This window comes from Oncorhynchus nerka, unplaced genomic scaffold (genome assembly GCF_034236695.1).
Source record: "Oncorhynchus nerka isolate Pitt River unplaced genomic scaffold, Oner_Uvic_2.0 unplaced_scaffold_21___fragment_8___debris, whole genome shotgun sequence".
Classification (NCBI taxonomy): domain Eukaryota; kingdom Metazoa; phylum Chordata; class Actinopteri; order Salmoniformes; family Salmonidae; genus Oncorhynchus; species Oncorhynchus nerka.
In genome coordinates this window covers 176,502-248,590 of record NW_027040334.1, presented here as the reverse complement: position 1 = coordinate 248,590, position 72,089 = coordinate 176,502, and the positions used below count along the sequence as shown (strand labels likewise).

General features: G+C 44.6%; 2 protein-coding genes and 1 long non-coding RNA gene across 3 annotated transcripts; all 3 read left to right on the top strand.

Annotated features, from left to right (window-relative positions):
* Window positions 1-20,723: 20,723 nt before the first annotated feature.
* Window positions 20,724-25,202, top strand: LOC135570494 (serine/threonine-protein kinase WNK1-like). Its single transcript, XM_065016533.1, has 5 exons — window positions 20,724-21,608; window positions 24,106-24,186; window positions 24,471-24,507; window positions 24,640-24,710; window positions 24,927-25,202. The coding sequence occupies exons 1-5, from the start codon at window positions 21,576-21,578 to the stop codon at window positions 25,200-25,202; spliced, it is 498 nt and encodes a 165-aa protein (XP_064872605.1). The 5' UTR covers window positions 20,724-21,575.
* On the top strand, window positions 25,099-43,219 carry LOC135570491 (serine/threonine-protein kinase WNK1-like). Its single transcript, XM_065016532.1, has 4 exons — window positions 25,099-25,421; window positions 26,659-26,864; window positions 38,222-38,454; window positions 39,531-43,219. The coding sequence occupies exons 1-4, from the start codon at window positions 25,351-25,353 to the stop codon at window positions 39,903-39,905; spliced, it is 885 nt and encodes a 294-aa protein (XP_064872604.1). The 5' UTR covers window positions 25,099-25,350; the 3' UTR covers window positions 39,906-43,219.
* Window positions 43,220-44,230: 1,011 nt separating this feature from the next.
* Window positions 44,231-48,500, top strand: LOC135570490 (uncharacterized). The gene is made up of 2 exons (XR_010463548.1): window positions 44,231-47,308; window positions 47,351-48,500. It is a non-coding gene; the product is annotated as an uncharacterized LOC135570490 (long non-coding RNA).
* The last annotated feature ends 23,589 nt before the right edge of the window (window positions 48,501-72,089 follow it).

The following is a 72,089-nucleotide window of genomic DNA, read 5'->3' as shown; positions in this document are numbered from 1 at the left end:
TATAGGCTAAAAAAGGAGCTTTGTCAACAACAAAAAAGGACAGTAGAAGAGTATATGGAAATAAGCACGGCATATTACCAAGATCCAAGATGGCGTAGCAGTGAAGACGTGTTTGTTTTGTCCTCGTCTACTTTTGTATTTTTTGTATATATATTTCAATCTATTTTTTATTTGATTATACCTTCCGGTAACCTGCCTCACCCAATGTGATACGGAATCGCTATTATTTTCAATTTTAGAACACATTCAAGAATCTTCAGAAGCTAACCAGCTAATTAGCTACAAGCTATTTAGTCATTGTTAGCCACTGCTAGTGGCTTTTACCTTCTGCACAGATACCAGCCCTGTTTTTAGCCTGGATAGTACTCGCCTGTCTACCAATATCGCTTGTCTACCAATATCGGACTGTCTCTCCACAACAATGCCGGATTCCTGCCGTAGTCCCTGGACCACTACTTCTGATCTTCACAGCTAGCTTGCAGCTAGCTAGCTCACAGCTTGCAGCTAGCTAGCTCACAGCTAGCTTTCACTCACCGTGGCACCTAGTACCGAAGCTATTCCCTGAGGCCCACCTCCCGGCCTACTCAGCTGTTCACCCGAACCCCACTCATATACGGCTAGAGCCCAAAACTCCACCGGATCCTTGCTGTAAACTCTGGACCTTGGCATCGGATCACCGCTGCTACCGATTGGATATAGTGGCTAACAACACTGCCACGAAGCTAGCACCAGTTAGCCGTGAGCCAGGCACCTCTCCCGGCTAGCAAACTAAATTCCACAATACCTCTTTCGCCATCTGGCTTGGATTCTCTGTCGACACGGCGCCCCGCCGCACCACCACGACTGGTCTGCTGACGAATACTCCATCCGCTGTGCCTTCATCCGGCCTCCGTCGGAGCAGACGCTACTAACTTTAAACGCCATGTCGCTAGCGTAGTGGGGCTCCCCTGTTCCATCTACTGCTGCCCCCTGGACACTAGGTTCACTTGGCTACATAGCTGATGCCTGCTGGACTGTCCATTAATCACGGTACTCCATTCTGTTTATTTATTTTTTATCTGTCAGCCCCAGCCGCGAACTCAGGCTCTGTGTGTAGTTAATCCGACCCTCTCTGCCTAGTCATCGCCATTTTACATGCTGTTGTTGTGTTAGCTGAATAGCTGTGGTTGTCTCACCTGTTGTTTTAGCTAGCTGTTCCAATCAACATCTGTGATTACTTTATGCATCGCTGTATGTCTCTCTCAAATGTCAATATGCCTTGTATACTGTTGTTCGGGTTAGTTATCATTGTTTTAGTTTACAATGGAGCCCCTAATTCCACTCTTCATACCTCTGATACCTCCTTTGGCCTACCTCCCACACATGCAGTGAACTCATTACAAGGTCAACCAGCATGTCCAGAGATACAACCTCTCTTATCATCACCCAGTGCCTGGGCTTACCTCCGCTGTACCCACACCCCACCATACCCCTGTCTGCGCATTATGCCCTGAATATATTCCACCATGCCCAGAAATCTGCTCCTTTTATTCTTTGTCCCCAATGCTCTAGGCCACCAGTTCTGATAGCCTTTAGCCGCACCCTCATTCTACTCCTCCTCTGTTCCGCGGGTGATGTGGAGGTAAACCCAGGCCATGCATGTCCCCAGGTACCCTCATTTGTTGACTTCTGTGATCGAAAAAGCCTTGGTTTCATGCATGTCAACATCAGAAGCCTCCTCCCTAAGTTTGTTTTACTCACTGCTTTAGCACACTCTGCCAACCCTAATGTCCTTGCTGTGTCTGAATCCTGGCTTAGGAAGGCCACCAAAAATTCTGAGATTTCCATACCCAACTATAACATTTTCCGTCAAGATATGACTGCCAAAGGGGGAGGAGTTGCAGTCTACTGCAGAGACAGCCTGCAAAGTAATGTCATACTTTCCAGGTACATACCCAAACAGTTCGAACTTCTAATTTTAAAAATGAATCTCTCCAGAAATAAGTCTCTCACTGTTGCCGCCTGCTACCGACCCCCTCAGCTCCCAGCTGTGCCCTGGACACCATTTCTGAATTCATCGCCCTCCATCTAGCTTCAGAGTTTGTTCTGTTAGGTGACCTAAACTGGGATCATCAAGGAACCCACCAGGTTCAACCCTAAATCTGTAAACAAGGGCACCCTCATAGACGTTATCCTGACCAACTGGCCCTCCAAATACACCTCCGCTGTCTTCAATCAGGATCTCAGCGATCACTGCCTCATTGCCTGTATCCGCTACGGGTCCGCAGTCAAACGACCACCCCTAATCACTGTCAAACCCTCCCTAAAACACTTCTGTGAGCAGGCCTTTCTAATCGACCTGGCCCGGTTATCCTGGGAGGATATTGACCTCCTCCCGTCAGTTGAGGATGCCTGGTCATTCTTTAAAAGTAACTTCCTCACCATCTTAGATAAGCATGCTCCGTTCAAAAAATGCAAAACTAAGAACAGATATAGCCCATGGTTCACTCCAGACCTGACTGCCCTCGACCAGCACAAAAACATTCTGTGGCGGACTGCAATAGCATCAAATAGTCCCAGCGATATGCAACTGTTCAGCGAAGTCAGGAACCAATACACGCAGTCAGTCAGGAACGCAAAGGCCAGCTTTTTCAAGCAGAAATTTTCATCCGGTAGCTCTAACTCCAAAAGGTTCTGGGACACTGTAAAGTCCATGGAGAACCAGAGCACCTCATCCCAGCTGCCCACTGCACTGAGGCTAGGTAACACGGTCGCCACCGATAAATCCATGATAATTGAAAACTTCAACAAGCATTTCTCAACTGCTGGCCATGCCTTCCTCCAGTCTACTCCAACCTCGGCCAACAGCTCCACCCCCCACGCAGCTACTCGCCCAAGCCTCTCCACCTTCTCCTTTACCCAAATCCAGATAGCAGATGTTCTGAAAGAGCTGCAAAACCTGGACCCGTATAAATCAGCTGGGCTTGACAATCTGAACCCGCTATTTCTGAAACTATCCGTCGCCATTGTCTCAACCCCTATTACCAGCCTGTAATAGGGGTTGCCAACACACTGACTCAACACCAGCCACTTTAATAATGGGAATTGATGGGAAATGATGTAAAATATATCACTAGCCACTTTAAACAATGCTACTTAATATAATGTTTACATACCCTACATTATTTATCTCATATGTATACGTATATACTGTACTCTATATCATCTACTGCATCTTTATGTAATACATGTATCACTAGCCACTTTAAACTATGCCACTTTGTTTACATACTCATCTCATATGTATATACTCTACTCGATACCATCTACTGCATCTTGCCTATGCCGCTCTGTACCATCACTCATTCATATATCTTTATGTACATATTCTTCATCCCTTTACACTTGTGTGTATAAGGTAGTAGTTTTGGAATTGTTAGCTAGATTACTCGTTGGTTATTACTGCATTGTCGGAACTAGAGGCACAAGCATTTCGCTACACTCGCAGTAACATCTGCTAACCATGTGTATGTGACAAATAAAATTTGATTTGATTTGTTCAACCTCTCTTTCATATCGTCTGAGATCCCCAAGGACTGGAAAGCTGCCGCGGTCATCCGCCTCTTCAATGGGAGAGACACCCTGGACCCAAACTGTTACAGACCTATATCCATCCTGCCCTGCCTATCTAAGGTCTTCGAAAGCCAAGTCAACAAACAGATCACTGACCATCTCAAATCCCAGCTACCTTCTCCGCTGTGCAATCTGGTTTCCAAGCCGGTCACGGGTGCACCTCAGCCACGCTAAAGGTACTAAACGTTATCATTACCGCCATCGATAAAAGACAGTACTGTGCAGCCGTCTTCATCGACCTGGCCAAGGCTTTCGACTCTGTCAATCACCATATTCTCATCGGCAGACTCAGTAGCCTCGGTTGTTCTAATGACTGCCTCGCCTGGTTCACCAACTACTTTGCAGACAGAGTTCAGCGTGTCAAATCGGGAGGGCATGTTGTCCAGTCCTCTGGCAGTCTCTATGGGGGTGCCACGGGGTTCAATTCTCGGGTCGACTCTTTTCTTTGTATATATCAATGATGTTGCTCTTGCTGCGGGCGATTCCCTGATCCACCTCTACGCAGACGACACCATTCTGTATACTTCTGGCCCTTCCTTGGACACTGTGCTATCTAACCTCCAAACGAGCTTCAATGCCATACAACACTCCTTCCGTGGCCTCCAACTGCTCTTAAACGCGAGTAAAACCAAATGCATGCTTTTCAACCGTTCGCTGCCTGCACCCGCACGCCCGACTAGCATCACCACCCTGGATGGTTCCGACCTAGAATATGTGGACATCTATAAATACCTGGGTGTCTGGCTAGATTGTAAACTCTCCTTCCAGACTCATATCAAACATCTCCAATCCAAAATCAAATCTAGAGTCGGCTTTCTATTCCGCAACAAAGCCTCCTTCACTCACGCCGCCAAACTTACCCTAGTAAAACTGACTTTCCTACCGATCCTCGACTTCGGCGATGTCATCTACAAAATGGCTTCCAATACTCTACTCAGCAAACTGGATGCAGTTTATCACAGTGCCATCCGCTTTGTTACTAAAGCACCTTATACCACCCACCACTGCGACCTGTATGCTCTAGTCGGCTGGCCCTTGCTACATATTCGTCGCCTGACCCACTGGCTCCAGGTCATCTACAAGTCCATGCTAGGTAAAGCTCCGCCTTATCTCAGTTCACTGGTCACGATGGCAACACCCATCCGTAGCACGCGCTCCAGCAGGTGTATCTCACTGATCATCCCTAAAGCCAACACCTCTTTGGCCGCCTTTCCTTCCAGTTCTCTGCTGCCTGTGACTGGAACGAATTGCAAAAATCGTTGAAGTTGGAGACTTTTATCTCCCTCAACAACTTTAAACATCTGCTATCTGAGCAGCTAACCGATTGCTGCAGCTGTACATAGTCCATCGGTAAATAGCCCACCCAATTTACCTACCTCATCCCCATACTGTTTTTATTTATTTACTTTTCTGCTCTTTTGCACACCAGTATCTCTACCTGCACATGACTATCTGATAATGTATCACTCCAGTGTTAATCTGCTAAATTGTAATTATTCGCCTACCTCCTCATGCCTTTTGCACACAATGTATATAGACTCTTTAAAAAAATATATATATATTATTTTTTAAATTTCTACTGTGTTATTGACTTGTTTATTGTTTACTCCATGTGTAACTCTGTGTTGCTGTCTGTTCACAGTGCTATGCTTTATCTTGGCCAGGTCGCAGTTGTAAATGAGAATTTGTTCTCAACTAGCCTACCTGGTGAAATAAAGGTGAAATAAAAAATACCTACTTATGATCCAACTTTTGATTTACATAACCTTTTAATTGTCCAAGCCGTTTGCATTTGTGCTCGGTGCTCTTGTCTCCCACCAGCTGAGATGGTTTTTCATTCAGTTCAATAAGCTTTATTTTCCTGGAAAGTGTTCTCTAATTGGAGCATACAGCATCTGATTAATGTCTGTCTCTGGTGTGTATCTCCCTGTACTGATGCCTGCCTATTTGAGTTCCCTGGCACAGCATCGTTTAGGCCCTACTGGTTTAGACAGAACGACACCGAGCCGTTCAAACAGGCCGTCGATAAATCTGAAGAGCTGCTCTCTTTCATCTTTTCATTTCATCCACATCTTATTTTGGCTTCTGTTCCTTTGTTTATTCCAGATATCCAACATGGGCGACAGGGTAGCTGAGTGCCAGTTGGAAACGCACAACAGAAAGATGGTGACTTTTAAGTTTGATCTGGACGGAGATAACCCAGAGGAAATAGCACAGATTATGGTAACTACAGAAAAGATTACGAGCACTCTCCCTCCCTCCTCTTTTCTCTCTCGCTGTCGCTCTCTCTCTCGCTCTCTCTCTCGCTCTCTCTCTCGCTGTCGCTGTCGCTCTCGCTGTCGCTCTCTCTCTCGCTGTCGCTCTCTCTCTCGCTGTCTCTCCCTTTCGCTGTCTCTCCCTCTCGCTGTCTCTCTCCCTCTCGCTGTCTCGCTCTCTCTCGCTGTCTCTCTCTCTCTCGCTCTCTCTCTCTCTCTCCCTCTCGCTGTCTCTCTCTCGCTGTCTCTCTCTCTCTCTCTCGCTGTCTCTCTCTCTCTCTCTCTCGCTCTCTCTCGCTGTCTCTCTCTCTCTCTCTCGCTGTATGTATTTGTCTCAGGCATGTCCAGAGAGTTTATCTGGTAATAATGAAAGGCTTTATTTCACCAGACTTTCTGGGTGTTTTGACTTTGATGAATCCGTTCTGAAATGATGAATCAATCCAACCATCAGATTCTGAGAAGAATGAGGACTGTGATTGAGAGGGCTGTTCTCCTGGTGTGTGACTACAGGTCACTTCCGTCTGTTTATACTGGAGAGCGAGAGGGAGTCGTTCATCGAGCAGGTCCGTGAGGTCATCGAGATGGCTGACGAAGGGTCTGGAGAGATGGAAACACCCAGGTAGAGTGACGTCTCTCCATTCATTTTTTTCCTCCATGTTGTTGCTGTGAAGAGCATCATTCTTAACCCTTCTATACCAGGTACATGGGCTTAAGTAACTTCATCATGGATCGTTGCTCTCTAAGCTCGCTGTTGTACTGTCTCAGACTGACTGCATCTTGTGTACAGATTGTTTCCCAGATAGTTAGTGACCTCCAGCAGCAACAGATCCCTGCTATATCTGAACCGTTGCCAGGTAAAACAACCAACACAATGTCCACACAGGGAATGGTACCCTACAACAACAACAAAAATGACAGACATGTTTTGTCTGAGAATTTTCCATCTGTAGTCCAACTTGTTGTACTATGAATTATTGAACTTTCCCTCGCTGAGAAATGTAAATGTATTGAATTCAATAGAGGCACCCATTTTGCATTAACCCTATGTGTGACCCTACCATTTCTATCTATCTCCAGGTATCCCCTTCCTGTGCAGCCCAGGTGGTCCACTCTGCAGGCAGGAGGTTTATAGTCAGTCCCGTGCCTGAGTCCAGACTCAAGGACCAGTTCTTTGCTGACTCAGCGGCTGCAGGCTCTGCCCTGCTGAGACAAGATTCACAGTCCTTTCACGGTGAGTTTAGCGCACGCACACACACACACACACACACACTCTCACACACACACACTGTGACCGCCTACCAATAAGTTATCTTATTAGTCAACAAGATAATGCATTCAGCATCCAAATGTAATAACATTTAGATGTTTCCCTGAAAACCGGGATCATCTGATCTTGTGACTGACTGAATGTTGTTGTATTGTAAGTTAATAATAAAAACATCACATGTTTATGAATGTCTAGTTGCTGTAGCTCTTTAGTTAGTGTCCTATCTCTGGCTGTCTGACCTGATTTTTAAGGTGATGGCTAATATCACTGTTTTACTTAGTGATGGTGTTTGGTGTTGACACATCTCTTTCTATCACTCTCTGTTTCCCTGCCCATCTCTCCCTCATTTCTCTCTCCCCGACTGCCCGTGCTGTAGCTGCAGGTCAGGGTCTGTCCCAGTCGGCCTCAGCGATCGCTGTCTCTCCCTTTCTCAGAGATGAGACAGAACCAGGGCTGTCGACCCCCCAGCACCGTCTCCCTCCGTCACATAGCCTCCCTGCCTGTCCTGGTCCCTGCTGCAGCCACCACCACCACCACCATCCCAGTCTCTCTCCCTGCTCCTATAGCCTCCTGTCCTCTCCCCCTGTCCAGAGTTCCATCTGAGGCCTAATGAAACCTCCCCTCCCCCAGACTCCATCTGGGTGCCTCCCACCTCTCCACCTGAATCCATTCTGAAATGATGAATCAATCCCCACCCAGCTCCAGTCTGTTGATAATGAGGACTCTGATTGAGAGGCCTCTCACCCTGGTGTGTGACTACAGGTCTCCTCCGTCCTAGTGTTATACTGGAATCCCTGCCCCAGGGACCTCTGATTCCCCCCAGTCCCTGAGGTCATCCCCACCCTCCCTGACACAACTACCCTGGAGAAAGATGGAAACACCAGAGTAGGTGGTCTCTGCCTTCATTTTTTCCTCCATGTTGTTGCTGTCAAGAGCTGCCATTCTTAACCCTTCTGCAGCTGTGGCAGTGGTAGTGGAGGTTAGCTCAGAAGCAGCTCCCCTGTCTCAGACTGACTGTCCCCACCACGTGTCCAGATTGTTCCCAGATAGCTAGCCCCCTCCAGCAGCAACAGATCCCTTCTTCCTGAACCTTTGCCTGGTAGCAACTCACAATGTCCACACAGGGGCCACGGTCCCCTACAACAACAGCAAAATCACCACCACATCCCCGTTTTGCAGCCCACCCTGGTGCACACCTGTAGCCCCATTTGCCTGCTACAATGCCCATTATAGAACTTTCCACGCCCAGTGTGGGGATGTGTTGAATTCAATGGGCATCCATTTTGACATTAACCCCTGGATAGGCTTCGCTCCATTTCTTCATGGATCCTTCCTGTGGCGGTGGTCCACCCAGGCAGGAGGTTTATGTCGACCCAGCCGGAGCCTGGGTCAGACTCTTCCCCAAGGACTCAGTTCTTTGCTGACTCAGCGGCTGCCCCCTCTGCCTCTGCTGAGACAGGACCAGGGCATGTCCTTTCACCACCCCGGGAGTTTGGGACCCCACCACCTACACCCAGACTACCCCGGCCAAAGCACCTCTGTCTAGGTGACCGGTGACCAATCAGCATGGATGTGGAGGCTTATTAGTCAAAGAGCACTGTTTATAACACATCCAGTATGTTTGTAAACCATTTTACATTTTTATGACACCTCTGTGTATCTAAGTTTGTCATTTTGTATTTGTAGTCTTTTTGAGAATTACACATCATTATTACATAGTTGACATACACAGTTATTGCCTAGTTAAATAAATCAAGTCAAATGATTGACATGTGATTGTGCCAACTCCACCTTTAACAGCCTTTGTTAACCTCCTTGATCAACTGCTTTTGTCTCCTAACATTTTGTTGAATGAACATTTGCTCTGCTTTCTGTTGCATGGCAACAACTCTATTCTATACTGTGTCCATCCCCCCTAGATATCAGGTAGCGCACCATATAGTTGTTAAAACCCTCCACTAGTTATGGTGTCATTTCTAGGGTTTTGTCAAACACAGCTTCTAGATGAGATATGTTAATGGTTAACAGCTTCTAGAGGAGATATGTTAACAGCTTCTAGAGGAGATATGTTAACAGCTTCAGAGGAGATATGTTAACAGCTTCTAGAAGGAGATATGTTAACGGCTGTCCTAGAGGAGATATGTTAGCAGCTTCTAGATGAGATATGTTAACAGCTTCTAGAGGAGATATGTTAATGGTTAACAGCTTCTAGAGGAGATATGTTAATGGTTAACAGCTTCTAGAGGAGATATGTTAACAGCTTCTAGATATGAGATATGTTAATGGTTAACAGCTTCTAGAGGAGATATGTTAATGGTTAACAGCTTCTAGAGGAGCCTATGTTAACAGCTTCTAGAGGAGATATGTTAATGGTTAACGGCTTCTAGATGAGATATGTTAATGGTTAACAGCTTCTAGAGGAGATATGTTAATGGTTAACAGCTTCTAGAGGAGATATGTTAACAGCTTCTAGAGGAGATATGTTAACAGCTTCTAGAGGAGATATGTTAACAGCTTCTAGAGGAGATATGTTAACGGCTTCTAGAGGAGATATGTTAACGGCTTCTAGATGAGATGTTAACGGCTTCTAGATGGATATGTTAACGGCTTCTAGATGAGATATGTTAACGGCTTCTAGATGAGATATGTTAACGGCTTCTAGATGAGATATGTTAACGGCTTCTAGAGGAGATACGTTAACGGCTTCTAGAGGAGATACGTTAACGGCTTCTAGAGGAGATATGTTAACGGCTTCTAGATGAGATATGTTAACGGCTTCTAGAGGAGATATGTTAACGGCTTCTAGAGGAGATATGTTAACGGCTTCTAGAGGAGATATGTTAACGGCTTCTAGAGGAGATATGTTAACGGCTTCTAGAGGAGATATGTTAACGGCTTCTAGAGGAGATATGTTAACGGCTTCTAGAGGAGATATGTTAACGGCTTCTAGATGAGATATGTTAACGGCTTCTAGAGGAGATATGTTAACGGCTTCTAGAGGAGATATGTTAACGGCTTCTAGAGGAGATATGTTAATGATAACAGCTTCTAGATGAGATGTGTTAATGGTTAACAGCTTCTAGAGGAGATATGTTAATGGTTAACAGCTTCTAGAGGAGATATGTTAATGGATAACAGCTTCTAGAGGAGATATGTTAACAGCTTCTAGATGAGATATGTTAATGGATAACAGCTTCTAGAGGAGATATGTTAATGGTTAACAGCTTCTAGAGGAGATATGTTAATGGTTAACAGCTTCTAGAGGAGATATGTTAATGGATAACAGCTTCTAGAGGAGATATGTTAACAGCTTCTAGAGGAGATATGTTAATGGTTAACAGCTTCTAGAGGAGATATGTTAATGGTTAACAGCTTCTAGAGGAGATATGTTAATGGTTAACAGCTTCTAGAGGAGATATGTTAACAGCTTCTAGAGGAGATATGTTAATGGTTAACGGCTTCTAGATGAGATATGTTAATGGTTAACAGCTTCTAGAGGAGATATGTTAATGGTTAACAGCTTCTAGAGGAGATATGTTAACAGCTTCTAGAGGAGATATGTTAATGGTTAACAGCTTCTAGAGGAGATATGTTAATGGTTAACAGCTTCTAGAGGAGATATGTTAACAGCTTCTAGAGGAGATATGTTAATGGTTAACGGCTTCTAGATGAGATATGTTAATGGTTAACAGCTTCTAGAGGAGATATGTTAATGGTTAACAGCTTCTAGAGGAGATATGTTAATGGTTAACAGCTTCTAGAGGAGATATGTTAATGGTTAACAGCTTCTAGAGGAGATATGTTAATGGTTAACAGCTTCTAGAGGAGATATGTTAATGGTTAACAGCTTCTAGAGGAGATATGTTAACAGCTTCTAGAGGAGATATGTTAACAGCTTCTAGAGGAGATATGTTAATGGTTAACGGCTTCTAGATGAGATATGTTAATGGTTAACAGCTTCTAGAGGAGATATGTTAATGGTTAACAGCTTCTAGAGGAGATATGTTAATGGTTAACAGCTTCTAGAGGAGATATGTTAACAGCCTCTAGAGGAGATATGTTAATGTTTAACGGCTTCTAGAGGAGATATGTTAATGGTTAACGGCTTCTAGATGAGATATGTTAACGGCTTCTAGATGAGATATGTTAACGGCTTCTAGAGGAGATATAACGGCTTCTAGAGGAGATATGTTAATGGTTAACAGCTTCTAGAGGAGATATGTTAACAGCTTCTAGAGGAGATATGTTAATGATAACAGCTTCTAGATGAGATGTGTTAATGGTTAACAGCTTCTAGAGGAGATATGTTAACAGCTTCTAGAGGAGATATGTTAACAGCTTCTAGAGGAGATATGTTAACAGCTTCTAGAGGAGATATGTTAACAGCTTCTAGAGGAGATATGTTAACGGCTTCTAGAGGAGATATGTTAACGGCTTCTAGAGGAGATATGTTAGCAGCTTCTAGATGAGATATGTTAACAGCTTCTAGAGGAGATATGTTAATGGTTAACAGCTTCTAGAGGAGATATGTTAACGGCTTCTAGAGGAGATATGTTAACGGCTTCTAGAGGAGATATGTTAACGGCTTCTAGAGGAGATATGTTAACGGCTTCTAGAGGAGATATGTTAACGGCTTCTAGAGGAGATATGTTAACGGCTTCTAGAGGAGATATGTTAACGGCTTCTAGAGGAGATATGTTAACGGCTTCTAGATGAGATATGTTAACGGCTTCTAGATGAGTTATGTTAACGGCTTCTAGATGAGATATGTTAACGGCTTCTAGATGAGATATGTTAACGGCTTCTAGATGAGATATGTTAACGGCTTCTAGATGAGATATGTAAACGGCTTCTAGAGGAGATATGTTAACGGCTTCTAGAGGAGATATGTTAATGGTTAACAGCTTCTAGAGGAGATATGTTAACAGCTTCTAGAGGAGATATGTTAATGATAACAGCTTCTAGATGAGATGTGTTAATGGTTAACAGCTTCTAGAGGAGATATGTTAACAGCTTCAGAGGAGATATGTTAACAGCTTCTAGATGAGATATGTTAACGGCTTCTAGGGAGATATGTTAATGGTTAACAGCTTCTAGATGAGATATGTTAATGGTTAACAGCTTCTAGAGGAGATATGTTAATTCTAGAGGAGGTTAACAGCTTCTAGAGGAGATATGTTAATGGATAACAGCTTCTAGAGGAGATATGTTAACAGCTTCTAGATGAGATATGTTAACAGCTTCTAGAGGAGATATGTTAATGGTTAACAGCTTCTAGAGGGAGATATGTTAATGGTTAACAGCTTCTAGAGGAGATATGTTAATGGATAACAGCTTCTAGAGGAGATATGTTAACAGCTTCTAGAGGAGATATGTTAATGGTTAACAGCTTCTAGATGAGATATGTTAATGGTTAACAGCTTCTAGAGGAGATATGTTAATGGTTAACAGCTTCTAGGAGATATGTTAACAGCTTCTAGAAGGAGATATGTTAATGGTTAACAGCTTCTAGATGAGATATGTTAATGGTTAACAGCTTCTAGAGGAGATATGTTAATGGTTAACAGCTTCTAGATGAGATATGTTAACAGCTTCTAGAGGAGATATGTTAATGGTTAACAGCTTCTAGAGGAGATATGTTAATATGTTAACAGCTTCTAGAGGAGATATGTTAACAGCTTCTAGAAGGGAGATATGTTAATGATGAGATTAACGGCTTCTAGGGAGATATGTTAATGGTTAACAGCGGCTTCTAGAGGAGATATGTTAATGATAACAGCTTCTAGATGAGATGTGTTAATGGTTAACAGCTTCTAGAGGAGATATGTTAATGGTTAACAGCTTCTAGAGGAGATATGTTAATGGATAACAGCTTCTAGAGGAGATATGTTAACAGCTTCTAGATGTATGTTAATGGATAACAGCTTCTAGAGGAGATATGTTAATGGTTAACAGCTTCTAGAGGAGATATGTTAACAAACAGCTTCTAGAGGAGATATGTTAATGGTTAACGGCTTCTAGATGAGATATGTTATTCTAGTTTAACAACAGCTTCTAGAGGATATGTTAATGGTTAACAGCTTCTAGAGGAGATATGTTAATGGTTAACAGCTTCTAGAGGAGATATGTTAACAGCTTCTAGAGGAGATATGTTAATGGTTAACGGCTTCTAGATGAGATATGTTAATGGTTAACAGCTTCTAGAGGAGATATGTTAATGGTTAACAGCTTCTAGAGGAGATATGTTAACAGCTTCTAGAGGAGATATGTTAATGGTTAACAGCTTCTAGAGGAGATATGTTAATGGTTAACAGCTTCTAGAGGAGATATGTTAACAGCTTCTAGAGGAGATATGTTAATGGTTAACGGCTTCTAGATGAGATATGTTAATGGTTAACAGCTTCTAGAGGAGATATGTTAATGGTTAACAGCTTCTAGAGGAGATATGTTAATGGTTAACAGCTTCTAGAGGAGATATGTTAATGGTTAACAGCTTCTAGAGGAGATATGTTAATGGTTAACAGCTTCTAGAGGAGATATGTTAATGGTTAACAGCTTCTAGAGGAGATATGTTAACAGCTTCTAGAGGAGATATGTTAACAGCTTCTAGAGGAGATATGTTAATGGTTAGGCTTCTAGATGAGATATGTTAATGGTTAACAGCTTCTAGAGGAGATATGTTAACAGCTTCTAGAGGAGATATGTTAACAGCTTCTAGAGGAGATATGTTAACAGCCTCTAGAGGAGATATGTTAATGTTTAACGGCTTCTAGAGGAGATATGTTAATGGTTAACGGCTTCTAGATGAGATATGTTAACGGCTTCTAGATGAGATATGTTACGGCTTCTAGAGGAGATATGTTAACGGCTTCTAGAGGAGATATGTTAATGGTTAACAGCTTCTAGAGGAGATATGTTAACAGCTTCTAGAGGAGATATGTTAATGATAACAGCTTCTAGATGAGATGTGTTAATGTTAACAGCTTCTAGAGGAGATATATTTAACAGCTTCTAGAGGAGATATGTTAACAGCTTCTAGAGGAGATATGTTAACAGCTTCTAGAGAGATATGTTAACAGCTTCTAGAGGAGATATGTTAACGGCTTCTAGAGGAGATATGTTAACGGCTTCTAGAGGAGATATGTTAGCAGCTTCTAGATGAGATATGTTAATGGTTAACAGCTTCTAGAGGAGATATGTTAACGGCTTCTAGAGGAGATATGTTAACGGCTTCTAGAGGAGATATGTTAACGGCTTCTAGAGGAGATATGTTAACGGCTTCTAGAGGAGATATGTTAACGGCTTCTAGAGGAGATATGTTAACGGCTTCTAGAGGAGATATGTTAACGGATAAGCTTCTAGATGAGATATGTTAACGGCTTCTAGATGAGATATGTTAACGGCTTCTAGATGAGATATGTTAACGGCTTCTAGATGAGATATGTTAACGGCTTCTAGATGAGATATGTTAACGGCTTCTAGATGAGATATGTAAACGGCTTCTAGAGGAGATATGTTAACGGCTTCTAGAGGAGATATGTTAATGGTTAACAGCTTCTAGAGGAGATATGTTAACAGCTTCTAGAGGAGATATGTTAATGATAACAGCTTCTAGATGAGATATGTTAATGGTTAACAGCTTCTAGAGGAGATATGTTAATGAGGAGATAAACAGCTTCTAGAGGAGATATGTTAATGGTTAACAGCTTCTAGAGGAGATATGTTAATGGTTTCTAGAGGAGATATGTTAACAGCTTCTAGAGGAGATATGTTAACAGCTTCTAGATGAGATATGTTAATGGATAACAGCTTCTAGAGGAGATATGTTAATGGTTAACAGCTTCTAGAGGAGATATGTTAACAGCTTCTAGATATGAGATATGTTAATGGTTAACAGCTTCTAGAGGAGATATGTTAATGGTTAACAGCTTCTAGAGGAGATAATGTTAATTCTAGAGGAGATATGTTAACAGCTTCTAGAGGAGATATGTTAATGGTTAACAGCTTCTAGAGGAGATATGTTAATGGTTAACAGCTTCTAGAGGAGATATGTTAATGGTTAACAGCTTCTAGAGGAGATATGTTAACAGCTTCTAGAGGAGATATGTTAATGGTTAACAGCTTCTAGAGGAGATATGTTAATGGTTAACAGCTTCTAGAGGAGATATGTTAATGGTTAACAGCTTCTAGAAGGAGATATGTTAACAGCTTCTAGAGGAGATATGTTAATGGTTAACGGCTTCTAGATGAGATATGTTAATGGTTAACAGCTTCTAGAGGAGATATGTTAATGGTTAACAGCTTCTAGAGGAGATATGTTAATGGTTAACAGCTTCTAGAGGAGATATGTTAATGGTTAACAGCTTCTAGGAGATATGTTAATGGTTAACAGCTTCTAGAGGAGATATGTTAATGGTTAACAGCTTCTAGAGGAGATATGTTAATGGTTAACAGCTTCTAGAGGAGATATGTTAACAGCTTCTAGAGGGAGATATGTTAACAGCTTCTAGAGGAGATATGTTAACAGCTTCTAGAGGAGATATGTTAACGGCTTCTAGATGAGATATGTTAATGGTTAACAGCTTCTAGAGGAGATATGTTAATGGTTAACAGCTTCTAGAGGAGATATGTTAATGGTTAACAGCTTCTAGAGGAGATATGTTAATGGTTAACAGCTTCTAGAGGAGATATGTTAATGGTTAACAGCTTCTAGAGGAGATATGTTAATGGTTAACAGCTTCTAGAGGAGATATGTTAACAGCTTCTAGAGGAGATATGTTAACAGCTTCTAGAGGAGATATGTTAATGGTTAACAGCTTCTAGAGGAGATATGTTAATGGTTAACAGCTTCTAGAGGAGATATGTTAATGGTTAACAGCTTCTAGAGGAGATATGTTAATGGTTAACAGCTTCTAGAGGAGATATGTTAATGGTTAACAGCTTCTAGATGAGATATGTTAACGGCTTCTAGATGAGATATGTTAACGGCTTCTAGAGAGATATGTTAACGGCTTCTAGAGGAGATATGTTAATGGTTAACAGCTTCTAGAGGAGATATGTTAACAGCTTCTAGAGGAGATATGTTAATGATAACAGCTTCTAGATGAGATGTGTTAATGGTTAACAGCTTCTAGAGGAGATATGTTAACAGCTTCTAGAGGAGATATGTTAACGGCTTCTAGAGGAGATATGTTAACAGCTTCTAGAGGAGATATGTTAACGGCTTCTAGAGGAGATATGTTAACGGCTTCTAGAGGAGATATGTTAACGGCTTCTAGATGAGATATGTTAACAGCTTCTAGAGGAGATATGTTAATGGTTAACAGCTTCTAGAGGAGATATATTAACGTTCTAGATGAGATAACAGCTTCTAGAGGAGATATGTTAACGGCTTCTAGAGGAGATATGTTAACGCTTCTAGAGGAGATATGTTAAACAACTTCCTAGATGAGATATGTTAACAGCTTCTAGAGGAGATATGTTAATGGTTAACAGCTTCTAGATGAGATATGTTAACAGCTTCTAGAGGAGATATAATGATAACAGCTTCTAGATGAGATATGTTAACGGCAACTTCTAGATGAGATATGTTAACAGCTTCTAGATGAGATATGTTAATGGTTAACAGCTTCTAGAGGAGATATGTTAATGGTTAACAGCTTCTAGAGGAGATATGTTAACAGCTTCTAGAGGAGATATGTTAACAGCTTCTAGATGAGATGTGTTAATGGTTAACAGCTTCTAGAGGAGATATGTTAACAGCTTCTAGAGGAGATATGTTAATGGTTAACAGCTTCTAGAGGAGATATGTTAATGGATAACAGCTTCCTAGAGGAGATATGTTAACAGCTTCTAATGGATATGTTAACTTCTAGATGAGATATGTTAATGGATAACAGCTTCTAGAGGAGATATGTTAATGGTTAACAGCTTCTAGATATGAGATATGTTAATGGTTAACAGCTTCTAGAGGAGATATGTTAATGGTTAACAGCTTCTAGAGGAGATATGTTAATGGATAACAGCTTCTAGAGGAGATATGTTAATGGTTAACGGCTTCTAGAGGAGATATGTTAATGGTTAACAGCTTCTAGGAGATATGTTAATGGTTAACAGCTTCTAGAGGAGATATGTTAACAGCTTCTAGAGGAGATATGTTAATGGTTAACAGCTTCTAGAGGAGATATGTTAATGGTTAACAGCTTCTAGAGGAGATATGTTAATGGTTAACAGCTTCTAGAGGAGATATGTTAACAGCTTCTAGAGGAGATATGTTAATGGTTAACGGCTTCTAGATGAGATATGTTAACGGCTTCTAGATGAGATATGTTAACGGCTTCTAGAGGAGATATGTTAACGGCTTCTAGAGGAGATATGTTAATGGTTAACAGCTTCTAGAGGAGATATGTTAACAGCTTCTAGAGGAGATATGTTAATGATAACAGCTTCTAGATGAGATGTGTTAATGGTTAACAGCTTCTAGAGGAGATATGTTAACAGCTTCTAGAGGAGATATGTTAACAGCTTCTAGAGGAGATATGTTAACAGCTTCTAGGGAGATATGTTAACAGCTTCTAGAGGAGATATGTTAACGGCTTCTAGAGGAGATATGTTAATGGCTTCTAGGGAGATATGTTAGCAGCTTCTAGATGAGATATGTTAACAGCTTCTAGAGGAGATATGTTAATGGTTAACAGCTTCTAGAGGAGATATGTTGCGGCTTCTAGAGGAGATATGTTAACGGCTTCAGAGGAGATATGTTAACGGCTTCTAGAGGAGATATGTTAACGGCTTCTAGAGGAGATATGTTCGGCTTCCTAGAGGAGATATGTTAACGGCTTCTAGATGAGATATGTTAACGCTTCTAGAGGAGATATGTTAACGGCTTCTAGAGGAGATATGTTAACGGCTTCTAGATGAGATATGTTAACGGCTTCTAGATGAGATATGTTAACGGCTTCTAGATGAGATATGTTAACGGCTTCTAGATGAGATATGTTAACGGCTTCTAGATGAGATATGTTAACGGCTTCTAGATGAGATATGTTAGCGGCTTCTAGAGGAGATATGTTAACGGCTTCTAGAGGAGATATGTTAATGGTTAACAGCTTCTAGAAGGAGATATGTTAACAGCTTCTAGAGGAGATATGTTAATGATAACAGCTTCTAGATGAGATGTGTTAATGGTTAACAGCTTCTAGAGGAGATATGTTAGCAACTTCTAGAGGAGATATGTTAACAGCTTCTAGATGAGATATGTTAATGGGTAACAGCTTCTAGAGGAGATATGTTAATGGTTAACAGCTTCTAGAGGAGATATGTTAACAGCTTCTAGATATGAGATATGTTAATGGTTAACAGCTTCTAGAGGAGATATGTTAATGGTTAACAGCTTCTAGAAGGAGATATGTTAATGGATAACAGCTTCTAGAGGAGATATGTTAACAGCTTCTAGAGGAGATATGTTAATGGTTAACAGCTTCTAGAGGAGATATGTTAATGGTTAACAGCTTCTAGAGGAGATATGTTAATGGTTAACAGCTTCTAGAGGAGATATGTTAATGGTTAACAGCTTCTAGAGGAGATATGTTAATGGTTAACAGCTTCTAGAGAGATATGTTAATGGTTAACAGCTTCTAGATGAGATATGTTAATGGTTAACAGCTTCTAGAGGAGATATGTTAATGGTTTTAACAGCTTCTAGAGGAGATATGTTAATGGTTAGCTTCTAGAGGAGATATGTTAACGGCTTCTAGAGGAGATATGTTAATGGTTAACAGCTTCTAGAGGAGATATGTTAATGGTTAACAGCTTCTAGATGAGATATGTTATGGTTAACAGCTTCTAGAGGAGATATGTTAATGGTTAACAGCTTCTAGAAGGAGATATGTTAATGGTTAGCTTCTAGAGGAGATATGTTAATGGTTAACAGCTTCTAGAGGAGATATGTTAATATGTTAACAGCTTCTAGAGGAGATATGTTAATGGTTAACAGCTTCTAGAGGAGATATGTTAATAGTGTAGCTTCTAGAGGAGATATGTTAACAGCTTCTAGAGTTAACAGCTTCTAGAGGAGATATGTTAACAGCTTCTAGAGGAGATATGTTAATGGTTAACGGCTTCTAGAGGAGATATGTTAATGGTTAACGGCTTCTAGATGAGATATGTTAATGGTTAACAGCTTCTAGAGGAGATATGTTAATGGTTAACAGCTTCTAGAGGAGATATGTTAATGGTTAACAGCTTCTAGAGGAGATATGTTAATGGTTAACAGCTTCTAGAGGAGATATGTTAATGGTTAACAGCTTCTAGAGGAGATATGTTAATGGTTAACAGCTTCCTAGAGGAGATATGTTAATGGTTAACAGCTTCTAGAGGAGATATGTTAACGGCTTCTAGAGGAGATATGTTAGCAACTTCTAGAGGAGATATGTTAACGGCTTCTAGATGAGATATGTTAATGGTTAACGGCTTCTAGAGGAGATATGTTAACGGTTAACAGGAGATATGTTGCTTCTAGAGGAGATATGTTAATGGTTAACGGCTTCTAGAGGAGATATGTTAACGGCTTCTAGAGGAGATATGTTAATGTTTAACGGCTTCTAGAGGAGATATGTTAACGGCTTCTAGATGAGATATGTTAACGGCTTCTAGATGAGATATGTTAACGGCTTCTAGATGAGATATGTTAACGGCTTCTAGATGAGATATGTTAACGGCTTCTAGATGAGATATGTTAATGGTTCTAGAGGAGATATGTTAACTTCTAGAGGAGATATGTTAACGGCTTCTAGATGAGATATGTTAACGGCTTCTAGATGAGATATGTTAACGGCTTCTAGATGAGATATGTTAACGGCTTCTAGAGGAGATATGTTAACGGCTTCTAGATGAGATATGTAAACGGCTTCTAGATGAGATATGTAAACGGCTTCTAGAGGAGATATGTTAACGGCTTCTAGAGGAGATATGTTAACGGCTTCTAGATGAGATATGTTAACGGCTTCTAGATGAGATATGTTAACGGCTTCTAGATGAGATATGTTAACGGCTTCTAGATGAGATATGTTAACGGCTTCTAGATGAGATATGTAAACGGCTTCTAGAGGAGATATGTTAACGGCTTCTAGAGGAGATATGTTAATGGTTAACAGCTTCTAGAGGAGATATGTTAACAGCTTCTAGAGGAGATATGTTAATGATAACAGCTTCTAGATGAGATGTGTTAATGGTTAACAGCTTCTAGAGGAGATATGTTAATGGTTAACAGCTTCTAGAGGAGATATGTTAATGGTTAACAGCTTCTAGAGGAGATATGTTAATGGTTAACAGCTTCTAGAGGAGATATGTTAATGGTTAACAGCTTCTAGAGGAGATATGTTAATGGTTAACAGCTTCTAGAGGAGATATGTTAACAGCTTCTAGAGGAGATATGTTAACAGCTTCTAGAGGAGATATGTTAACAGCTTCTAGAGGAGATATGTTAACAGCTTCTAGAGGAGATATGTTAACAGCTTCTAGAGGAGATATGTTAACAGCTTCTAGAGGAGATATGTTAACAGCTTCTAGAGGAGATATGTTAATGGTTAACGGCTTCTAGATGAGATATGTTAATGGTTAACGGCTTCTAGAGGAGATATGTTAATGGTTAACGGCTTCTAGAGGAGATATGTTAATGGTTAACAGCTTCTAGAGGAGATATGTTAATGGTACTTAGAGGAGTAAAAATAAATGTTTTGTCATACCCGTGGTATACGGTCTGATATACCATGGCTGTCAGCCAATCAGCATTCAGGGCTCGACCCACCCAGTTTATAATAGCAATTAGGCACCCTGGAGGTTTGTGGTACGTTAGTATTTATTTAACCTTTATTGAACTAGGCAAGTCAGTTTAAGAACAAATTCTTATTTACAATGACGGCCTACACCGGCCTAACCTGGACGACGCTGAGCCAATTGTGCGCCACCCTATGGGACTCCCAATCACGACCATTTGTGGTACAGCCTGGAATCGAACCAGGGCGTCTGTAGTGACGCCTCAAGCATTGAGATTCAGTGCCTTTGACCGCTGTGCCACTCAGGAGCCCAAAGGTGCTATATGGCCAATATACCATGGCTAATGGCTGTATCCAGGCACTCCACGTTGCGTCGTGCGTAAGAATAGTCCTTAGGCTTGGTATATTGGCCATATACCACACCTCCTCGGGGCTTATTGCTTAAGTAACACTACAGTCTTTGTTTGTTGTCTAATGTCCCAGTCAGTGTCAGAGAGCTGCAGGTAGAATCCCCTGTCCTTCCAGCTGCATGTGGCTGCAGTGCATTATGTTCTCCTATCTCTCCTCTTCTCTCCGTTTCATCCCTCTCTTCATCCCTCTGTTTATTAGGTGTTGCCTGTGGGCTCAGATCAGGCTCAGGCTGGCCCCCCTCCTCCCTCAGACCACATGGCACCCTTCCCAGGACCCTGTCTAACTCAGGTGCCTTTCCCTCTTTCTCCTGACTGCCATTTTGATCCTCCATCATCCCTCTATCTGCACCCCCTCTCTCTCTCTTTCTCTCCTAAGTGATGTTAAGATCCCTCCATCATCCCTCTATCTGCACCCTCTCTCTCTCTTTCTCTCCTAAGTGATGTTAAGATCCCTCCATCATCCCTCTATCTGCACCCTCTCTCTTTCTCTCCTAAGTGATGTTAAGATCCCTCCATCATCCCTCTATCTGCACCCCCTCTCTTTCTCTCTAAGTGATGTTAAGATCCCTCCATCATCCCTCTATCTGCACCCCCTCCCTCTTTCTCTCCTAAGTGATGTTAAGATCCCTCCATCATCCCTCTATCTGCACCCTCTCTCTTTCTCTCCTAAGTGATGTTAAGATCCCTCCATCATCCCTCTATCTGCACCCCCCCTCTCTCTTTCTCTCCTAAGTGATGTTAAGATCCCTCCATCATCCCTCTATCTGCACCCCCTCTCTCTCTTTCTCGCCTAAGTGATATTAAGATCCCTCTATCTGCACCCCTCTCTCCTAAGTGATGTTAAGATCCCTCCATCAGTACCCCCCTCTCTCTCTCTTTCATCCCTCCATCTCCCTCCTCCCATCATTTGTCTCCTGTGTAAAAACTAGTGACGCATGAAGATCAGATCAGGCTCAATCTGTTCAGTGTCTGAAGAAGACATCTCTGTCTCTGGTTCTCTCTGTGTTGGCGGAGCAGCATGATGACCTGTGACTCTCATTAACCACTTCTGTTCCTCATTATCTGATTCTCTCTCTCTTGCTCTGTCGAAGTCTGTCTCTTGTCTCCTCTTTCTCCTGCACCTCTATCCCACTCTCTTTCTTTGACTCTCTCTCTCCCTGTCTCTCCCTCTATCTCACCCGCTCCTCTTTCTCCCTCTTTCCTCTTTCTGTCCTTCTCCTTCCTCTCTCTCTCCCTGTCTCCCTCTATCTCACCCGCTCCTCTCTCTCCCTCTTTCCTCTTTCTGTCCTTCTCCTTCCTCTCTCTCCTCCCACACTCTTTCTCCAGACAGACCGTTAGGGAGGCTGGGGAGATCAACATCACTCATCTTCATTTGTCATTGTGGTTTTTGTCAGCACAATATTTTAATAGTTTTCTTCCACGAAGAAAGAGAAGACTCGCCACAAGCAAAATATTACATCCAGACAAGAGTTTTTCTCTCCCACAGCGCATTCTTTCTTAAACTAAATCAACTAGGGAATAACTAGGAAAGACGACGAAGACAGGCTCCCTCAGGCTAGTGGAGATTACAGTTTGGTTTATACCCAGTCAGACAGTGTTGTCCACAGAACGTTCAAATCTAAAAATAGAACAAACCAGAGCATTGTTATTGGTGAGGAAGAGGGGTTCATTATGTTCTTTCATCTGTAAGAATTATGTGTAATTTTCCGTTCAAAGCTCTGCTCTGGTCTGAGGTGATTTGATCTTGAGAAAGCGACTGCATCTGCCTCCTGTGGCTCTAATGGTTCTGATGTGAAATTCTTTAAAGGGATATTTGTAACATTTTCAGCTCCATATTCATCATTTCCAGCACCACCCCAACATCAACATATGTGAAAATGTCACGTTTCTATTTTTTGTAGTAAAAAAAGATTGAGGAAGTGAAATGTTTCCAGTGACATCATCGGTGTGCATCGTGATTTTAACCAATTATGAGGAAGTATTGCCAATTTCCAATTAATTGTGTACTAATTGGAAACTATCTTTCTGACTACAGAAATGTGCAATTTTGGGGTGGTGCTGGAGATGAGGGATATGAAGTTGAGAAAGGGGTGTTGCTGGAGTTGAGGAATATGAAGTTGAGAAAGGGGTGGTGCTGGAGATGAGGGATTGAGAAAGGGGTGGTGCTGGAGATGAGGATTGAAGAAAGGGGTGGTGCTGGAGATGAGGAATATGAAGTGAGAAAGGGGTGTTGCTGGAGGGATATGAAGTTGAGAAAGGGGTGGTGCTGGAGATGAGGAATATGAAGTTGAGAAAGGGGTGGTGCTGGAGATGAGGATATGAAGTTGAGAAAGGGGTGGTGCTGGAGATGAGGGATATGAAGTTGAGAAAGGGGTGGTGCTGGAGATGAGGGATATGAAGTTGAGAAAGGGGTGGTGCTGGAGATGAGGGATATGAAGTTGAGAAAGGGGTGTGCTGGAGATGGAGATGTTGCTGGAGATGAGGGATATGAAGTTGAGAAAGGGGGAAATGTCCTTTTAATATATTGATTTTGAACGTCACCTGGATACCTTGGCTTGAAGACAGTCTTTGACTAAATTAAACCCAATCAAGGATTTTACCTAAATCTTTCATATTTTATGGAAAAATGAAAGCTAAACGTTTGCTGTGATTCATAACATTTTGCTAGATGAAATTCAACAGTAATTCATGTCTAGAGACCAATTAGTTTGTGGGTTCTGAGCGTATGAGGATGTGTTGCCGTCTGTTTGATTCTGGTCTATAACGGCTTGTTGTTTGCCCACTAGTCCCAGCAGCCTCTGGAAGACCTGGATGCCCAGCTGAGGAGGGCCCTGAGTCCAGAGACGGTCAGCTGTGTCACCACACAGGTACCATAACCACACACACACACGCCCCCTTCAGGACGAATGACAATGTATTTATTACTTGTTGAAATGTCACATTTAGTTGTATGTTTTTGACCTTTGAAAAAGTATATGAATACTATTTCTTCTAATCTGTATTTTGTAGTTTTGTAGCCGTTATTAGTCTGCTCTGTCTCATACTGCCATCACTGTCCTGCTCCTGTACAGCTCATGTGGTGGTATGTGGAATGTTTGTTGGTGTGACTCTAGACAGGACAGTCACACTGTGTTCTCCCCCTGTACCATAGTCCTCCCTCACTGGGATGCCTGCAGGTGGCCAGCCAGGTGTGTACTTCAACCTATCCGTACTCCCATTTTGAAATGGTCGTGCTACCTGTTAGTGTGTTGTCCTTTTCTTTTGGGATGTTTTGCCGACTGTTGCATTGTAACGTGATGATGTCTCATTGGTTGTTTCAGTGCCTTTCTCTCTGGAAGGGGAACCAATCATGTCGCCTATTGCTGGAGGATTCCAAATGGGACGATTCCAGGTATGGAATTCTAGCTGTACCTTTCCAGCTCTATTTACCTGATTGGAATATTCCAGCACTGTCTGTCTGGTGGTCAGAGTCTGCAGTCTCTATGTTCTTCATCCATCTCTCTTCAGAATAGTTTTCTATGATTATAGTGATGGTCCTTATGCCTGATGTGGGCCTTTAAATTCTGTCTTTTCATAATCTCTCTCCATCACTTGTCCCCCTCCCCAGGTCTCTGTGGCTGCAGACCAGGGTCCCCACAAAATCGAGGGAGGGAGCCCCACAAAATCCTCCTCCACCTCCTCTTCCTCCTCCTCTTTCTCCAGCCCGGAGAACACACTGCACAATGTCTCCTCCCCTCTCCACGGAGGTAAGACTGGTGGGGAGATGTTGTGGGCGGCCTGCCCTCCCTCCCCCACCGGACCGCCTCCCCTCAGCCCACCACCATTGGCCGCTTCCAGGTCACCACCAACGCACCGGATGCCAGGGTGGGCCGCTTCTCTGTGAGCCGAGCCCAGGATGAGGCAGCCGAGGCTGGGTTGGAGCAAACACCCGCTTCCCAGGCTAACGGGCCTAGTATTGATCCTGGCTCGGCCACCATGCTCCTCAGCCCAGAGGACAAACAGAGCTCCTGCCCAGCCTCAACAACTCCTACATGAGCTCTGATAACGACTCTGAGTTTGAGGACGAGGACTTGAAGAGGGAGGTCAACCGGTTACGGGAAAAGTAGGTTTACCCTGTTTCTCGCTCTTCTCTTCTGCTTTAGTGGGTTTATCCTGTTTCTCTCTCCTCCCTTCTGCTTTAGTGGGTTTTACCCTGTTTCTCTCTCCTCCCTTCTGCTTTAGTGGGTTTACCCTGTTTCTCTCTCCTCTCTTCTGCTTTAGTGGGTTTACCCTGTTTCTCTCTCCTCTCTTCTGCTTTAGTGGGTTTACCCTGTTTCTCTCTCTTCTGCTTTAGTGGGTTTACCCTGTTTCTCTCTCTTCTGCTTTAGTGGGTTTACCCTGTTTCTCTCTCTTCTGCTTTAGTGGGTTTACCCTGTTTCTCTCTCTTCTGCTTTAGTGGGTTTACCCTGTTTCTCTCTCTCCCTTCTGCTTTAGTGGGTTTACCCTGTTTCTCTCTCTTCTGCTTTAGTGGGTTTTTACCCTGTTTCTCTCTCCTCTCTTCTGCTTTAGTGGGTTTACCCTGTTTCTCTCTCCTCTCTTCTGCTTTAGTGGGTTTACCCTGTTTCTCTCTCTTCTGCTTTAGTGGGTTTACCCTGTTTCTCTCTCCTCTCTTCTGCTTTAGTGGGTTTACCCTGTTTCTCTCTCTCCTCTCTTCTGCTTTAGTGGGTTTACCCTGTTTCTCTCTCTTCTGCTTTAGTGGGTTTACCCTGTTTCTCTCTCTTCTGCTTTAGTGGGTTTACCCTGTTTCTCTCTCTTCTGCTTTAGTTGGTTTACCCTGTTTCTCTCTCTTCTGCTTTAGTGGGTTTACCCTGTTTCTCTCTCTTCTGCTTTAGTTGGTTTGCCCTGTTTCTCTCTCCTCTCTTCTGCTTTAGTGGGTTTACCCTGTTTCTCTCTCTCCCTTCCGCTTTAGTGGGTTTTACCCTGTTTCTCTCTCTTCTGCTTTAGTGGGTTTACCCTGTTTCTCTTCTCTTCTGCTTTAGTGGGTTTACCCTGTTTCTCTCTCCTCTCTTCTGCTTTAGTGGATTTACCCTGTTTCTCTCTCTTCTGCTTTAGTGGGTTTACCCTGTTTCTCTTCTCTTCTGCTTTAGTGGGTTTACCCTGTTTCTCTCTCTCTCTCTTCTGCTTTAGTGGGTTTACCCTGTTTCTCTCTCTTCTGCTTTAGTGGGTTTTACCCAGTTTCTCTCTTCTGCTTTAGTGGGTTTACCCTGTTTCTCTTCTCTTCTGCATTAGTCGGTTTACCCTGTTTCTCTCTCTTCTCTTCTGCTCGACTGACATGTTTCTGTTTTCCCTCTCCTCTCCAGGCACATGAAGGAGATCCAGGCCCTGCACACCAAGCAGAAGGATGAGATTGACTCCCTGTTCGCCAGGCTGGGCAAGGTGCCTCCAGCCGTGGTGCTCCCTCCAGCTGTAGCCCTGGCCGGTCGCAGGAGACGACCCACCAAAAGCAAGAGCAGCAAGTCCAGCCGCTGCAGCTCCTCCCAGGGCAGCAAGAGCCCCCTGCAACCAGGTACTACTAACCCCTGACCTCTGTCTGAACTGGTCCTATCAGCAAGAACCCCCTTGAAGCCCTTGACCTCAAGTGTGTTAGAGCCAGAGATGGAAAAGGAAGTGAGACACCCCACTCGCTGTTTGTTTCTGGTTCAATTGAAGTCAATTAACTTAGTAGACCAGACCCAGCTGCTATCGCATTGGTGTCTATGCTAAACGGACGGAATAAGCAATCTTCATTTATCCACCATCTTTGTTAGAGCCCACTATAGCCAGGTCCTGACCTCTAACCTGTGGTCCTCCTCAGTAGAGGGTATTGGCAGAGCCAGTGTGTTACAGTAGGGACTTTGTTACTGTACTGCACTCGCTTTCTCTTCTTCACAGGACTACTTGTGGCAAACCAGTCTTCTCTTCTCTCCTTCCTTCACTTTTAAACCATACAGTGAACTAGCTGTATTGTTTATGATGAAACCCAGCACTCTGCACCCTACCTACCTACCTACACTGTGGTTGTGGGACCTGCACCCTACCTACCTACCTACCTACCTACCTACCTACCTACCTACCTACACTATGTGTGAGAGTCACTGTGTGCGTGTCTGCACTTTTGGAGGCTGTTCCCTGACCTGTCCTCCCTCCCTCCCCTGTTCTCCTCCTCTGTGTGTATGGTGTCTGTGTGTGTCAACTTCAGGCAGCACTTTATCTGCACAGAGCGCCCCTCAGTTTACCCACCCTACCAGGCTCTCCTCCTGGCCCCTGGGGCCTCCCGACCCCAACCTCCACCCTGCCTCGGGAGCCGACCCGGCCCCTCAAGCATCTCGGCCCCTCCAGTGAAAACCTGTGCTCTGCCTACACCAGCGAAGCTACGCTGTCCGTGCCCAGTCTCTGTGCCCCCCCCCAAGGTAGGCCCCACACAGCGCCCTACTGCCTCCGTTCCATTCGTCCTTCCATCTGCCTCCAGTAGGCCTCATTTGCCTTGTCTGTTGAGGAAAAGTTCATCTTCCACCACCACCCCTCCCCACCCATACCATCACCCCCACCCATACCATCACCCCCACCATCACCACCACCCCTCCCCATACCACCACCACCCCTTCCCATACCACCATCACATAAGGATGGGAATTAGTAGTGTCCCCATCCTCCTCTGGATACCATCCCCAAAAGTCTGTCTGTCGTAATGGTCTCTATTTGGGTGTTGCTCTGTCTTGTCCTGTCTTGTCCACTAGAGTTGGTACAGTAGAGGAATGTTTGACAGAACCATTTTGCTCTGATACAGACAGTGGCACTGGACTGTAGTGTTGGGAAGGCTTACGATTCAAATAAAATCTACATTGTCGGCGAACACTATTGCTCTGGCTCAAGACAGTGGTGCATGTTGGGTATTTCAATTGGACTGTAGATTTGGGCACCTCTGTTGTCTCAAGCTAGCCTTTCTTCCACACACTCAGTGGAAGCTCCATTACTGTCGGGATGGGGCCGCTCCTATTCCTCCCACGCTACAGGGGTGCTATTGCTCCCAGTGCAGCTCTATCCTCTCCTCCATCCCTCTCCATTCTCTCCATCTCCCTCTCTGTTGCTCAGTGTACTTACTGTTCCATTCTTACTGTGTGTATGTGTACCTCTCTCTCTCTCCCTCTTCCTCTCTCCTCTTTCTATCTCTATTCTCTCTCTCTCTCTATCTCTCTCTCTATCTCTCTCTCCTCTTTCTATCTCTCTCTTCTCTTTCTCTCTCTCCTCTTTCTATCTCTCTCTCCTCTTTCTATCTCTCTCTCCTCTTTCTATCTCTCTTTCTACCCCTCTCTCTCCCTCTCCCTCCCTCTCTCCACCCCTCCTCTCTTTCTCTCCCCCTCTCTTTTTGTACCACAGGCTGTGTTACGTTCAGCTGTGGGTCGGAGAGAGTGACCATCAAACCAGGTGGTGGCAGAAGGACCCGTTTTCTGAGTACGCCCTGCTTGGCTCTTTGTGTGTAACGCTTCTTCCTCTTCCTTTGTCTTCTTTCTCCTTCACTTCCTACTTCCTGTCATGTGATTTATCTCTTATCTTCCGATTGGGAGCCTTTTCTCCTTTCTGGCATAATTGGCCCCATTTATAGATAATTGTAGATCAATGACCACTGATGATGCATCATCACATAATTAATGGATACATGTATCTAATGGCATTCTGTACAGTCGTGGCCAAAAGTTTTGAAAATGACACAAATAATAATTTTCACAGTCTGATGCCTCAGTTTGTATGATGACAATTTGCATATACTCCAGAATGTTATGAAGAGTGATCAGATTGATTGCAATTAATTGCAAAGTCCCTCTTTTCCATGCAAATGAACTGAATCCCCCCAAAAAACATTTCCTTTGAATTTCAGCCCTGCCACAAAGGACCAGCTGACATCATGTCAGGGATTCTCTCGTTAACACAGGTGTGAGTGTTGACGGGACAAGGCTGAGATCACTCTGTCATGCTGATTGAGTTTGAATAACAGACTGGAAGCTTCAAAAGGAGGGTGGTGGATTGGAATCATTGTTCTTTCTCCTTCAACCATGGTTACCTGCAAGGAAACACATGCTGTCAGCATTGCTTTGCATAAAAAAGGGCTTTACAGGCAAGGATATTGCTGCCACTAAGATTGCACCTAAATCAACCATTTATCGGATCATAAAGAACTTGAAGGAGAGCGGTTCAATTGTTGTGAAGAAACCAAGGGAGTGGGCTCACTCACAATTTTGCCTAAGAACACAGCTTTGAATAAAGAATGGTACCAACACATCCTCCGAGAGCAACTTCTCCCAACCAACAGTTTGGTGACGAACAATGCCTTTTCCAGCATGATGGAGCACCTTGCCATAAGGCAAAAGTGATAACTGAGTGACGCTGGGAACAAAACGTCACTGTTTTGGGTCCATGGCCAGGAAACTCCCAGACCTTAATCCCATTGAGAACTTGTGGTCAATCCTCAAGAGGCGGGTGGACCAACAAGACACACAAATTCTGACAAACTACAAGCATTGATTATGCAAGAATGGGCTGCCATCAGTCAGGATGTGGCCCAGAAGTTAATTGACAGCATGCCAGGGTATATTGGGGCCCAGAAGTTAATTGACAGCATGCCAGGACGGATTGGGGCCCAGAAGTTAATTGACAGCATGCCAGGATGGATTGGGGCCCAGAAGTTAATTGACAGCATGCCAGGATGGATTGGGGCCCAGAAGTTAATTGACAGCATGCCAGGATGTGGATTGGGGCCCAGAAGTTAATTGACAGCATGCCAGGATGGATTGGGGCCCAGAAGTTAATTGACAGCATGCCAGGACGGATTGGGGCCCAGAAGTTCATTGACAGCATGCCAGGATGGATTGGGGCCCAGAAGTTAATTGACAGCATGCCAGGATGGATTGGGGCCCAGAAGTTAATTGACAGCATACCAGGGTGGATTGGGGCCCAGAAGTTAATTGACAGCATGCCAGGACGGATTGCAGAGGCCTTGAAAAAGAAGGGTCAACACTGCAAATATTGACTCTTTGCATCAACTTCATGTAATTGTCAATAAAATCCTTTGACACTTATGAAATGCTTGTAATTATACTTCAGTATTCCATAGTAACATCTGACAAAAATATCTAAAGACACTGTAGCAGCAAACTTTGTGGAAGTTAATATTTGTGTCATTCTCAAAACTTTAGGCCACGACTGTACATTCCCTTCTTCGTGCATTAAAGTCATGTATCTAGTTTATAACCACAGACAGACCATGTGGAGGCAGAGCCTTAAACATCTGACCCCGTCTATAACCCATGTTGATTATTATTATCACCTATAGCAACAATAATGGCTCCGTAAAGCAGGTTGAGCTATAAGACTGGTACAGTCTAGAACGGAGCTCTCCGACTCTGTTCCGGAGTTTTCACCCCAATCCCAGTTGGAACTAACCTGGTGCATCTTCTCAACCATCTAATTGTTAGAATCAGATGTGATTATGGTTGGAGTGAAAACCTACAGGAGAGTAGTTCTCTAGGAACAGGGCTGGAGAAAACTGTTCTAAAGTGGTGTAGATATCTATATATAATGCCAAGGTGAAATATTTGCTACTTGGTCCTCCACACTGATCCATTTCCACTATGGCCCCATACTCTCCACTCAGGTCAACATCTAATCATATTATTATCATGTCTAATGTTTCTTCATCCATCTAATAATCACTCTGATGTAAACCGTACAGGCTATACTTGAAGTTCTTGAATGATTGAATGTTAATGTGGTCTGTACTACAGTACTACCCTTTAGTTATGGTCTGTACTACAGTACTACCCTTTAGTTATGGTCTGTACTACAGTACTACCCTTTAGTTATGGTCTGTACTACCCTTTAGTTATGGTCTGTACTACAGTACTACCCTTTAGTTATGGTCTGTACTACAGTACTACGCTTAGTTATGGTCTGTACTACAGTACTACCCTTTAGTTATGGTCTGTACTACAGTACTACCCTTTAATTATGGTCTGTACTACAGTACTACCCTTTAGTTATGGTCTGTACTACAGTACTACCCTTTAGTTATGGTCTGTACTATAGTACTACCCTTTAGTTATGGTCTGTACTACAGTACTACCCTTTAGTTATGGTCTGTACTACAGTACTACCCTTTAGTTATGGTCTGTACTACAGTACTACCCTTTAGTAATAGTTATGATCTGAACTACAGTACTACCCTTTAGTATTAGTTATGGTCTGTACTATAATACTACCCTTTAGTATTAGTTATGGTCTGTACTACAGTACTACCCTTTAGTTATGGTCTGTACTACAGTACTACCCTTTAGTTATGATTATGGTCTGTACTACAGTACTACCCTTTAGTTATGGTCTGTACTACAATACCACCCTTTAGTAGTAGTTATGGTCTGTACTACAGTACTACCCTTTAGTAGTAGTTATGGTCTGGACTACAGTACTACCCTTTAGTTATGGTCTGTACTACAATACCACCCTTTAGTAGTAGTATGGTCTGTACTACAGTACTACCCTTTAGTAGTAGTTATGGTCTGACTACAGTACTACCCTTTTAGTTATGGTCTGTACTACAGTACTACCCTTTAGTTATGGTCTTGTAGTAGTTATGGTCTGTACTACAGTACTACCCTTTAGTAATAGTTATGGTCTGTACTACAGTACTACCCTTTAGTTATGGTCTGAACTACAGTACTACCCTTTAGTAATAGTTATGGTCTGTACTACAGTACTACCCTTTAGTTATGGTCTGTACTACAGTACTACCCTTTAGTAATAGTTATGGTCTGAACTACAGTACTACCCTTTAGTAATAGTTATGGTCTGTACTACAGTACTACCCTTTAGTAATAGTTATGGTCTGAACTACAGTACTACCCTTTAGTAATAGTTATGGTCTGTACTACAGTACTACCCTTTAGTTATGGTCTGTACTACAGTACTACCCTTTAGTTATGGTCTGTACTACAGTACTACCCTTTAGTTATGGTCTGTACTACAGTACTACCCTTTAGTATTAGTTATGGTCTGTACTACAGTACTACCCTTTAGTAATAGTTATGGTCTGAACTACAGTACTACCCTTTAGTTATGGTCTGTACTACAGTACTACCCTTTAGTATTAGTTATGGTCAGTACTACAGTACTACCCTTTAGTAATAGTGATGGTCTGTACTACAGTACTACCCTTTAGTATTAGTTATGGTCTGTACTACAGTACTACCCTTTAGTTATAGTTATGGTCTGTACTACAGTACTACCCTTTAGTAATAGTTATGGTCTGTACTACAGTACTACCCTTTAGTTATGGTCTGTACTACAGTACTACCCTTTAGTTATAGTTGTCTGTACTACAGTACTACCCTTTAGGTCTGAACTATTATAGTTGTCTGTACTACAGTACTACCCTTTAGTATTAGTTATGGTCTGTACTACAGTACTACCCTTTAGTAATAGTTATGGTCTGTACTACAGTACTACCCTTTAGTATTAGTTATGGTCTGTACTACAGTACTACCCTTTAGTATTAGTTATGGTCTGTACTACAGTACTACCCTTTAGTATTAGTTATGGTCTGTACTACAGTACTACCCTTTAGTTATAGTTGTGGTCTGTACTACAGTACTACCCTTTAGTATTAGTTATGGTCTGTACTACAGTACTACCCTTTAGTATTAGTTATGGTCTGTACTACAGTACTACCCTTTAGTATTAGTTATGGTCTGTACTACAGTACTACCCTTTAGTTATAGTTATGGTCTGTACTACTACAGTATTAGTTATGGTCTGTACTACAGTACTACCCTTTAGTATTAGTTATGGTCTGTACTACAGTACTACCCTTTAGTTATGGTCTGAACTACAGTACTACCCTTTAGTTATGGTCTGAACTACACTTCTCCCTACTGCAGCCGACAGGCGGTCTTTTCTTCTGTCTTGTGTTAGCACCATTGATAGTGTTAATGTGGAGAACATTAGCAAACTTCATCCAGAAACCCCACCTTTCTCCAACTTACCATGTGCTGTTCTCAGCCACATCTCATCTTCTCACCATTGGGCTGATAGGAGAGAACCCACCCAGCCAACCAGATCCATGTCTTCCATTGCAAAGCAGACAAACAGGAAAGACAAGCAATTGTTTTACATGTTGAGTTGATGTAACTTATTCTGACTGGGTTTGACTCAATGAAAGGAGTTTGTACGTTCATTAATGGATGTTAATTAAGTTTGTATGAATGCCTTAATGATCCCTCTGCAGCTTAAACTCCTGCTAACCTCTGCTCTCCACCCTATACTACTATTCCCTGCACCCTAAACCCTCCACCCCTCCACTCCTATTCCCTGCACCCTAAACCCTACAACTACACCCCTATACCCACCGCCCTACACCCCTACACTCATGTCTTTTTAACCAAGGGGAATGAGCTGTAGAGAGGATCTAGATGTACCTCAGGAGGAGTGCTTGTTTTAGTTTGAATTGAAAACATGCTGTAGTCTGTTGTAGAAGGGTGAATGATTAACACACACTTTCTCCTCCAATCCTCACGCTCTCCGTCCGTCCTGCGCTTCACATTCTCTCCGTCCACTCTTCAGGGAAGATGGTGAAAAAAGTCTGCCCCTGCAACCAACTCTGTAGTAATTATCTATTTTATGACCTTTGCCCCCCACCCCCTACTGCCTCCTCCACCACCCTCACTCTCTGCACCCCCCTGTTAGGGTTGCAAAGTTAAAGAATCTTTCCCAAATGTCCCAGTTTTTCCAGAAATCCCATTTGGAGGATTCCCTCCTTGCTTATTCTCTTTCTGGAAAACCTGGGAATTTTGGATAAATTGCTGTAATTTTGCAATCCTACCTCCTGTTGCTCTCTGCTTTGGGTGTCTGTGCACTTACTGCCCTGTGGATGCCAGCTGTGGCTTTAGTCGTGTGTCGGAGTCAACAAGGCTCTCCTCTCACAGGGTGACTTGAGCATTTCTCTGTTGTGACGATGACCCCATTCAAATGATCTGTCACAGGGGTTCTCAAAGTGGGTTCCGTGGCCAGATATATAACAATGTCTTCTAAATGTCATTTTATTTTACATTTATTTTACAATTTTATAAATTGACCAAGGGATCCATGGAATAAGTTTTGAGGGTGTAATACGATACAATGTCATATTATTCATTTTCCATGTCTGTTCTTAACCCTGGGCAACATGCGCCTGCGGAGGCTCACAGGGATATGGGTATCCACAGTACTCAACCAATTATACCGTTTTCAAGTCGATACATCTTGTATTCCTCAAAAATGTTTGGGGAACATAAATAAATAACTGAGCAAGAGGACAAGTACATTAGAGTGTCTAGTTTGAGAAACAGAAGCCTCACAAGTCCTCAACTGGCAGCTTAATTAAATAGTACCCGCAAAACATCCGTCTCAACGTCAACAGTGAAGAGGCGACTCCGGGATTCTGGCCTTCTAGGCAGAGTTGCAAAGAAAAAGCCATATCTCAGACTGGCCAATGAATATAAAAGATTAAGATGGGCAAAATAACACAGACACTGGACAGAGGAACTCTGCCTAGAAGGCCAGCATCCCGGAGTCTCCTCTTCACTGTTGACGTTGAGACTAGACAGAGGAACTCTGCCTAGAAGGCCAGCATCCCGGAGTCTCCTCTTCACTGTTGACGTTGAGACTAGACAGAGGAACTCTGCCTAGAAGGCCAGCATCCCGGAGTCACCTCTTCACTGTTGACGTTGAGACTAGACAGAGGAACTCTGCCTAGAAGGCCAGCATCCCGGAGTCACCTCTTCACTGTTGACGTTGAGACTAGACAGAGGAACTCTGCCTAGAAGGCCAGCATCCCGGAGTCACCTCTTCACTGTTGACGTTGAGACTAGACAGAGGAACTCTGCCTAGAAGGCCAGCATCCCGGAGTCTCCTCTTCACTGTTGAGACTGGTGTTTTGCGGGTAGTATTTAATGAAGCTGCGAATTGAGGACTTGTGAGACATCTGTTTCTCAAACTAGACTCTAATGTACTTGTCCTCTTGCTCAGTTGTGTACTGGGGCCTCCCACTCCTCTTTCTATTCTGGTTAGAGTCAGTTTGCGCTGTTCTGTGAAGGGAGTAGTACACAGCGTTTTATGAGATCTTCCGTTTCTTGGCAATTTCTCGCACGGAAAAGCCTTCATTTCTCAGAACAAGAATAGACTGATGAGTTTGAGAAGAAAGTTATTTGTTTCTGTCCATTTTGAGCCTGTAATCGAACTCACAAATGCTGAGGCTCCAGATACTCAACTAGTCTAAAGAAGCCCAGTTTTATTGCTTCTTTAATCAAAACAACAGTTGTCAGCTGTGCTAACATAATTGCAAAATTGTTTTCTAATGATCAATTAGCCTTTTAAAATGATAAACTTGGACTAGCTAACACAACGTGCCATTGGAACACAGTAGTGATAGTTGCTGATAATGGGCCTCTGTACGCCTATGTAGATATTCCATTAAAAATGAGCCGTTTACATCTACAATAGTCATTTACAACATTAATTTACAACAATGTCTACACTGTATTTCTGATCAATTTGATGTTATTTTAATGGACAAAAAAAAATTCCTTTCTTTCAAAAACAAGGAAATTTCTAAGTGACCTCAAACTTTTGAACAGTGGTGTAATAAAATAAATATAAAATCATCCCTTTTTCTCCACAATTTCGTGGTTTCCATTTGGTAGTTACAGTCTTGTCTCATCGCTGCAACTCCCGTATGAACTCAGGAGAGGCGAAGGTCGAGAGCCATGCGTCCTCCGTAACACGACCCAACCAAGCCGCACTGCTTCTTGACACAATGCCCGCTTAACCCGGAAGCCAGCCGCACCAATGTGTCGGAGGAAACACCGTACACCTGGCGACCGTGTCAGCGTGCATGTGCCCGGTACGCCACAGGAGTCGCTAGAGCGCGATGGGACAAGAACATCCCGGCCGGCCAAACCCTCCCTAACTCGAACGATGCTGGACCCCATGGGTCTCCAGGTCGCGCCCGCTGCGACAGAGCCTGGACTCAAACCAGGATCTCTAATGGCACTGTGATACAGTGCCTTAGACCACTGCGCCACTCAGGAAGCCTTAAAATGATCATTTTAACAATGTTTTGAAGCTATATGGTGTTTCTTCCTTTTTGTTTACAAACATTGGAGTAAAACAAGGTTATATTTTGAGTTCTGATGGGATACGACAATTTAACTAAGCACACGAGGCATTTATAAGTTAGATTCTTCAAGAATAATTGGATACTTATCAAGAATGTACAAGTCAGAAAATGTATGTAGCAAGTGCTGATTGGCCCTTTAAACGTGAGGTATTTTCGTTATTGGCCAACCCCAAAAATATTTAATCAGAGTCGTTGCAATGTGAATGGGAGTCATTCAGACCACAAAATGCTGAAGTCATGTTGTGATTCAGCTGCTCCCCTCCTTCCCCCATCTCTTCTAGTTTAGAGCATGGCTTACCCAGAGTTCCACTGGTGCTGCAGTCATGACTCAGTGTATCGCTGCTTTACGTCATGGCTTGTCCTGTGGACTCCATTACCCAGAGTTCCACTGGTGCTGCAGTCATGACTCAGTGTATCACTGCTTTACGTCATGGCTTGTCCTGTGGACTCCATTACCCAGAGTTCCACTGGTGCTGCAGTCATGACTCAGTGTATCACTGCTTTACGTCATGGCTTGTCCTGTGGGACTCCATTACCCAGAGTTCCACAGGTGCTGCAGTCATGACTCAGTGTATCACTGCTTTACGTCATGGCTTTTCCTCCCTCTAATTTTAAATTTTTCCTTTTTTTATACTTAAAAAAAAAACTTGACTCAATAGCTTGTCAGAAATGCCAAAGGTCTTCAATGATTGAACTTAGTTTATCTATTGAACAACAATTACATTTTAGGAGTTTGTTTTTCTATCATAGCTTCATTTATTGTTTGCAACGGAAATGCATCAGGTCCTTGAGTTGCTATTGCAGCCAGCTACTGCAGGGCTACTGCATGTTTGTGATTATTGTTGAGACATTGCAGCCAGCTACTGCAGGGCTACTGCATGTATGTGATTATTGTTGAGACATTGCAGCCAGCTACTGCAGGGCTACTGCATGTTTGTGATTATTGTTGAGACATTGCAGCCAGCTACTGCAGGGCTACTGCATGTATGTGATTATTGTTGAGACATTGCAGTAGGCGACTGTGAAAAAGGAGCTGATGTATTTTCCCATACTCACTCTCACCTCTGGTGTATTTTGGGTTCTGTCTCTGCTTCCAGGAAGAGAGGCACTAAACAGCTAACCTTTTTAAAGCCTGTTTGCAGCTCAATACATCTGTTCTCATGTAATGCTTGCTGTAATATAATGCCTGTTAGTGTTTAGGAAGGCTGCTGATACAGAAAGACTGTAGACAACATTAGATAACGTTTTGAAACATAAACCACCATGATCTTAGGTCTTGGCCCAACATGGATCTTGTGAGAGATGGGTCATTTTAGCTGTAAGTCTAAGCTAGTCATTGTTGATATATTGAACATTTTATCTGCAGACACTGACTGTGTTTTTAAAATGGAGAATGTTCTGGTTCATTCAGGGTGATGGACTAGACTCGTGTTACAGCTCCCTCTGCTGTTCATATGCAGAACACATTTGTCAGATTAGAGTAGATATTTTCATCCTGCTAAATGTTGTCCCAGTTCATCAGGATGGAGGAAATGCATGCCTCAGAGTTGATCATAATGTCATAGGATCCTGTCCTGTTACGTTGACATAGCTAGAGTATGTCATTAACCAACACAAACACACTGACACCCACACAACTACCTACTCTACATATCCCATAACCCTCCTCTCTGTCTCTCCAGGGACCAGCAGCACCAACACAGTGAGTGGTCCAGGAGGCCAGGGTCCAGGAGACCAGGGTTCAGGGGGTCAGAACCAGGGCCAGCCTTCTCCCAACCCCCCTCAACAGGGCCGGAAGGGCACGTTCACAGACGACCTGCACAAGCTGGTTGACAACTGGGCCCGCGACGCCATCAGTCTGTCCCAGGGCAAGAGTCGCTCCAAACAGCAACCCTCACAGGGACACAGCTACCAGGTGAGTGAAGACAGACTCTTTCTAGTATAGAAACAAAACATTCTCAAAAGGCCTTATTCATCAAAATAATGGGATGCTCAACCCTTACCAATGTAGTCCATGTTTGATTGTGTTGCTTATTTGAAATATAGATTACTGGAAGTGAATGTTATGGGGACGGGAATGTTATGGGGATGTTATGGGGACGTTATGGGGACTGGAATGTTACAGGAATGTTATGGGGACGGGAATGTTACAGGAATGTTATGGGGACGGGAATGTTACAGGAATGTTATGGGGACGGGAATGTTATGGGGACGGGAATGTTACAGGAATGTTATGGGGACGGGAATGTTATGGGGACTGGAATGTTATGGGAATGTTATGGGGACTGTAATGTTATGGGAATGTTATGGGGACGGGAATGTTATGGGAATGTTATGGGGACGGGAATGTTATGGGAATGTTATGGGGACGGGAATGTTATGGGGACGGGAATTTTATGGGAATGTTATGGGGACAGGAATGTTACAGGAATGTTATGGGGACGGGAATGTTATGGGGACAGGAATGTTACAGGAATGTTATGGGGACTGGAATGTTATGGGAATGTTATGGGGACGGGAATGTTATGGGGACGGGAATGTTACGGGGACGGGAATGTTACAGGAATGTTATGGGGGTGGGAATGTTACAGGAATGTTATGGGGACTGGAATGTTATGGGGACGGGAATGTTATGGGAATGTTATGGGGACGGGGATGTTATGGGGACGGGAATGTTATGGGGACGGGAATGTTATGGGTACAGGAATGTTATGGGTACGGGAATGTTATGGGGACGGGAATGTTATGGGGACTGGAATGTTATGGGGACTGGAATGTTATGGGAATGTTATGGGGACAGGAATGTTATGGGGACGGGAATGTTATGGTGTTTGTAAGCTGGAACATGAGTTGTTGATATGGGTCCTGGTCCAACCTCCACGTAGCATAGCTGAGATGGCTCTGGCCATGTAATATAAGTGCTATGCTAGTATGGATATTGGAGAGCAGCCACGCAGTATCTCACCCTGGTGTCTCCTTCTCCCTCTCCAGGCGACCCCGTCCACCAACAAGGGCCGTAAGTTCTCCGCCCCGAGTCAGCTGTGCCCCAGCAACGCCTCTTCCACCCCCGCTACCTCTCTGGGAGGCCGCAAGGGCTCCTTGTGTCCCCCTCCCCAGTACAGCGGGGTTGGGGCATGCTACCCCTCCTCCACTGCACCTTACAGCAGCGCCCAGTGGGTGGGATCCACAGGGCCGGGACAGGGTCAGGCCGGTATGTTAGCCTCCTCTCAGCCCCTGGTTGCCTCCTCCTCGCAGTACCCCTCCTCTGCCACTGGGGGGCAGGGCTCCCTGCAGGGCTTCCATCACATCAGCACTTTGCAGAAATCCGTCAGCAACCCTGGAGGCCCCAACCTGAGGACCACGTAGTGGCCATGAGAGGATGTTAGCCATGCCGGGCTGGGAGACTGACAGACTGAGGGAGAGAGACATGAGGAATGAAGGGTGTCTGTGTTACAAGGGGGAGAGGGGCTTGTGTGTTACAAGCGACATCATGGTTGGTGGGACTGTATTGAATGTGAATGAGCTGGCTGTGAAGAAGAGGAGGAGCAGGAGAGAGAAGAGTCAGCTGCTGTGTGAAATGGTGCACCACTCTGCCCTCTTCTGTTCCCCTGAAGGATAACAGGAGAGGGACACACTTTCCCTCCCCCCCACCCCGAGGTCAACTGTGGGCCTTGGGGGTCGAAGAAAGACGCAAAACGCGACAAGGAATACCAATGGACACGAGTGCAATGTTATGTGGCCAAAGAGGGTTAATGTGACAATTACTATTGTAAAATGTGTGTGTGTGTATGTGGTGATGGGCTTTGTTCCTTCACTGGATTTTACATGTACTCTACATGTAAAAGAGACCAGAGCCTTGTACTGATCTCAGAGAGGAGGGATGGAGGATAGTAACAGACCAAGGGGGTGGTGGTGTACTTATCGTTGGGGAGCTGCAGTACATAGCTAACCCCCTTTCTCCTCTCACCTATCTGAGCCCACCCCTGCCTGTTCAGCTCCTCCTGCTGGTAACTGACCTCCAGAACAGAGCTTTAAGTGACTACAGTACTATACAGCTCCTCCTGTTGGTAACTGACCTCCAGAACAGAGCTTTAAGTGACTGTACAGTACTATACAGCTCCTCCTGCTGGTAACTGACCTCCAGAACAGAGCTTTAAGTGACTGTACAGTACTATACAGCTCATCCTGCTGGTAACTGACCTCCAGAACAGAGCTTTAAGTGACTACAGTACTATACAGCTCCTCCTGCTGGTAACTGACCTCCAGAACAGAGCTTTAAGTGACTACAGTACTATACAGCTCCTCCTGTTGGTAACTGACCTCCAGAACAGAGCTTTACGTGACTGTAGAGTACTATACAGCTCCTCCTGCTGGTAACTGACCTCCAGAACAGAGCTTTAAGTGACTGTACAGTACTATACAGCTCCTCCTGCTGGTAACTGACCTCCAGAACAGAGCTTTAAGTGACTGTACAGTACTATACAGCTCATCCTGCTGGTAACTGACCTCCAGAACAGAGCTTTAAGTGACTGTACAGTACTATACAGCTCATCCTGCTGGTAACTGACCTCCAGAACAGAGCTTTAAGTGACTGTACAGTACTATACAGCTCATCCTGCTGGTAACTGACCTCCAGAACAGAGCTTTAAGTGACTACAGTACTATACAGCTCCTCCTGCTGGTAACTGACCTCCAGAACAGAGCTTTAAGTGACTGTACAGTACTATACAGCTCCTCCTGTTGGTAACTGACCTCCAGAACAGAGCTTTAAGTGACTACAGTACTATACAGCTCCTCCTGCTGGTAACTGACCTCCAGAACAGAGCTTTAAGTGACTGTACAGTACTATACAGCTCCTCCTGTTGGTAACTGACCTCCAGAACAGAGCTTTAAGTGACTGTACAGTACTATACAGCTCCTCCTGTTGGTAACTGACCTCCAGAACAGAGCTTTAAGTGACTACAGTACTATACAGCTCCTCCTGTTTGTAACTGACCTCCAGAACAGAGCTTTAAGTGACTACAGTACTATAGAGCTCCTCCTGCTGGTAACTGACCTCCAGAACAGAGCTTTAAGTGACTGTACAGTACTATACAGCTCCAGTAGCATGTTGAGGAGATGTGAGGAAGGTTATGGGGTCAAGGAATGAGCTTGTGAGGCTGAGGTGTGGGACTGGTGCCATGTATGTAGCTGGTCAGGCAGTGTTGACATCCGGAACCACATGTACTGCTATTCCTATATATCATTTAGGATGTTCATTGGTGTGTGTAAGTGGAGAGTCAGTAGAAAAGGCCTGGGGGTTCATACCCTACTCTACCCCTCCTGTTGCCATGGGATGCAATAAGAACACAGTAATAGAAACCTCCTCCTAAATATAATAATAACACATAAAGTGACCTTCATTAGGAAAACAAAACAATCCATGACCAGATTCAGAATGTCTTTTTTTAATGATTTTTTTAAGAGTTTGGGATTATGATGATTCCATGTTTATTAGTGTTTTAATTTTTTTCCTCTGTCCCCATTGAACTGAGGAGACTCTTCTGTAGCATGATGAAAGGGTTAACGCTAGGGTTGATCCAGGAACTCTCTCTCAGTATAGGGCCTTTAAAGAAACTACATCTCCCAGTATAGGGCCTTTAAAGAAACTACATCTCCCAGTATAGGGCCTTTAAAGAAACTACAACTCCCAGTATAGGGCCTTTAAAGAAACTACAACTCCCCTCTCCATGCTAACCATCTCTTTACATGATTGGAGGGGAGTAGTGTGTGTGAGACCCATCTATCCCAGTCTTAACTTCAGGCTTATAGTTACTCCATTTTAAAATGTGCTGATGAGATCCCCATCCTGAAGCATAAAGTCTGTACAAGCTGGCTGGTAGTTCCCATCTACATATCCCTAATGAGAGCCCCCCTGAACTAACACAGACAGGACTGAAGTAGATTCTCTCAGACAGGAGTTGTTGACTGAAGTAGATTCTCTCAGACTCAACTCAATAGTCTTTTTCACAGGTGGTTTAGCTCTGAGGGGGAATGCAGGGCGAACGGAAGGAGGTATGTCCTGTTGGCTCTCTGTGTCACACATGATATTGTTTTCACGGTTGTGAGGTAGATTGGTGTTGGTCCTGCGTGGACCCAGAGAAGGACAGGTCTCGGTGGGGCAAGGAGAGGACGTCCACGTGGGCTGGGCTTGGAGGTAGGGTGGATGGTGGGGCAAGGAGAGGACTGGACGTGGGCTGGGCTTGGAGGTAGGGTGGATGGTGGGACAAGGAGAGGACTGGACGTGGGCTGGGCTTGGAGGTAGGGTGGATGGTGGGACAAGGAGAGGACTGGACGTGGGCTGGGCTTGGAGGTAGGGTGGATGGTGGGACAAGGAGAGGACTGGACGTGGGCTGGGCTTGGATGTAGGCTGCATGGTGGATGGTATGATGGATGAAAAGTAATGCCTTGGATCTCCAGCAACACAACGCTGTCTGTCCTGAGGGCTTGTGAAGCTTTCAAACCTATGATCTATCTATCTATCTAGTAACATAAAGCCTTTTATAATCATGATGTTGACAGCGTTTAGGGGCCTCGATCTCTCTACTTCTGAGTCTTTTCAATAGTGTGATTGAAAACAAAAATGTACATTATTATTCTATTTAAAAAAAAAACTAGAAAAAATAAATGAAAAAAGACAAGTGTTCTGTATGGACTTGTATTTACCCATCAGTTTCTGATGTTGAAACACTGTGATTATTATAAATGTTGTTGGACAACATGAGTTTAAGAAGAAAAAAGCTAGAAAAATACAAACAAAAAGACAGTTGGAGGAAACGTTATGGTGGATTGGTAATACTTAGGCTGAACAAAAATACAAACAAAAAGACAGTTGGAGGAAACGTTATGGTGGATTGGTAATACTTAGGCTGAACAAAAATACAAACAAAAAGACAGTTGGAGGAAACGTTATGGTGGATTGGTAATACTTAGGCTGAACAAAAATACAAACAAAAAGACAGTTGGAGGAAACGTTATGGTGGATTGGTAATACTTAGGCTGAACAAAAATACAAACAAAAAGACAGTTGGAGGAAACGTTATGGTGGATTGGTAATACTTAGGCTGAACAAAAATACAAAGTAAAAAGGCTAGCTATTTTCCTTATCCAGTACTTATCGAGGTCACTTTAACCTTTCTTCTCTTTGTACTTTCTTTATATTAGATAAATGTGAATGTTAAATGGACTCAATTAACGTACTTGAATAGTAACTTGGGATTGAGTGCCAAATAACACCCTATCCCCTACATGGTGTTCAACCTTTCACCAGGAGCCGACAAGACCTCGATCAGGGCCCATAGGGCTCTGGTCAAAAGTAGTGCACTATATAGGGGATAAGGTGCAATCTAGGACTCACCCGTGGTCTTTTCCGTGTCCTTTCGCCCCCCAGTATTCCAGTGAGAGCTCTGCTAGAGTTTCTAGTGCCTTCCATTATTTATTTTGCTTTTTTTTTTTTACCGTTTTTTGACCTGATGGAGTAACGGAAGTGCTGTTGATTTCTGCTACATTGAAGTGCTTTACTGGCTCTGTGGGTACAAAAGTCAAAGGTACACTGGGAAGGGGAGACGGGGGAAGGTGGGCTGTGGGGTTTTTGTTTCTTTGTGCCATTTATTGTTTTAGTATTGGGGTTAAATACATTTTGATTTGGGGTCGGAAGACTAACTTAGTCCTAGACTCTGCAGAGAGTAGGAATGGATCTGATGGTGAAGCTTGGACAAACTCTGTATTTGAAACAGACAAAGGAACGCAGACAACAGAACAACAGAGTGAGGCTGAACCAGGGTTACCTAACATTTAAAATAAAGGGTCTGTTAGGAACGGAATGCTTGACTGTTCCGTTTGTTCTAGTGTTCGGGGGACACGTTTCAGATACTAGAACCATTCATTCAGTATGCAAGAGCTCTCTAGCTAACACTGAGCCTATCATTAGACCCACTACAACAATCAGACTATCTTTACTGATGGCCTGTCCACGAAGCCTTGAGTGTGTCCGACACCAAGCAGCACGGTATACAAGCCTCGTGTTGGTGGTGAAAGAGAGGGGAGGAAGTGGGAGACTGATAGGAATAGAGAAGAGAAAGTCAGTCAGTGAGAAACGGTATTTGTGTGAATGTCTCAAGAGTTAAAACCAGATTGTGGTGTTTTATAGTTTACTAACCAGGCATAATGTGTGTCTACTATCAGTGGGGCAGTCTTAGGCTGTGTGTCCCCCAAATGACACCCTATTCCCTATATAGTGCACTACTTTTGACCAACGTCCTATGGACCCTGGTCAATAGTAATGCACCGAATAGGGAATAGGGCGTCATTTTGGACGTAGTCTTTACAGTAGTAGTTGTGACTGGGCACTATGCCATTTAAGGTGGGTAAAGTGAAAGTGGAGTTGAGGTAGAAGCCAGGGCTAGTGGAGACAGAAGAGGAGAGGTCAGGGGACTCTCTATCTCCAACACATGGCAGTAGTACTGTGCTACTGGGTTGAGGTAGAAGCCAGGGCTAGTGGAGACAGAAGAGGAGAGGTCAGGGGACTCTCTATCTCCAACACATGGCAGTAGTACTGTGCTACTGGGTTGAGGTAGAAGCCAGGGCTAGTGGAGGCAGAAGAGGAGAGGTCAGGGGACTCTCTATCTCCAACACATGGCAGTAGTACTGTGCTACTGGGTTGAGGTAGAAGCCAGGGCTAGTGGAGGCAGAAGAGGAGAGGTCAGGGGACTCTCTATCTCCAACACATGGCAGTAGTACTGTGCTGCTGGGTTGAGGTAGAAGCCAGGGCTAGTGGAGACAGAAGAGGAGAGTTCAGGGGACTCTCTATCTCCAACACATGGCAGTAGTACTGTACGCTGTGCTGCTGGGTTTGACCAACAAGTGACTTCCTCATCACCAATGCTGGTTGTTCAAGCCCAGTTATTTCATCATCTGCTTAATGCTGCCCCAGTCTCTTTAATGAAACCACCTGTGGCTTTTAGTGCAGGTTTGTAGCTTGTTCTAAAGTAGCAGACAGTCTCACCGCTCACAATGCAGACAAATAAATGGTTGGTTCCATCATGATTAGATTTCTTTGACGTGAATGTTTTAGTTTTTTGGTTGATGTCCTTCTGGGTTTTTTGGAAACCTTACAAGATGTTGTAATGATAGATGAACAGTGTCCGTATCTTTCTCGTTACCTGACAGTGTTGTAGACAGTAAAACTGGTCCAATCTGTGTACAACAGAATAGTTCATTAAGCCCCATGTCCTTTTCAAAGCAACTGTACAAAACCATTACCTGGGGTCAAACATGTTTAAAACCCTAGAAAAGGGATTTTTAATAAACACTCGTCACCTTAACTACTGATTAGCTTACAGGGACTGCTAGATCTATCGCCTTCTGCTTAGCGCTTCAGTCGTCTCTCCTCACTGTAAACATGTCTGCTACGGCAAATCACTTGAAAACACATGGTAGATTCTCAATCATTTGTCTTTACAGAGTGACTATGTTGTATCCTGGATATTTAAAACCGTTAAAAACAGTTGGGGTTTTCTAAAACGTTTTGTGGATTGAACTTTTTGTACTTACTGGAGGCCCTCAGTACAGCAGTACAGTACTTACTGGAGGCCCTCAGTACAGCAGTACAGTACTTACTAGAGGCCCTCAGTACAGCAGTACAGTACTTACTAGAGGCCCTCAGTACAGCAGTACAGTACTTACTAGAGGCCCTCAGTACAGCAGTACAGTACTTACTGGAGGCCCTCAGTACAGCAGTACAGTACTTACTAGAGGCCCTCAGTACAGCAGTACAGTACTTACTGGAGGCCCTCAGTACAGCAGTACAGTACTTACTGGAGGCCCTCAGTACAGCAGTACAGTACTTACTGGAGGCCCTCAGTACAGCAGTACAGTACTTACTGGAGGCCCTCAGTACAGCAGTACAGTACTTACTGGAGGCCCTCAGTACAGCAGTACAGTACGTACTGGAGGCCCTCAGTACAGCAGTACAGTACTTACTGGAGGCCCTCAGTACAGCAGTACAGTACTTACTGGAGGCCCTCAGTACAGCAGTACAGTACTTACTGGAGGCCCTCAGTACAGTACTTACTAGAGGCCCTCAGTACAGCAGTACGGTACTTACTGGAGGCCCTCAGTACAGCAGTACGGTACTTACTGGAGGCCCTCAGTACTTAGCAAGTTTGGTTGAAGCTGTGAACGTGACAAAAAATACTATTTTCTTAGTTATTTTGTTGATGATCGATACTTTTGAAAAACAAAAACAAATAAGACCTTTACAATGCCACTGCCTCAGTGCCATTACCATGCAGTAATGACTTTAGCTTCAATCTGCTCTATCTAAAGAATACGGAGCAATATTTACAATGTTTACTTCCTCTTAACTAAGTGTCATACTGTATGATACAGTGGCTGCAATGCATAACATGCAATGGTGAACAGGTTATGGTGAGGTTACAGTAGTGAACAGGTTATGGTGAGCTTACAATGGTGAACAGGTTATGGTGAGGTTACAGTAGTGAACAGGTTATGGTGAGCTTACAATAGTGAGCTTACAATGGTGAACAGGTTATGGTGAGGTTACAGTAGTGAACAGGTTATGGTGAACAGGTTATGGTGCGGTTACAGTAGTGAACAGGTTATGGTGAGCTTACAATGGTGAACAGGTTATGGTGAGGTTACAGTAGTGAACAGGTTATGGTGAGCTTACAATGGTGAACAGGTTATGGTGAGGTTACAGTAGTGAACAGGTTATGGTGAACAGGTTATGGTGAGGTTACAGTAGTGTACAGGTTATGGTGAGGTTACAATGGTGAACAGGTTATGGTGAGGTTACAGTAGTGAACAGGTTATGGTGAGGTTACAGTAGTGAACAGGTTATGGTGAGCTTACAATGGTGAACAGGTTATGGTGAGGTTACAGTAGTGAACAGGTTATGGTGAGCTTACAATGGTGAACAGGTTATGGTGAGGTTACAGTAGTGAACAGGTTATGGTGAACAGGTTATGGTGAGGTTACAGTAGTGTACAGGTTATGGTGAGGTTACAATGGTGAACAGGTTATGGTGAGGTTACAGTAGTGAACAGGTTATGGTGAACAGGTTATGGTGAGGTTACAGTAGTGAACAGGTTATGGTGAGATTACAGTGGTGAAACTGAAGACCTCCTCTGATGAGCATATTTACAGTAGCTCTGGTCCAGCTCTGTGCTCCAACGATCGTCGTCGTGAGAGAGTAGCTGAACCACACACTGGACCAGAGCTACATTTCCATAGTTACAGAGGGAAGTTACTGAATTTACAAAGCGTAATAATATTCATTTTTACCATCCATTCAGAATCCCGATCGATTCTGCTACCTGTTCTGTTCCTTGTTACTGTTACGTCACACCTCCTCCTTCGCCTTTCTGTAACTGATGTCCTGCAAAGTGCACATAACATGTTGGAATGTCATGCAATTCAGCGTTGGTCAGACTGACACAGAAGTGGTTGAATAAAGAGCATGCTTGTTTCTCTAGCTACCATCTGGCATGTTACCTTTTCATCACAGCTTGTTATACTGTAAAGTTATGACCACAAAACGACTCCAAACGTGTACACAGCCACCCTCACAAAAACAAAACATTTCAAGTTGATTTAAAGTGTTTTGTTCTACTTATCAGAATTTTTTTTTTTTTTTTTTTTTGCAATTTTATGTCTCAAGAAACATCTAGTGACTTAATTCAATGGTTTTTCCTCGTGCTGTTTAACATTGTACAAAAATGTTTTAAACTAATAGTAAAATGGAAAACCAAACGGAACCTGTTAGGAGTCATTGGCAGCGTTTAACTGTTCTGCATTAAGTAGAGGCTGTTCAAGCTTCAAATAAAACTGCGCTTTGCGCTCCAATAAAATATATTTGTTACTTTATTTGTAAACTTAATAAATAAAAGTAATTTAAATGAATCAAGTTATTGGTCCTTTAATCTTGTCCTAAATGTTTGTTTTTATCCACATGTTTTAGTACCATCCACTACCACATGGGGGCAGTATATGACATACTGTACTGTGCACTCAAAGTATTCAGACCCCTTTTTTTTTTTCATTTTTTTTTTTCACCTTTATTTAACCTGGTAGGCTAGTTGAGAACACCTTCATTTAACCAGGTAGGCTAGTTGAGAACACCTTTATTTAACCAGGTAGGCTAGTTGAGAACACCTTTATTTAACCAGGTAGGCTAGTTGAGAACACCTTTATTTAACCAGGTAGGCTAGTTGAGAACACCTTTATTTAACCAGGTAGGCTAGTTGAGAACACCTTTATTTAACCAGGTAGGCTAGTTGAGAACACCTTTATTTAACCAGGTAGGCTAGTTGAGAACACCTTTATTTAACCAGGTAGGCTAGTTGAGAACACCTTTATTTAACCAGGTAGGCTAGTTGAGAACACCTTTATTTAACCAGGTAGGCTAGTTGAGAACACCTTTATTTAACCAGGTAGGCTAGTTGAGAACACCTTTATTTAACCAGGTAGGCTAGTTGAGAACACCTTTATTTAACCAGGTAGGCTAGTTGAGAACAAGTTCTCATTTGCAACTGCGACCTGGCCAAGATAAAGCATAGCAGTGTGAACAGACAACACAGAGTTACACATGGAATAAACAATTAACAAGTCAATAACACAGTAGAAAAAAAATGGGCAGTCTATATACAATGTGTGCAAAAGGCATGAGGAGGTAAGCGAATAATACAATTTTGCAGATTAACACTGGGGTGATAAATGATCAGATGGTCATGTACAGGTAGAGATATGTGTGCAAAAGAGCAGAAAAGTAAATAAATAAATTTTTAAAAAACAGTATAAAAACAGTATGGGAATGAGGTAGGTGAAAATGGGTGGGCTATTTACCAATAGACTATGTACAGCTGCAGCGATCGGTTAGCTGCTCGGATAGCTGATGTTTGAAGTTGGTGAGGGAGATAAAAGTCTCCAACTTCAGCGATTTTTGCAGTTCGTTCCAGTCACAGGCAGCAGAGTACTGGAACGAAAGGCGGCCAAATGAGGTGTTGGCTTTAGGGATGATCAGTGAGATACACCTGCTGGAGCGTGTGCTACGGATGGGTGTTGCCATCGTGACCAGTGAACTGAGATAAGGTGGAGCTTTACCTAGCATGGACTTGTAGATGACCTGGAGCCAGTGGGTCTGGCGACGAATATGTAGCGAGGGCCAGCCGACTAGAGCATACAAGTCGCAGTGGTGGGTGGTATAAGGTGCTTTGGTGACAAAACGGATGGCACTATGATAGACTGCATCCAGTTTGCTGAGTAGAGTGTTGGAAGCCATTTTGTAGATGACATCGCCGAAATCGAGGATCGGTAGGATAGTCAGTTTTACTAGGGTAAGCTTGGCGGCGTGAGTGAAGGAGGCTTTGTTGCGGAATAGAAAGCCGACTCTTGATTTGATTTTCGATTGGAGATGTTTGACTTTGACTTGACTTTTAACACATTTTGTTACGTTTACAGACTTATTCTAAAATTGATTAAATAAATACAAAATCATCATCAATCTACACACAATACCCCATAATGACAAAGCGAAAAAATATTTGTAGATATTTTTGCAGATTTATAAAATAAGTATTCAGACCCTTTGCTATTATCTATGCATAGTCACTTTAACTCTACCTACATGTATATATTACCTCGACACCGGTGCCCCCGCTCATTGACTCTGTACCGGTACCCCCTGTATGTAGCCCCACTATTGTTATTATGATCTCTTAGTTTTTTTAAAGATATTTTCTTAACTGCATTGTTGGTTAAGGGCTTGTAAGCATTTCACTGTAAGGTCTACAACACCTGTTGCATTCGGCTCATGTGACAAATAAAATTTGATTTGATACTAGAAATTGAGCTCAGGTGCATCCTGTTTCCATTGATCATCCTTGAGATGTTTCTACAACTTGATTGGAGTCCACCTGTGGTAAATTCAATTGATTGGACATGATTTGGAAAGGCACACACCTGTCTATATAAAGGTCCCACAGTTGAAAGTGCGTGTCAGAGCAAAAACCAAGCCATGAGTTCGAAGGAGTTGTCCGTAGAGCTCCAAGACAGGATTGTGTCGAGGCACAGAAGGGTACCGAAAAATGTCTGCAGCATTTAAGGTCCCCAAGAACATTCTTAAATGGAAGAATTTTGGAACCACCAAGACTCTTCCTAGAGCTGTCCGCCCGGCCAAACTGAACAATCGGGGGAGAAAGGCCTTGGTTAAGGAGGTGACCAAGAACCCAATGGTCAACTCTGACAGAGCTCCAAAGGACCTGTGGAGATGGGAGAACCTCCCAGAAGGACAACCATCTCTGCAGCACTCCACCAATCAGACCTTTTATGGTAGAGTGGCCAGATGGAAGCCACTCCTCAGTAGAAGGCACATGTCTCTCTCTCTCTCTCTCTCTCTCTCTCTCTCGCTATCTCTCTATATATACTGCTCCAAAAAATAAAGGGAACACTAAAATAACACATCCTAGATCTGAATGAAATATTCTTATTAAATACTTTTTTCTTTACATAGTTGAATGTGCTGACAACAAAATCACACTAAAATTATCAATGGAAATCAAATTTATCAACCCATGCAGGTCTGGATTTGGAGTCACACTCAAAATTAAAGTGGAAAACCACACTACAGGCTCATCCAACTTTGATGTAATGTCCTTAAAACAAGTCAAAATGAGGCTCAGTAGTGTGTGTGGCCTCCACGTGCCTGTATGACCTCCCTACAACGCCTGGGCATGCTCCTGATGAGGTGGCGGATGGTCTCCTGAGGGATCTCCTCCCAGACCTGGACTAAAGCATCCGCCAACTCCTGGACAGTCTGTGGTGCAACGTGGCGTTGGTGGATGGAGCGAGACATGATGTCCCAGATGTGCTCAATTGGATTCAGGTCTGGGGAACGGGCGGGCCAGTCCATAGCATCAATGCCTTCCTCTTGCAGGAACTGCTGACACACTCCAGCCACATGAGGTCTAGCATTGTCTTGCATTAGGAGGAACCCAGGGCCAACCGCACCAGCATATGGTCTCACAAGGGGTCTGAGGATCTCATATCGGTACCTAATGGCAGTCATGCTACCTCTGGCGAGCACATGGAGGGCTGTGTGGCCCCCCAAAGAAATGCCACCCCACACCATGACTGACCCACCGCCAAACCGGTCATGCTGGAGGATGTTGTAGGCAGCAGAACATTCTCCACGGCGTCTCCAGACTCTGTCACGTCTGTCACATGTGCTCAGTGTCAACCTGCTTTCATCTGTGAAGAGCACAGTGCACCAGTGGCGAATTTGCCAATCTTGGTGTTCTCTGGCAAATGCCAAACGTCCTGCACGGTGTTGGGCTGTAAGCACAACCCCCACCTGTGGATGTCGGGCCCTCATACCACCCTCATGGAGTCTGTTTCTGACCGTTTGAGCAGACACATGCACATTTGTGGCCTGCTGGAGGTCATTTTGCAGGGCTCTGGCAGTGCTCCTCCTGCTCCTCCTTGCACAAAGGCGGAGGTAGCGGTCCTGCTGCTGGGTTGTTGCCCTCCTACGGCCTCCTCCATGTCTCCTGATGTACTGGCCTGTTTCCTGGTAGCGCCTCTATGCTCTGGACACTATGCTGACAGACACAGCAAACCTTCTTGCCACAGCTCGCATTGATGTCCCATCCTGGATGAGCTGCACTACCTGAGCCACTTGTGTGGGTTGTGGACTCTCATGCTACCACTAGAGTGAAAGCACCGCCAGCATTCAAGAGTGACCAAAACATCAGCCAGGAAGCATAGGAACTGAGAAGTGGTCTGTGGTCACCACCTGCAGAACCACTCCTTTATTGGGGGTGTCTTGCTAATTGCCTATAATTTCCACCTGTTGTCTATTCCATTTGCACAACAGCATGTGAAATGTATTGTCATTCAGTGTTGCTTCCTAAGTGGACAGTTTGATTTCACAGAAGTGTGATTGACTTGGAGTTACATTGTGTTGTTTAAGTGTTCCCTTTATTTTTTTGAGCAGTGTATATAAACTCAGCAACAAAAGGAAACGTCCCTTTTTCAGGACCCTGACTTTAAAAGATAATTCGTAAAAATCCAAATAACTAAACAGATCTTTATTGTAAAGGGTTTAAACACTGTTTCCCATGCTTGTTCAATGAACCATAAACAATTAATGAACATGCCCCATTAGGACACGAACAGTATACAGACGGTAGGCAATTAAGGTCACAGTTATGAAAAATTAGGACACTAAAGAGGCCTTTCTACTGACTCTGGAAAAACACCAAAAGAAAGATGCTCAGGGTCCCTGCTCATCTGTGTGAATGTGCCTTAGGCATTCTGCAAGGAGGCATGAGGACTGCATATGTGCCCAGGGAAATAAATTGCAATGTCCGTACTGTGAGATGCCTAAGACCGCGCTACAGGACGGACAGCTGATCGTCCTCTCAATGGCAGGCCACGTTTAACAACACCTGCACAGGATCGGTACTGCCGAACATCACACCTGCGGGACAGATACAGGATGGCAACAACAACTGCCCGAGTTACACCAGGAACGCACAATCCCTCCATCAGTGATCAGACTGTCCGCAATAGGCTGAGAGATGCTGGACTGAGGGCTTGTAGGCCTGTTGTAAAGGCAGGTCCTCACCAAACATCACCAGCAACAACGCCGCCTATGGGCACAAACCGTCACTGGACCAGACAGGACTGGCAAAAAGTGCTCTTCACTGACGAGTCACGGTTTTGTCTCACCAGGGGTGATGGTCGGATTCGTGTTTATCGCAGAAGGAATGAGCGTTACACCGAGGCCTGTACTCTGGAGTGGGATCGATTTGTAGGCGGAGGGTCCGTCACGGTCTGGGGCGGTGTGTCACAGCATCATCTGACTGAGCTTGTTGTCATTGCAGGCAATCTCAACGCTGTGCGTTACAGGGAAGACATCCTCCTCCCTCATGAGGTACCCTTCCTGCAGGCTCATCCTGACATGACCCTCCAGCATGACAATGCCACCAGCCATACTGCTCGTTCTGTTTGTGATTTCCTGCAAGACAGGAATGTCAGTGTTCTGCCATGACCAGCGTAGAGCCCAGATCTCAATTCCATTGAGCACGTCTGGGACCTGTTGGATCGGAGGGTGAGGGATAGGGGCCTTGGTGGAAGAGTGGGGTAACATCTCACAGCAATAACTGGCAAATCTGTAGCTAGTGGCCACAACAGATACTGACTGTTACTTTTCATTTTGACCCCCCTTTGTTCAGGGACACATTATTCCATTTCTGTTAGTCACATGTCTGTGGAACTTGTTCAGTTTATGTCTGTTGTTGAAGCTTGTTGAATCTAACTAATATTTACACATTAAGTTTGCTGAAAATAAACGCAGTTGACAGTGTTTATTTGTTGAGTTTATATACAGTTGAAGTCGTAAGTTTACATACAATTAGTTTGGCGTCATTAAAAACTCGTTTTTCAACCACTCCACAAATTTCTTGTTAACAAACTATAGTTTTGGCAAGTTGGTTAGGACATCTACTTTGTGCATGACACAAATGTTCCAACTATTGTTAACAGACAGATTATTTCACTTATAATTCACTGTATCACAATTTCAGTGGGTCAGAAGTATAAGTGGACTGGTGCCTTTAAACAGCTTGGAAAATTCCCCAAAATTATGGCATGGCTTTAGAAGCTTCTCATAGGCTAATTGACTTCATTTGAGTCAATTGGAGGTGTACCTGTGGATGTATTTCAAGGCCTACCTTCAAACTCAGTGCCTCTTTGCTTGACATCATGGGAAAATCAAAAAAATCAGCCAAGACCTCACAAAAAAAATTGTAGACCTCCACAAATTTGGTTCATTTGGAGCAATTTCCAAATGCTTGAAGGTACCACGTTCATCTGTACAAACAATAGTACGCAAGTATAAACACCATGGGACCACGCAGACGACGTACAACTCAGGAAGGAGACGCGTTCTGTCTCCTAGAGATTAACGTACTTTGGTGAGAAAAGTGCAAATCAATCCCAGAACAACAGCAAAGGACCTTGTGAAGATGCTGGAGGAAACAGGTACAAAAGTATCTATATCCACATTAAAACGAGTCCTATATCGACATAACCTGAAAGGCCGCTCTGCAAGGAAGAAGCCACTGCTCCAAAACCACCAGAAAAAGCCAGAATACGGTTTGCAACTGCACATGGGGACAAAGATCGTACTTTTGAAGAAATGTTCTCTGATCTGATGAAACAAAAATAGAACTGTTTGGCCATAATGACCATCGTTATGTTTGGAGGAAAAATGGGGAGGCTTGTAAGTCAAGAACTTCTTCCTAACCGTGAAGCGGGGTGCTCATGTTGTGTGGTGCTTTGCTGCAGGAGGGACTGGTGCACTTCACAAAATAGATGTCATTATGAGGAAGGACAATTATGTGGAGATATTAAAGCAACATCTCAAGACATCAGTCAGGAAGTTAAATCTAGGTCGCAAATGGGTCTTCCAAATGGACAATGACCCCAAGTATACTTCCAAAGTTGTGGCAAAATGGCTTAAGCACAACAAAGTCAAGGTATTGAAGTGGCCATCACAAAGCCCTGATCTCAATCCTATAGAACATTTGTGGGCAGAACTGAAAAAGTGTGTGTGAGCAAGTTGACCTACAAACCTGACTCCGTTACACCAGCTCTGTCAGGAGGAATGGGCCAAAATTCACCCAACTTGTGGGAAACTTGTGGAAGGCTACCTGAACCGTTTGACCCAAGTTAAACTATTTAAAGGCAATGCTACCAAATACTAAATGAGTGTATGTCAACTTCTGACCCACTGGGAATGTGATAAAAGAAATAAAGTCTGAAACAAATCATTCTCTCTACTATTGTTCTGCCATTTCACGTTCTTAAAATAAAGTGGTGATCCTAACTGACCTAAGACAGAGAATTTTTATTAGGATTAAATGTCAGGAATCGTGATAAACTGAGTTAGCTAAGGTATCTCATAACTGATTTGGGATCAGTTTAGCTGTTTAGATCACAATATATAACAGAAGGACCTGATCCTAGATCAGTACGTTTGCCCTGAGACGCTTTATACTGGACATAAGACCTCTGGTCTCTCTGTTTCTATAAACGGTTGGCTGGGCACTACTGAAACATACTATTTGATCGTGTTACAGGTTGCACAATACATTATTATAGACAGACTGAATGACTTACGCTTGTGACTGAGAGCCAATTGGGAGGCAGGCTGGTGGGAGACTGGGATAGACAGACTGAATGACTTACGCTTGTGACTGAGAGCCAATTGGGAGGCAGGCTGGTGGGAGACTGGGATAGACAGACTGAATAACTTACGCTTGTGACTGAGAGCCAATTGGGAGGCAGGCTGGTGGGAGACTGGGATAGACAGACTGAATGACTTACGCTTGTGACTGAGAGCCAATTGGGAGGCAGGCTGGTGGGAGACTGGGAAAACGAGTGTTTGTCAGTAGTCATGGATTCTGTGGAAAGAATGAAGTCGATGGGAAGCGGGGAAGGAAAAGGGAATTCCGTTAGGAACAATATTCCACAACAGAGCTGCACTACCCTGATATATAAATCACTGAGGAATAAGGCTCCTCCCAAGTGGCACACCATTCTCTATGTAGTGCACTGCTTTTAATCAGGGCCCTGTACAAAAGTAGTGCCCTATGTAGGAATAGGGTACCATTTGGTGGCTAATTAAGTAACCATTCATGTCTGAGACCAATAGAAAGCCGTCAAGGGAAGGAAATGCATTGTTTCTTCGGGTGATTGATTGTTTTTATACGTCATTAAAATAATTAGTGATTGTGTGAAATCAGGGCGGCCATCTTGTTAACGGTATGTCCTTATCTGATGAAAATGAAAAATGCATTTCCTTCATTTATTTTCTTATCCAGAAATGTCCTACAAGAACACGCACTGCATAGGACTCAGTTAGTGCCTTGCGTTCCTCTGTGTGTGTGTGTGTGTGTGTGTGCGTGCGTGTGCCGCCTCAGCTCAACAGATTGACACAGTTAAGTCTGTCCCATGTTGGCTGAATTAGGCAATGTGCATTCCTCTGAGTCTCTTGTGTTTGTGCTGAGTAGATGCTCCCCCACCACCATAGGAAGGTGGAACTTGGCAGTCCTCCCCCCACCATAGGAAGGTGGAACTTGGCAGTCCCCCCCCCCACACCATAGGAAGGTGGAACTTGGCAGTCCCCCCACCATAGGAAGGTGGAACTTGGCAGTCCCCCACACCATAGGAAGGTGGAACTTGGCAGTCCTCCCCCTGTTTCATGACATACAGTATTTGCCCCTCGCTGTGTGTTTGTTGCCAGATTATGAACCCTGTTGGGCTGGACTGAGATCCTGTAGAGGCTGGCACCCTCATCACACCAGATGGGTGCAGTGAAATGTGTTGTTTTACAGGGTCAGCCATAGTAGTATGGCACCCCTGGAGCAAATTAGGGTTAAGTGCTTTGCTCAAGGGCACATTGGCAGATTTGTTTACCTTGTAGGAGTGCTGTTCTGGGATCAGGTCCCCCCCCCTGTTCATATAATCATATTCACTAGGATCTAGAACACATCCTGGATCAGCACTCTGAGATGTTGAGTCCCTCATCAGTCCAGACCTGAGGAAAGAGCCAACCTGTGGTGGAAAAAGCTCACTGAGAATCATCCGGTAGACCGTCACTTATCTGTTAACTGACGAAAATGTAACATGTTGACTAATTCATGTTCTCTCCTTCAATCTCTAGAGGTTTTTTACAGCTGGTGGGATGATACAAGGAGGTCGCCTGTCACCTCTAGGTTTTAATCTGCCATTAGAACCTTAGGAGTCAGTCTATATAAAGCCCTTTCAACGAGATCTTCCTGTTTCATGATATTTGCACGGAAAGGTTATCCCAGTGAGAATTTTATATGGACAAACTCACTGCCCTCATTCTGGGTGAAGAGGAGGGCTTTCTTTCCTCACGTGAGGCTTGGGAGATGGTACGGGGCAAGCCGAGCTCCTCTGACCCTGTATGATGAACCATTGCACAAATATAGGCTAGACTAGATTGTACTCAAATGTCCATTTGAGTAATTGAGAAATGTTCTAGCCATCTCTTAAAAATAAATAGCTGTCAAAGTAAATTAATCTAAAGACGAGAAATGACCCTGCTTCAAAACAGTAGCCCAACAGTAGGGTGCCAAATCAAAAACGCATATTTTTACCAATACTGTAGATCAATGTGTTAATTGTGTAGATACTCCTCTAAGAAAACGTACGGTCCAAACCTCATGTCTCATAATCTGTTCAGAAGATATTGGACTTTTTACCGCTGTAGGATGATGGCCAGAATTAGGGTGACTAAATTAATGGAGGCCAGATGAAAAAGTTGTAAAAAAAAAACAGGAAAATGGCGTCTGGTCAGCAAGGCTGGATTCTGTGTGAGAATGAAGGCAACTGGCAACCTGACAGGATCCCGTTGGTCTCGTCTTCTTTCTACTCCAACCTGACAGGATCCTGTTGGTCTCGTCTTCTTTCTACTCCAACCTGACAGGATCCTGTTGGTCTCGTCTTCTTTCTACTCCAACCTGACAGGATCCCGTTGGTCTCGTCTTCTTTCTACTCCAACCTGACAGGATCCCGTTGGTCTCGTCTTCTTTCTACTCCAACCTGACAGGATCCCGTTGGTCTCGTCTTCTTTCTACTCCAACCTGACAGGATCCCGTTGGTCTCGTCTTCTTTCTACTCCAACCTGACAGGATCCCGTTGGTCTCGTCTTCTTTCTACTCCAACCTGACAGGATCCCGTTGGTCTCGTCTTCTTTCTACTCCAACCTGACAAGATCCCTTTCCTGTTGGTCTCGTCTTCTTTCTACTCCAACCTGACAGGATCCTGTTGGTCTCGTCTTCTTTCTACTCCAACCTGACAGGATCCCGTTGGTCTCGTCTTCTTTCTACTCCAACCCGCAGGACATAAAACAATATTAGAGGTGAGATGGATATATGTATTTTTGTTTTTCCATATTTTTAATAAGCTTTTCATATTAATTTGACATTTCTGTTCTTCCTTTTTTCACCAAAACAAGTGTATCCCTGTGAAAGGTCAACGGAGCACTGAGCATGTACCTGTTACCCAGTTACAGAGCTCTGTGTTTATTATGGGATGTAATTAGGTTTACGAACTCTGACTTTTGGGCTATAAAGGGAAAGGTCATGTTAATGAGATGTTAATGAGATGTTAGAAAGAGCCCAATGAACGATTCAGAACAGGAATAATGATATTTGTCTTGGTAAAATGTATCTTATAATAACATAAGGAAGTGAAATGTAAGCACCAAAGCACCGTACAAACAAGGACTTTGTGTGGGCTCTCTGTCTCACTCTCTCTGTCTCTCTCTCTCTCTGTCTCACTCTCTCTCTGTCTCACTCTCTCTCTGTCTCACTCTCTCTGTCTCTCTCTCTCTCTGTCTCTCTCTCTCTCTGTCTCACTCTCTCTCTGTCTCACTCTCTCTCTGTCTCACTCTCTCTGTCTCTGTTCGTGTACAATTAGCTGTGTTAAATCGGGGTGCCCTTTTCACTGACAGGCTGAGTGGCCTGTCTTCTCTCTGCTGAGGAGACAGAGAGCTGATCAGGTAAACAACAGCCCACTCAACCACGTCCTGTTGTCATGGGAACCTCCTACTGATCTGACCTTGTACAATACAGTGCTGTGACAATAGTAGTGGCTAGTTCATCACCATTGTATTCTGATGCTAAGCCCGTTGCTTACTTTTAACAGCTGTAAATAGTCTATTCATAACACCCACATAAACATGAACTCTCACGACTGGAAATGTTAGGCAATGATTTGGGGGTTGTTGTTGAGAGTAAAAATGAGTCACTACAAGCGTCCTACTTTACTTCAACCCTCCCTGTGGAGACCTACTGTTCCCCTCCCCTGTCACCCCCTCCCTCCCTGTGGAGACCTACTGTTCCCCTGTCTGTCACCCCTCCCCCTCCCTGTGGAGACCTACTGTTCCCCTGTCTGTCACCCCCTCCCTGTGGAGACCTACTGTCCCCCTGTCTGTCACCCCTCCCTGTGGAGACCTACTGTTCCCCCTGTCTGTCACCCCCTCCCTGTGAGACCTACTGTCCCCCTGTCTGTCACCCCCTCCCTGTGGAGACCTACTGTTCCCCTGTCGGTCACCCCCTCCCCTCCCTGTGGAGACCTACTGTTCCCCTGTCGGTCACCCCCTCCCTGTGGAGACCTACTGTCCCCCTGTCTGTCACCCCTCCCCTCCCTGTCACCCCCTCCCTGTGGAGACATACTGTTCCCTGTCTGTCACCCCCTCCCCCTCCCTGTGGAGACCTACTGTTCCCCTGTCTGTCACCCCCTCCTGTGGAGACCTACTGTTCCCCTGTCTGTCACCCCTCCCTGTGGAGACCTACTGTTCCCCTGTCTGTCACCCCCTCCCTGTGGAGACCTACTGTTCCCTGTCTGTCACCCCCTCCCTGTGGAGACCTACTGTTCCCCTGTCGGTCACCCCCTCCCCCTCCCTGTGGAGACCTACTGTTCCCCTGTCTGTCACCCCCTCCCTGTGGAGACCTACTGTCCCCCTGTCTGTCACCCCCTCCCTGTGGAGACCTACTGTTCCCCTCCCTGTCACCCTCCCTGTGGAGACATACTGTTCCCCTGTCTGTCACCCCCTCCCCTCCCTGTGGAGACCTACTGTTCCCCTGTCTGTCACCCCCCCTCCCTGTGGAGACCTACTGTTCCCCTGTCTGTCACCCCTCCTGTGGAGACCTACTGTCCCTCTGTCTGTCACCCCTCCCTGTGGAGACCTACTGTCCCTGTCTGTCACCCCCTCCCCCTCCCTGTGGAGACCTACTGTCCCCCTGTCGGTCACCCCCTCCCTGTGGAGACCTACTGTTCCCCTCTGTCACCCCCTCCCTGTGGAGACCTACTGTTCCCCTCTGTCACCCCCTCCCTGTGGAGACCTACTGTTCCCCTCTCTGTCACCCCCTCCCTGTGGAGACCTACTGTTCCCCTGTCTGTCACCCCCTCCCTGTGGAGACCTACTGTTCCCCTGTCTGTTACCCCTCCCCCTCCCTGTGGAGACCTACTGTCCCCCTGTCGGTCACCCTCCCCTCCCTGTGGAGACCTACTGTCCCCCTGTCGGTCACCCCCTCCCTGTGGAGACCTACTGTTCCCCTCTGTCACCCCCTCCCTGTGGAGACCTACTGTTCCCCTGTCTGTTACCCTCCCCTCCCTGTGGAGACCTACTGTTCCCCTCTGTTACCCCCTCCCTGTGGAGACCTACTGTTCCCCCTCTGTCACCCCTCCCTGTGGAGACCTACTGTTCCCCTGTCTGTCACCCCCTCCCTGTGGAGACCTACTGTTCCCCTGTCTGTTACCCCTCCCCTCCCTGTGGGGGACCTACTGTTCCCCTCTGTTACCCCCTCCCTGTGGAGACCTACTGTTCCCCTCTGTCACCCCCTCCCTGTGGAGACCTACTGTTCCCCTCTCTGTCACCCCCTCCTGTGGAGACCTACTGTTCCCCTGTCTGTCACCCCCTCCCTGTGGAGACCTACTGTTCCCCTGTCTGTCACCCCCTCCCTGTGGAGACCTACTGTTCCCCTGTCGGTCACCCCTCCCTGTGGAGACCTACTGTCCCCCTGTCTGTCACCCCCTCCCCCTCCCTGTGGAGACCTACTGTTCCCCTGTCTGTCACCCCCTCCCTGTGGAGACCTACTGTTCCCCTGTCTGTCACCCCTCCCTGTGGAGACCTACTGTTCCCCTGTCTGTTACCCCTCCCCTCCCTGTGGAGACCTACTGTTCCCCTGTCGGTCACCCCCTCCCTGTGGAGACCTACTGTCCCCCTGTCTGTCACCCCTCCCCTCCCTGTGGAGACCTACTGTTCCCCTGTCTGTCACCCCCTCCCTGTGGAGACCTACTGTTCCCCTGTCTGTCACCCCCTCCCTGTGGAGACCTACTGTTCCCCTGTCTGTTACCCCTCCCCTCCCTGTGGAGACCTACTGTTCCCCTGTCGGTCACCCCCTCCCTGTGGAGACCTACTGTCCCCTGTCTGTCACCCCTCCCCTCCCTGTGGAGACCTACTGTCCCCCTGTCTGTCACCCCTCCCCTCCCTGTGGAGACCTACTGTTCCCCTGTCTGTCACCCCTCCCCCTCCCTGTGGAGACCTACTGTCCCCCTGTCTGTCACCCCTCCCTGTGGAGACCTACTGTTCCCCTGTCTGTCACCCCTCCTGTGGAGACCTACTGTTCCCCTGTCTGTCACCCCCTCCCTGTGGAGACCTACTGTTCCCCTGTCCGTCACCCCTCCCTGTGGAGACCTACTGTTCCCCTGTCGGTCACCCCCTCCCCTCCCTGTGGAGACCTACTGTTCCCCTGTCTGTCACCCCCTCCCTGTGGAGACCTACTGTTCCCCTGTCTGTCACCCCCTCCCTGTGGAGACCTACTGTCCCCCTGTCTGTCACCCCCTCCCCTCCCTGTGGAGACCTACTGTTCCCCTGTCTGTCACCCCCTCCCTGTGGAGACCTACTGTTCCCCTGTCTGTCACCCCCTCCCTGTGGAGACCTACTGTTCCCCTGTCTGTCACCCCCTCCCTGTGGAGACCTACTGTTCCCCCTCTCTGTCACCCCATCCCTCTCTCTGCCACTCCATCCCCCTCTCGGTCACTCCATCCCCCTCTCGGTCACTCCATCCCCCTCTCGGTCACTCCATCCCCCTCTCGGTCACTCTATCCCCCTCTCGGTCACTCCATCCCCCTCTCGGTCACTCCATCCCCTCTTCTCTCTGATACTCCATCCCCCTCTCTGTCACTCCATCCCCCTCTCTGTCACTCCATCCCCTCTCTGTCACTCCATCCCCCTCTCTGTCACTCCATCCCCCTCTCTGTCACTCCATCCCCCTCTCTGTCAATCCATCCCCCTCTCGGTCACTCCATCCCCCTCTCGGTCACTCCATCCCCCTCTCGGTCACTCCATCCCCTCTTCTCTCTGTCCCTCCATCCCCTCTTCTCTCTGTCACTCCATCCCCTCTTCTCTCGGTCACTCCATCCCCTCTTCTCTCGGTCACGCCATCCCCTCTTCTCTCTGATACTCCATCCCCTCTTCTCTCTGATACTCCATCCCCCTCTCGGTCACTCCATCCCCTCTTCTCTCGGTCACTCCATCCCCTCTTCTCTCGGTCACTCCATCCCCTCTTCTCTCGGTCACTCCATCCCCTCTTCTCTCTGATACTCCATCCCCTCTTCTCTCTGTCACTCCATCCCCTCTTCTCTCGGTCACTCCATCCCCTCTTCTCTCGGTCACTCCATCCCCTCTTCTCTCTGATACTCCATCCCCTCTTCTCTCTGTCACTCCATCCCCCTCTCTGTCACTCCATCCCCTCTTCTCTCGGTCACTCCATCCCTCTTCTCTCTGATACTCCATCCCCTCTTCTCTCGGTCACTCCATCCCCTCTTCTCTCGGTCACTCCATCCCCTCTTCTCTCGGTCACTCCATCCCCTCTTCTCTCTGATACTCCATCCCCTCTTCTCTCTGATACTCCATCCCCTCCTCTTCCAAGCTTCTATTGAATGGTCCCTACATGCTCCTGGGCCAAACTGACAGGGCTGCCCTCTCACCCTGCCTGCTGATAAATGGACATGCTGTGAGATCACAGCTACCACTCACACACTCCCTGCCAGCCTCCGACTAACCCCCTGACCTCTTTCTCACGCTTCTCCAATCCCACCACGAAGCTCGTCTTCTGAAAGAGGATCTCCTGGAACGGAATCAGCACACCATGTGTTGTTGCCAAAGGAACAAAGGAACATGCTTTTGGAAGAAACAAGGGGCAATTAGAAGTTGGAGCAGAGGGCTCCCTTCGTCAAAGCCCTCGGTTAGACATTGTGGTCTGTGAAAATATGCAAAACTCTCTCCCTCTCTCACTGGTAGAGGAAGGTGATTGGATTTAGTTAAGCAGCCAGTTCAAAGCCAGTTGAAAACCAGTGTGAGGCTGTGGGAAAGTGGTTTGTGGGAGAGAGAGTTTAGCTAAGGACAACATGAGACGGAGACAACTGTCCACACGACTTTAGTCACTGTTAAGAACACACACATACACACTCTTCTCGCTCTCACACACTCTCTCTCACACACACACACACACACACACACACACACACACACACACACACTCTTTCTCGCTCTCACACACTCTCTCACACACACATACACACTCTTCTCGCTCTCACACACTCTCTCACACACACACACACACACACACACTCTTCTCGCTCTCACACACTCTCTCACACACACATACACACTCTTCTCGCTCTCACACACACACACACACACACACTCTTCTCGCTCTCACACACACACACACACACACACTCTTCTCGCTCTCACACACTCTCTCACACACACACACACACACACACACACACACACACACACACACACACTCTTCTCGCTCTCACACACACACACACACTCTTCTCGCTCTCACACACTCTCTCACACACACACACACACACACACACACACACACACACACACACACACACTCTGACACACTGAGATAGTGTGTTTTATAGCCCATGAAGACACACGTATGATTTTCCCCTCACTAGGGGACTAAGGAAACTTTGGTCAAGGTGACACCCCCGGGGTCAACCTCCCTCCAGCCACTGTCCTCACCTGTTCATTCTGCCCCAGTAGCAGTGAAGGTTATCAGACAGAAAGAGGCTGTTACTGGCCCTGCTGTGGATGGGGGTTGTTTAGGTTTGTTTTGTACACAGAGAAAAGTCAGTCACCCTAACAGAGGACACTGTCCTGTACGCCTGCTGATGGACTAGAGATTAGACTGGGAATCTGCCTTTACCATCTCACTAAGTTACACCATCTCTAGAAGCCTTACTATCTATCTAAACTACACCATCTCTCTAAGTTACACCATCTCTAGAAGCCTTACTATCTCTCTAAACTACACCATCTCTCTAAGTTACACCATCTCTCTAAACTACACCATCTCTCTAAACTACACCATCTCTCTAAACTACACCATCTCTAGAAGCCTTACTATCTATCTAAACTACACCATCTCTCTAAGTTACACCATCTCTAGAAGCCTTACTATCTCTCTAAACTATACCATCTCTCTAAGTTACACCATCTCTAGAAGCCTTACTATCTCTCTAAACTACACCATCTCTCTAAGTTACACCATCTCTCTAAACTACACCATCTCTCTAAGCTACACCATCTCTCTAAACTACGCCATCTCTCTAAGCTACACCATCTCTAGAAGCCTTACTATCTCTCTAAACTACACCATCTCTCTAAGTTACACCATCTCTCTAAGTTACACCATCTCTCTAAACTACACCATCTCTCTAAGCTACACCATCTCTCTAAGTTACACCATCTCTCTAAACTACACCATCTCTCTAAGCTACACCATCTCTCTAAGCTACACCATCTCTCTAAGCTACACCATCTCTCTAAATTACACCATCTCTCTAAGCTACACCATCTCTCTAAGCTACACCATCTCTCTAAGTTACACCATCTCTCTAAGCTACACCATCTCTCTAAGCTACACCATCTCTCTAAGCTACACCATCTCTCTAAGCTACACCATCTCTCTAAGCTACACCATCTCTCTAAGCTACACCATCTCTCTAAGCTACACCATCTCTCTAAGCTACACCATCTCTCTAAACTACACCATCTCTCTAAGCTACACCATCTCTCTAAGCTACACCATCTCTCTAAGCTACACCATCTCTCCAAGGTGCACCATCTCTCTAAACTACACCATCTCTAAACTACACCATCTCTCTAAGTTACACCATCTCTAGAAGCCTTACTATCTATCTAAACTACACCATCTCTCTAAACTACACCATCTCTCTAAGCTACGCCATCTCTCTAAACTACGCCATCTCTCTAAACTACGCCATCTCTCTAAACTACACCATCTCTCTAAGCTACACCATCTCTCTAAGTTACACCATCTCTAGAAGCCTTACTATCTATCTAAACTACACCATCTCTCTAAACTACGCCATCTCTCTAAACTACACCATCTCTCTAAGCTACGCCATCTCTCTAAACTACACCATCTCTCTAAGTTACACCATCTCTCTAAGTTACACCATCTCTAGAAGCTACACCATCTCTCTAAGCTACACCATCTCTCTAAGCTACACCATCTCTCTAAACTACACCATCTCTCTAAGCTACACCATCTCTCTAAGCTACACCATCTCTCTAAGCTACACCATCTCTCTAAACTACACCATCTCTCTAAACTGCACCATCTCTCTAAGGTGCACCATCTCTCTAAGCTGCACCATCTCTCTAAGCTACACCATCTCTCTAAACTACACCATCTCTCTAAGGTGCACCATCTCTCTAAACTACACCATCTCTCTCTAAACTACACCATCTCTCTAAACTACACCATCTCTCTAAACTGCACCATCTCTCTAAGTTGCACCATCTCTCTAAACTACACCATCTCTCTAAACTACACCATCTCTCTAAGTTACACCATCTCTCTAAGTTACACCATCTCTCTAAGTTACACCATCTCTCTAAGCTACACCATCTCTCTAATCTACACCATCTCTCTAAACTACACCTTCTCTCTAAACTACACCATCTCTCTAAACTACACCATCTCTCTAAACTACACCATCTCTCTAAACTACACCATCTCTCTAAGCTACACCATCTCTCTAAGCTACACCATCTCTCTAAGTTGCACCATCTCTCTAAGCTGCACCATCTCTCTAAGTTGCACCATCTCTCTAAGCTACACCATCTCTCTAAACTACACCATCTCTCTAAGTTACACCATCTCTCTATCTCTCTAAGTTACACCATCTCTCTAAGCTACACCATCTCTCTAAACTACACCATCTCTCTAAACTACACCATCTCTCTAAGCTTGCTGTGTGTACATCTCTCTTTCTTACACACACAGATCTAATGATAGAGCATCCAGAACCAGGGTTTCCTGTCCCTGATCTAATGTTAGAGCATCCAGGACTAGGGCTTCCTATCTCTGATCTAACGATAGAGCATCCAGGACCGGTGATTCAGATCCCTGATCTAATGATAGAGCATCCAGGACCAGGGCTTCCTATCTCTGATCTAACGATAGAGCATCCAGGACCGGTGATTCAGATCCCTGATCTAATGATAGAGCATCCAGGACCAGGGTCTCCTATCCCTGATCTAATGATAGAGCATCCAGGACCAGGGTCTCCTATCCCTGATCTAATGATAGAGCATCCAGGACCAGGGTCTCCTATCCCTGATCTAATGATAGAGCATCCAGGACCAGGGTATCCTATCCCTGATCTAATGATAGAGCATCCAGGACCAGGGTCTCCTATCCCTGATCTAATGATAGAGCATCCAGGACCAGGGTCTCCTATCCCTGATCTAATGATAGAGCATCCAGGACCAGGGTCTCCTATCCCTGATCTAATGATAGAGCATCCAGGACCAGGGTCTCCTATCCCTGATCTAATGATAGAGCATCCAGGACCAGGGTCTCCTATCCCTGATCTAATGATAGAGCATCCAGGACCAGGGTCTCCTATCCCTGATCTAATGATAGAGCATCCAGGACCAGGGTCTCCTATCCCTGATCTAATGATAGAGCACTATGGTCACCCTGTTAGGTGGAACGCTTCTGATCTAAACCATGTGGGATACATAATGAGACTGGTCTTGGAACGGTTTGTAAACATATACACACACTCACTTCCTCTCATTGACCAACCCCACTGTGTTTAACTGGCTCTATAGCAGTATTATACCAACCCCACTGTGTTTAACTGGCTCTATAGCAGTAATCTACCAACCCCACTGTGTTTAACTGGCTCTATAGCAGTATTATACCAACCCCACTGTGTTTAACTGGCTCTATAGCAGTACTCTACCAACCCCACTGTGTTTAACAGGCTCTATAGCAGTATTATACCAACCCCACTGTGTTTAACTGGCTCTATAGCAGTAATCTACCAACCCCACTGTGTTTAACTGGCTCTATAGCAGTAATCTACCAACCCCACTGTTAGTAAATGGCTCTATAGCAGTATTATACCAACCCCACTGTTAGTAAATGGCTCTATAGCAGTACTCTACCAACCCCACTGTGTTTAACTGGCTCTATAGCAGTATTATACCAACCCCACTGTGGTTAACTGGCTCTATAGCAGTAATCTACCAACCCCACTGTGTTTAACTGGCTCTATATCAGCATCTGAATAAAAACTGTGAAATGACTAATTGTCATTTAGTGAGGGAGAGCGGGCAGGAGGAGAGCTAACAGAGCCAGCTGAACCATGGCCAGAGGAGTGACGCACACACACAGGTATGCAGGTCTAGACTCACAGACATTTTGGATCTATGGTGGCACTGTGGCAAGTGTGTTAGTGATTAACCTGTAAGTCACTGTGGCTCTGTAAGACAGGAAACAGAGGAATCCCAGAGAGAGTGAACTCCCTGACTTCTTTTCATCCAGTAGGTATATAGTTGAAAGTCTGAGGATAGGATGGGTGAGAAACTCAATGTTTCCTCGGTGCATATAGTTAGAATCCCCTCAGACAGAATGGAGTTAGCATTCCCCTCGGAGAGAATGGAGTTAGCATTCCCCCTCGGAGAGAATGGAGTTAGCATTCCCCTCGGAGAGAATGGAGTTAGCATTCCCCTCAGACAGAATAGAGTTAGCATTCCCCTCGGAGAGAATAGAGTTAGCATTCCCCTCGGAGAGAATGGAGTTAGCATTCCCCTCGGAGAGAATGGAGTTAGCATTCCCCTCGGAGAGAATGGAGTTAGCATTCCCCTCGGAGAGAATGGAGTTAGCATTCCCCTCGGAGAGAATGGAGTTAGCATTCCCCTCGGAGAGAATGGAGTTAGCATTCCCTCGGAGAGAATGGAGTTAGCATTCCCCTCGGAGAGAATGGAGTTAGCATTCCCTCGGCGAGAATGGAGTTAGCATTCCCCTCGGCGAGAATGGAGTTAGCATTCCCCTCGGACAGAATGGAGAGGGCATTCCCCTCGGAGAGAATGGAGAGGGCATTCCCCTCGGACAGAATGGAGAGGGCATTCCCCGGACAGAATGGAGAGGGCATTCCCCCTCGGAGAGAATGGAGTTAGCATTCCCCTCGGAGAGAATGGAGTTAGCATTCCCCTCGGCGAGAATGGAGTTAGCATTCCCCTCGGAGAGAATGGAGTTAGCATTCCCCTCGGAGAGAATGGAATTGGAATGGGAATGCCTCAGTGGTGCACTATAAAGGGAATAGGGTGCCATTTTGGAATGCAAATCTATGAGCTTCATGTACTGTATCTCTATGGGCTACAAAGACCCTGTTCCCTACAGGAGCCAGCCAGGGAGGATCATATTATATCACACAGAAGGAGCAGGCAGTGTGGACTCTGCCCTACTTGTAGTAGAGGATTGGACACACACACTGAACATGGAGAGTATGTAGAGTAGTAGGGGAGGAAAATGAAACCTATGTGGCCAGAATGAAATGAAAAAACCTCTCTACACAAGTGCACACACAAACACTGAACATGGGGTATGCAGAGTAGTAGGGGAGGAAAATTAAACCTATGTGGCCAGAATGAAATGAAAAAACCTCTCTACACAAGTGCACACACACACACACACACATACACACACACACACTGCATCAGCAACTGGAGGTGAGCCAGACTGCAGCATGTACTGTACAGGTACAGAGCATTCAGAACGTATTCAGAACCTTGACTTGTTCCACAGTTTGTTACATTACAGCCTTATTCTAAAACAAAACTTTAAACACACATACAGTATAACAAAAACAAGTTTTGACTAAAAACAGCTGGCCTAATAACAATTACATTCTTCTATGATATATACATCGATCAAGGGTTAAAACTCCACCAACCAAACTCGAGAGAATTCCAGGACCACGGAGCTAAGTAACTAAAACTATTTCTACCATGACCCGTTCTCATTTTTGGTACTGTTCGAAGCGAATGGGACCGTAATTGATATTTATTTACCGACCTGACTAAAAAAGAACAGAGATAAAATGGCGTTTTACCCAGTATGGCCTCATAAATCAGTGTATACCAGTGTTTAAGGCTACGTAAGGTCAATGACTACCAGCCAACAGAGCTGTAGAGATCACAATGATGTGTAAGACGTTTTTGATTGGTAATGAACCTGAGGGCTGCATGATACACTGAATCAAGTGCTCTCAGGGTAGTGCTTGAGGCTTGCATATATACATACATCTGCCAGTTTATCATGAACCCACACACCCAGATATTTGTACACTTTAACTTGCTCTATAGCATGTCCAGTCAATGTAGCAATGACATGATTTGTAACATGGCTGGCATTTGAAAATACCAGGCATTTTGTTTTACCCGAATTTAGAACCAGCTTTAAATCATACAGATTCTGTTGTATGATGTTAAATGCTCTTTGGGCATTTTCAAAAGCTAAAGATAAACTACTACCACTTGAATAAAGAACAGTATCATCTGCATAAAAATTAACGTGCTGTTTCAATAAGATCCCCAATGTTGTTGATATACAAAATTAACAACAGTGGGCCCAAAATAGAACCTTGCGGAACACCTGAGGACACCTCCATGGACTCAGATTTACAACCATCCGCCATTACACATTGTGTACGATTTGAAAGGTAATTTATAAACCAATCTAGAGCATGACCAGTAATTCCACAACATTTTAACCTTTGCACTAACACGGCATGGTCCACTGTGTCAAAAGCCTCCAACAAATCAATAAAGATAGACACCATGTAACTTCTTATCAAGAGCACAGTGGATGTAATTTAAAATCTTCAATGTTGCTGAAACAGTGCTGTGGCCAGACCTAAAAACCTGATTGCATTCCATTTAAGATTTTGTTTTCTTGGAGGTAGGCCTTTAGCTGACTATTAAGTATGGACTCCAGTACTTTTGACAGTACAGACCATTTAGATATGAGTCGATAGTTGTCAAGTAGCAAAGGATCTCCACCTTTCAGGAGAGGCAGTACAAAAGCAGATTTCCATAACTTGGGGATTTCCTTAACATCAAGCGTGAGGTTAAAAATACATGTTAAGGGGGGAGCAATGATGTCTGCAGCTAGGTGTAGGAGGCGGGGATCGAGTTCATCAGGGCCAGGGAAGGTTTTTCCATCAATTTCTTTCAGGGTTTTACACACTTCTGAAACATAGAAGGATGGAAAGGAGAACCCGGTGAAGGACTGCACAGGGGTGTCAGGTAAATTCATAGGGGGCTCGATTATACATTTGACCTTTTCAAATAAACTGCCTGTATCTAAAATATGCTGATTCAAGGCTTTCAGAATGGAGGTTCTCTCAGTTACAATCTGTGTGTCGAACAACAATTGTTTGGGAAGCTGTGTATCTTTTTTGAACTCCAAACCCTTCACAACTTGCCCAAATTTGGATGGATTTTTTTAAAATGATGTGAAGTAGATTTCAGGTAGTGGTCTGCTTTTAATTTACGGATCATAGCCACACCCACATTTCGAAGATATTTAAAAGCCGTCCAATCATCTGCCAAACCAGTCCCTCTGGCTTTAGCCCACATAGCATTTCGTTCCCTTATGATTTTTGTAAGTTCCTCAGTAAACCAAGGGTTCTCTCTGCCCTAAATCCTGTGTTTTTTAAAAGGGGCCTATTGCACACATCCTGCAATGTGTTGTGGAAGTAAGAAAAGGCTAGTTCAACATCAGGGATTAATTCTATTCCATTCAATGCTAGATACATCATGTAAAAAACCTGGAATATCAAACCCTTCCAGTTTCTTTTCGTAATGACACGTGGAGATGTCTTAGGAATTTTACCATCTCACACTGGAAATAGCACAGTGATCACTTATGTAATTTGCAAAAATACCAGAAGAATTCAAATGATGAGGAGTATTGGTTAAGATCAAAGAGGATTTGAGGATATTTTATATTCAACCTCGTTACACTGTTGAACATCTGAGTGAGATTATAGGTATTGCATAGAATTTTGAGTCCTGAGCACGCTTGAGCAGGTATTCATCAAGGATCTCTCTGTACTTTGCTCTGTTCATCTTTCCCTCGATCCAGACAAGTCTCCCAGTCCCCGCTGAAAACATCCCCACAGCATGATGCTGCCACCACCATGCTTCACCGTAGGGATGGTGCCAGGTTTCCTGTAGACATGACGCCTGGCATTCAGGCGAAAGAGTTCACTCTGGTTTCTTCAGACCAGAGAATCTTGTTTCTCACGGTCTGAGAGTCCTTTTTGCAAACTCCAAATGGGCTGTCATGTGCCTTTCACTGAGGAGTGGCTTCCGTCTGGCCACTCTACCATAAAGACCTGATTGGTGGAGTGCTGCAGAGTTAGTTGTCCTTCTGGAAGGTTCTCCCATCTCCACAGAGGAACTCTGGAGCTCTGTCAGAGTGACCAAGGCCCTTCTCCCCCGATTGCTCAGTTTGGCCCGGCGGCCAGCTTTAG

Excerpts from the sequence above, each read along its gene's own strand:
- LOC135570494 (XM_065016533.1), top strand. The coding sequence starts at position 21,576 with ATGGCACCCTTCCCAGGACCCTGTCTAACTCAG. Across the intron at positions 21,609-24,105 it reads CAGGACCCTGTCTAACTCAG|TCCCAGCAGCCTCTGGAAGA; the intron begins GTGCCTTTCCCT and ends TTTGCCCACTAG. Across the intron at positions 24,187-24,470 it reads TCAGCTGTGTCACCACACAG|TCCTCCCTCACTGGGATGCC; the intron begins GTACCATAACCA and ends CCTGTACCATAG.
- LOC135570491 (XM_065016532.1), top strand. The coding sequence starts at position 25,351 with ATGAGCTCTGATAACGACTCTGAGTTTGAGGACGAGGACTTGAAGAGG. Across the intron at positions 25,422-26,658 it reads GTCAACCGGTTACGGGAAAA|GCACATGAAGGAGATCCAGG; the intron begins GTAGGTTTACCC and ends TCTCCTCTCCAG. Across the intron at positions 26,865-38,221 it reads CAAGAGCCCCCTGCAACCAG|GGACCAGCAGCACCAACACA; the intron begins GTACTACTAACC and ends CTGTCTCTCCAG.